Genomic DNA, 72,089 nt, shown 5'->3' on the forward strand with positions numbered 1-72,089 from the left:
TTTTGTAATCTCTCACTTAGAGGGTGAGGCTTTGGCGTGGGTTAATCCTCTCTGGGAGCGGGATGATCCCCTTGTTTCTCAACTCTCCACCTTCTTTGATACTTTTCGCAGTGTTTGATGAACCGGGTCGTTTGGCCTCTACCACCGAGCCTCTGTTCAACCTTCAACAAGGTACGCTTTCGGTGGGCCAATACGCTATCTGGTTTCGCACCCTTTCATCTGAATTAGGATGGAATAATGAGGCTTTGGTGGGAGCCTTCTGGCGGGGGCTTTCTCCTCGAATTAAGGACGAGTTGGCAGGTCGTCATACTCCGACTTCCTTGGAGGATCTCATCTCATTGGCAACCCGCATTGACTTACGTTTTCAAGAACGTTCTCGAGAATTCGCTAGAGAGAGATTTCCTCAACTTCCTCCTGTTTCTCCTAGCTTTTCCCGTCCTCGGTGTGAGTCTTCTGCTAATTCTGCCCCAGAACCCATGCAGGTGGATCGTCTTAAGCCTGTGGAGCAACGTTGGAAAGAGAGACTAACTCAAGGTCTCTGTTTCTATTGTGGTAGTGCATCTCATCTCTTGCGTTCCTGTCCTTTGAGGCCGGGAAACGCCTCCACCTAGGACTGGTAAGAGAGGTCTCCCTAGGTATCCCAGAACCCTCTCAACCCCTCACTCTTTCTGTTTTTTTACATCTGGGTAATAAACGTTTCTCTGATTCTGCTTATATGGATTACGGGGCAGCTGGGAACTTTATTCAACTCGAGGCAGCTAGGAGATTGCGGATTCCGGTCAGATCCGTGGAGACTCCTCGACAGATTGCGTCAGTCGATGGCCAACCTCTGCGGGAGTCCGTTACGTTGGTAACCGAAGAATTGAAACTCCAAATTGGAATCCTCCATCGTGAGAAGATCGTCTTCTATATGCTGCCTTCTTTACCCCACACGTTTCTATTTGGACTTACTTGGTTGAGGACTCATGAGCCTTGTATTGACTGGCGGTCTGGCGAAATCCTGCGTTGGGGACTCTTCTGCCAGAGTAACTGTCTGCTTCCTGGTTTGCCAAAAAAACCTTCTCGTCCAATTTCGGTGTCTTCAAATTTACCTACTTCGTGTTTGTCTTTCCTGGATGTCTTCAATAAGAAAGAGGCAGAGACTTTACTTCTGCATCGACCCTACGACTACCCAATTGATCTTGTTCGGGCTCTACTCCTCCCCGAGGTCGAATCTACCCCTTGTCTCCTACCAAGACTCAAGCCATGACTGAATACGTCCGGGAGAATTTTTCCAAAGGTTTTATTCGCAAATCCTCCTCCCCTGCAGGTGCGGGTTTCTTCTTCGTTAAGAAGGATGGGTCCCTTCGTCCTTGTATTGACTACCGTGGTCTCAACAATCTCACAATCAAGAGCAAGTACCCGCTACCTCTCATTCCTGAGTTGTTTGATCGCCTGAGGGGAGCCCGAATTTTCACAAAATTGGATCTTCGCGGAGCTTACAATCTAATCCATATTCGTTCAGGAGACGAATGGAAAACCGCTTTTAACACTTGATATGGCCACTATGAGTATTTAGTCATGCCTTTCGGCTTGTGCAACGCTCCAGCGGTGTTCCAGGAGTTTGTGAATGATGTTTTCCGTGATCTACTCTACTCCTGTGTGGTGATATATTTAGACAACATTTTGGTGTTCTCCTCAGATCTTGCTTCCCACAGAAGGGATGTCCGCCAAGTGCTGTCTCGTCTTAGAGAGAACCGTCTTTATGCCAAACTCAAGAAGTGCATTTTTGAGCAGTCTTCACTACCATTTCTTGGCTATATCATTTCTGACTCTGGCTTGTAAATGGACCCGGAAAAAGTGTCTGCTGTGCGTAACTGGCCACGTCCTCAGGGAGTAAAAGCTATCCAACGCTTCTTCGGTTCGCAAATTACTACAGGCAGTTTATCCCACATTTCTCCACTCTGGTCGCCTCAATTTCTGCTTTGACTCGCAAGGGGTCCAACCCCCACATCTGGTCTTCTGAAGCTGAAGATGCTTTTCGCTCACTGAAACAAGCCTTTGCTTCGGCTCCTGTACTCCGTCGACCTGAGGTCAACAAGCCCTTCATTCTTGAGGTAGATGCTTCTGCCATTGGTGCTGGTGCGGTACTTTCCCAAAGATCCTCTTCCGGACATCTGGCTACTTGTGGTTTCTTTTCCAAAATCTTCTCCGCCTCAGAGAGGAACTACGCCATCGGTGATAGGGAACTATTGGCCATAAAATTTGCGCTGGAGGAATGGCGTTATCTGTTGGGAGCTGTTCACCATTTCAAGATCTTCACAGATCATAAAAATTTGGAATATATCCGCTCGGCGCAAAGATTTAATCTTCGACAAGCCAGATGGTCGTTGTTCTTTGCCCATTTTGAGTTCGAATTACATTTTCGTCCAGGAAACAAGAACTTCAAAGCCGATGCTTTGTCCAGGTCATTTCTCGCATCCGATGTTGAGGAGGAGCCGGCACACATCGTGGATCCCAGCAAAATTATTCTTGTGGCTCTGGTCAGCATGTCTTCTTGACCACCAGGTGAAACCTTTGTCCAGGTGAACGAAAGGTCTCGAGTCCTACGTTGGGGCCATGCCTCCAAACTAGCAGGTCATGTAGGATACTAGAAGACACTCGCTCTCATCACGCGTCACTATTGGTGGCCGTCTCTTCTTCCGGATGTTCAAAGTTTTGTCGCCTCATGTCCTTCCTGTGCAAGAAACAAGATCCCCAGACATCTGCCCTCCGGTCTCCTACATCCGCTTCCAGTTCCTTCGTGTCAGGACTCTGAACATTTTTTATTACCTTTTTATGCATTACTGCACTTTTCCAAGATGGCGTCTTTGGTCTCATGTGCACTGTGTCTTCCTGCTATAAAACTCCACCCCAGCCTTCAGTCTGTGCTAGAGTATTCTGCCTTGCATCCAGCTCCTTACCTCTGGTGACTCCCTGGCTATATACCTGCTCCTGTGAACCTGTGGGGTTATCCTGCTACTCTGCTCTGAGTTCCTGCTGCATACACCAGTTCCAGTAATCCTCCTTCATCCTTCATCTGCTGCTCGTGTTTGTTTCCATCTGCATTTGCTGGACATGTAAGCTGTTGCTGCTCTGCAAGAACCTGAGACTATTACCCAGACCTCCCTGGTTGAGCTAAGATATTATTTGAACTGCCTTATAAGCATATCTATCTGTGTTTTGGACTAAGCAAGGACTTATTCGTGTCAAGTATCCTCAAGAATAATTGTGCTTCATAGACTTTCTGCGTGATTGCATTTTCCTCTGAAGTTTCCTATAGACTGCTGAGCTGCATTTGATATTTGCATCAAGTGTTGTGGACTTGAGTTTCTCTCTGCACCTGTTTAAATCACCGTGTGATAATATAGACTTTACCACTTATAAAACTGTGTCCTGTAGTTGTCTTGTTCCACGCAAAGAGTTTCCTGAGTTATCCCCTATAATTATTACAGGATACTCTAGCCTAAAAAAAAAAGGAGACTGCTGGAACAATGACTGCAGAAAGCAGACTAGAGCAGGTGTTTTCAATAATTAGATCACTGCGGAAAGATGTGGAAGGTCTGCAAAAGAAGTTTGGAAGCTTTGAACACAATCAACAAGTGTTTGGACAGACTTTGCAGGACTTAAGCACCCGCATGGCAGCCCAGGAAAACAAACTTGCGGGCATAGAGTCCCAGTATGGATGGGCTTTTCAGGACAAAAGCACGCAAATAGCTGCACAAGCGACTTTTCCCTCTGGGCAACTGCCACCAGCTAGCCCACCTAAGTTGCCCCCATTCAGATTTAATGGTGATCGCGACAAATTTCGTGGCTTTGTGAATCAATGTATGCTATATTTTGATGTGCATGCTGACCGTTTTCCTAATGATAGATCCAAAGTATTGTGTGTAATAATGCTGCTGACCGCACGAGCGCTCGCCTGGGCGAATCCGATGATTGAGTCTCGTGACCCACGGTTAAATAACTTGGATGATTTCTTGGCCACTATCGCATTAATGTGTGATGATCCTAATCACCGTGCAACCACTGAATCTGCTTTATTGTCTTTACACCAGGCAAAACGTTCTGTTATTGAGTATGCCACTGAATTCAGGAGATTAGCGGTAGATACAAATTGGGACAGTTATGCACAATTGCCTATTTTTAAAAGGGGTCTGTCTAGTATTGTAAAAGATTAACTAGCTCGCTCTGAGTCACCACAAGAGCTAGAGACATTTATACAGCATTGTGTGCGCATTGACAGTCGCCTTACTGAGCGTAGGCAGAAGTTTGCTGCATATAACCGTATTTCTAACTTTTCCCTTCCTTCCAAAGAGCCTGCAGGTAAAACATCTCGGGAGGTGGAGGAGGTGCCCATGCAAATTGATTCCGTTCAGAGGCGCGAGATCAATAAGCGCCGGGAGCATCGCCTTCGTGAAAGTCTATGTTTCTACTGCGGCCAGTCTGACCACTTCTTGATCAATTGTCCTAAGTGTCCTAGACGGCCTAACAAGGTGCTAGCAGCAGTAGGGGAGTATGACAACTGTGATGATGAATCTGACATCTCTGAATGTAGCCTGCCTTTAATTGCTGTATTCCATTCACTTTCTATGACTTCACCCCCCAAGGAGCTGAAGGAAAAGAACTCTCACTGTTCTCTCCCTATTAAGATCCTGTGTTCAGGACGTTGGATTTCCAGTGCAGCTATGATTGACTCTGGTGCAGGTGACAATTTCATGGATATCGCATTAGCCAAGGAACATGGTATTGAAATTCAGCAAAGAGCCTCTCCAATTACCATGGAAACAGTGGATGGGTCACCTTTAATCTCTGGGCCTGTGGATCAGGAGACCATACCCCTTGAAATTTTGTTGGAGCCTAATCATCAGGAGCAACTTTCTTTATTGCTAATTTCTTCTCATTTTCCTGTGATTCTAGGCATTCCTTGGTTGCATTCTCAGAACCCAATTATCAACTGGGAGACCAAGGAGATTATCTTTCCAACAAGGAGCAACTCAGCGTTAACAGAAGCTGTCCCTGAGTCCACGGCTACGGAACCACATGTACAGGTATTTTCTTTACCTCCAGCATATAAAGAGTTCTCTGACATCTGTGACAAGAAGAATGCAGATCAGCTTCCTCCACACAGGCATTATGACTGTCCCATTGAATTGCTTCCTGGGGCAGGTATTCCTTTTGGTAACGTATACCCTTTGGCGGCACCTGAGCTTCAAGCCTTAAAGGAGTATATTGATGAAAATCTGGCCAAAGGCTTCATACGTCCTTCTTCCTCACCAGCAGTGGCACCTATCTTTTTTGTAAAGAAGAAGGATGGGACCCTGAGACCCTGTGTTGACTATTGGGAACTCAATAAGGTAACCGTACGAAACCGTTACCCTTTGCCTCTGATTCCCGAATTACTGGAAAGAGTCCGCCATGCTAAGGTGTTCTCTAAACTGGATCTTCGTGGGGCTTACCGCACCTTGAATTAGTTTCCATCATGCTCTATACAGCCTCCTTTTGTTGCATTCCTCGGCGCCCGGTTGGCGCATGCGCCTGGTCAGATACTTCGTCATGACTTTCTGCCTCGCTCACCATGGTTACGCATAGCGTTCCACGCTTGTGTTCCAGATGCGATGAGCAGGAAGTCTTGTGTTACATGGGAGGAGGTCCAGGGACCGGCGCATGTGCAGTACAACACCGGTGATGCGGACATTGCATACAGCTGTAGGTGTGAGCATATATAGTTGGCAGCATCACTGACAACACACATGCCCCCTGTTGAGGAAGCTATTATGGCGAAACGGCGCTGTCGGGGTACCTGAGGCCGTACACACCAGGTTCAAAGATCTTATGTAAGTAGCATGCTAAATCACTATTGAACAGGCCTATGCTGGTATATGCACCTACTTTGCATAAAGCACTTTCACTTTAGAATTACGATCCCGACATAGAGCGGTTTCTATTTTTGATTCTAGGTTCATAACCATATGTGATGTGTATGTTGTAGCATTGCTTCATAGGCTTTTGCTGATATATTTATCTACTTTGCACAAAGCACTGCCACTTTATAGCTAGGATCCTGACAATGAGCAGTTTCCATGTTAAGCTATTGGCAGATATTAAGGCAGTCAGATGTAGTTATTACTAAGCACTATTGCATATGCCTGTTCATATTTAAACCCTGGTCTATGTACTACCCTCAGGTGTTTGCTTGTTTGTGATATTCCCCTTGTTATTTTAATTTTTGTATTGGAAATAAATAATTAAATTTTATATGATATGATTATTTTTGGTTGTTGCCTCATTTTCTTCCCATGATTTTATGGGGGATTTTGAATAGTTACATGTTGGTTGGAGGTATTACCCTATAGTCTGGATTTTTTGATATTTGTAACGCCCCTGCAACGTTTCAACACCTTGCTAATGACATTTTCAGAGATTTGTTGGACCAGTTTGTAGTGATCTATTTGGACGATATACTAATCTTTTCTGACTCTCTACAGGAACATGAAGAACATGTCAAAACTGTTTTAAGACGTCTGAAAGAGAACCATCTGTATGTTAAGCCAGAGAAATGCGAGTTCCATCGTTCTGAGATACAGTTCTTAGGTTATATCATCTCTCCCCAGGGGCTGAACATGGAATCTGGTAAGATTCAGGCTATCCTTGACTGGCCGATACCCAAGAACGTTAAGGAGGTCCAATGTTTTATTGGTTTTGCAAATTTCTACAGACGCTTCATTCGAAAATTTTCTGATATTGTCCGTCCCATTACTTTCTTGACAAAAAAGGAAAAGCCCTTTGAGTGGTCATCACAGGCTCAAGAAGCTTTTGATCATCTTAAGATCTGTTTCACATCAGCACCGCTGTTGATACACCCAGATCCAACACTTTCTTTCATTGTGGAGGTGGATGCTTCTGATAATGTTTTGGGGGCTATTCTCTCCCAAAGAACTGGAGAGAAGGGTCTGCTACATCCTTGTGCTTCCTTTTCCTGTAGACTAACTTCAGCAGAGAAGAATTACGATGTGGGAGACAAGGAATTGCTGGCTATTATTGCGGCTTTCAAAGAATGGAGGCATCATCTGCAAGGAGCTGCACAACAGATCATAGTGCTAACTGACCATCGCAATTTAGAGTTCCTTAGATCGGCTAGATGTCTTTCTCCTCGTCAGGCTCGTTGGAACTTATTTTTAAATCAATTTAACTTTGTTATCTCGTACCGTCCAGGTTCTCGTAATGGGAAGGCTGATGCTTTATCCCGAATCCATGCTGCAGATTCCGTACCTGGAGCCCCGTCCAAGACCATTCTATCTGATGCCCATTTCATCAGAGTTATCCACGATCAGGACTTGTGGAAGGAGTGCAGGGAGGCCTATGACGGTGATGTATTTCTGGCCAACCCACCTGTGGATATTAATCTTGTCTTTAAGGGTGGCATGTGGTTCAGAGATCGACGTATCTACGTCCCTGAGGTCGTCAGTCTGCAGATCCTCAAGTTGGTACATGACTCCAAGTTGGCTGGTCACAGGGGGGTGCAGAAGACACAAGAGTTCCTGAGCAGATTCTTCTGGTGGCCAACTTGCCTGAAGTATACCAGGGACTATGTTCTCTCTTGCGAGGTATGTGCCCGTTACAAGACTCCTCATGTGGCACCTACGGGTCTTCTACAACCATTACCTGTTCCGTCCCGCTCTTGGGGGTCTATATCAATGGACTTTATTGTGGAGCTGCCTACATCGGGGGCATGAATACAATCATGGTGGAAGTTGATTGCCTGACTAATGCTGCTCATTTTGTTTCGTGCACCGGCCTCCCCTCAGCTAAAGATACAGTGAACTTGGTTATACAGAATGTCTTTCGGTTGCATGGGATTCCGGATGAGATTATCTCTGACCGTGGAGTGCAGTTCACTTCAAGGTTCTGGAAGGGGTTTTGCTCTGCACTCAATATTAATGTCTGTCTCTCTTCCGCTTACCATCCACAGAAAAATGGTCAGACTGAGCGTACCAACCAGACGCTGGAACAATATCTAAGATGCTATGTCAGCCATCTCCAGGATGATTGGTTGGAGTTGCTGCCGTTAGCTGAATTTTCATATAGCAATTCTCAGAGCGCCTCCACTAAATTTACACCTTTCTTTGCCAATCTGGGTTATCATCCGTGTATCTTACCTAGGTCTCCAATTAATTCTCCAGTTCCGGCAGTGGAGGAAAGGCTGACTGCGATGAGGCAAAATCTGGAGGTTCTGAAGGAATCCCTGACCACAGCTCAAGAACATTATAAGAGATCGGCTGATAGATTCTGTAAACCTGCACCCATGTTCAAGGTAGGAGATTCTGTGTGGTTAGCAACTAAGAATCTGAAGTTAAACGTTCCTTCACAAAAACTTGGACAGAAATTCATTGGCCCTTTCAAGATCAATGGTATTGTGAGCTCTGTGGCCTGCCGGCTGAAGCTGCCTAGGACTATGAAGGTACACCCAGTTTTTCATGTATCTTTACTAAAGCCTGTATCTCCTAATACCTTCCAGGGATGTGTTGTGCCACCTCCGCAGCCTGTGGTGATTGATGGGCAAGAACAATTTGTGGTGGAGGAAATTGTTGATTCCAGGATTCGCAGGAATCGGCTCCAATATCTGATAAGATGGCAGGGATATCCCCCTGAGGAAGACTCTTGGGAACCTGTGGAAAACATCAATGCCCAACAGAAGATTTCTCGTTTTCATCAGAGATTCTCTGAGAAACCAGGTCCAGGATCGTCCTGAGGCCGCTTCTAAGGAGGGAGTAATGTCAGGACTCTGAACATTTTTTATTACCTTTTTGTGCATTACTGCCCTTTTCCAAGATGGCATCTTTGGTCTCATGTGCACTGTGTCTTCCTGCTATAAAACTCCACCCCAGCCTTCAGTCACCTCTGGTGACTCCCTGGCTATATACCTGCTCCTGTGAACCTGTGGGGTTATCCTGCTACTCTGCTCTGAGTTCCTGCTGCATACACCAGTTCCAATAATCCTCCTTCATCTGCTGCTCGTGTTTGCTTCCATCTGCATTTGTTGGACATGTAAGCTGTTGCTGCTTTGCAAGAACCTGAGACTATTACCCAGAACGCCCTGGTTGAGCTAAGATATTATTTGAACTGCCTTATAAGCATATCTATCTTTGTTTTGGACTAAGCAAGGACTTATTCGTGTCAAGTATCCTCAAGAATAATTGTGCTTCATAGACTTTCTGCGTGATTGCTTTTTCCTCTGAAGTTTCCTATAGACTGCTGAGCTGCATTTGATATTTGCACCAAGTGTTGTGGACTTGAGTTTCTCTCTGCACCTGTTTGAATCACCGTGTGATAATATAGACTTTACCACTTATAAAACTGTGTCCTGTAGTTGTCTTGTTCCACGCAAAGAGTCTCCTGAGTTATCCCCTATAATTATTACACTTCGGCTCCCTGGCAGCATATCGCTATGGATTTTATTACCGACCTTCCTCAGTCTTCTGGTCATACGGTCATTTTTGTAGTCGTGGATCGATTCTCCAAAATGGCTTATTTCGTCCCTTTGCCAGGATTACCTTCCGCTCCTTAATTGGCAAGAATCTTCATTGCTCATATCTTCCAGATTCACGGTTTTTCGTTGCACATAGTCTCTAATAGAGGAGTCCAGTTCACCTCTTGTTTTTGGTGAGCTCTATGCAAACTGATGAATGTTACCTTGGATTTCTCTACAGCTACGAGTTTTATGTGTGGTGCGTTTTGAGTATGTGCAAGTTTTGTGTGAGGCAACTTTTGCATGTGTTGCAACTTTTGCGCATGTGGCAATTTTTCCGCTTGTGCAAGTTTTGCGTGTGGCGAGTTTTTCATGAGGTGAGTTTTGCATGTGTGGCGAGTTTTGCGTGAGCCTAGTTTTGCATGTGGCGAGTTTTGCATGTGGCGATTTTTGCGCATGGCGAGTTTTGAGTGGCGACTTTTGTGTTTCGACTTTTACGTGGCGAGGTTGGTGTATGTGTGGTGAAATGTGTACTGAGGGTGGTATATGTGTTCAAGCACGTGGTAGTGTGTGGCACATTTTGTGTGTGTGTTCATATCTCCGTGTGTGGTGAGTATCCCATGTCGGGGCCCAACCTTAACAACTGTATGGTATATACTCTTTGGCGCCAGCACTCTCATTCTTTATGTCCCCCTTGTTCACATCTAGCAGCTGTCAATTTGCCTCCAACACTTTTCCATTCACTTTTTCACAAGTATGTAGATAGGGGCAAAATTGTTTGGTGAATTGGAACGCGCGGGGTTAAAATTTCACCTCACAACATAGCCTATGACGCTCTCGGTGTCCAGATGTGTGACTGTGCAAAATTTTGTGGCTGTGGCTATAGCTGCGACGGTGCAGATGCCAATCCCGGACATACACACATTCAGCTTTATATATTAGACTAGATGGTAGCCCGATTCTAACACATCGGGTATTCTAGAATATGTATGTAGTTTATTTATGAAGATTTTAGAATAATACATTGAATACACAGGATTCGACCAACCGCGACCAATTAGCGAAGCATGGTTCAAATCCCGTGCCAATTCGCGGCCGGACTGCACCTGTTGCTGATTGTTCACGGCCAGCCATGTAGTGTATAGCATAGCTACATAGTATATAACAGCCCACGTAGTAAATAGCACAGCCACGTAGTATATTGCACAGCCACGTAGTAGATAGCACAGCCACATAGTATATAGCACAGCCCACGGAGTATATAGCTCAGCCACGTAGTACATAACACAGCCCACGGAGTATATAGCACAGCCCACGGAGTGTATAGCACAGCCCATGGAGTGTATAACAGCCCACATAGCATATAGCACAGCCACGTAGTTTATAACAGCCCACGTAGCATATAACACAGCTCACGTAGTATATAACAGCCCACGCATGCAGTATATAACACAGCCCACGTAGTATATAACAGCCCACGTAGTGTATAACACAGCCCACGTAGTATATAGCACAGCCCACGTAGTATATAGCACAGCCCACTTAGTATATAACAGCCACATAGTATATAGCACGTCCCACGTAGTATATGGCACAGCCACGTAGTATATAGCACAGCCACGTAGTATATTGCACAGCCACGTAGTATATTGCACAGCCCACATAGTATATTGCACAGCCCACGTAGTATATTGCACAGCCCACGTAGTATATAGCACAGCCCACGTAGTATATTGCACAGCCCACGTAGTATATTGCACAGCCACGTAGTATATTGCACAGCCCACGTAGTATATTGCACAGCCCACATAGTATATTGCCCAGCTCACGTAGTATATTGCCCAGCCCACGTAGTATATTGCAAAGTGGGCATCATATCCCTGTTTAAAAAAAGAATTAAAATAAAAAATAGTTATATACTCACCTTCCGTTGGCCCCCAGATCCAGGCGAAGCGTTTACCGATGCTCCTCGCGCGCTCCGGTCCCAAGAGTGCATTGCGGTCTCGCGAGACCGCTACGTCATCATCTCGCGAGATCGCAATGCATGGAGCGGTCACCGAAATGTCGCGAGGAGCAGGAAAGGCCTGTTCTGGATCCGAGGGGCCGACGGACGGTGAGTATATAATTGTTTTTTATTTTTTTAATTATTTTTAACATTAGATCTTTTTACTATTGATGCTGCATAGGCAGCATCAATAGTAAAAAGTTGGTCACACAGGGTTAATAGCAGCGTTAACGGAGTACGTTACACCGCGGCATAACGCGGTCCGTTAACGCTGCCATTAACCCTGTGTGAGCGGTGACTGGAGGGGAGTATGGAGCGGGCGCCGGGCACAGACTGGATGGGAGTAGGTAGTGGGCAATGACTGCGGGGAGTAAGGAGCGGCCATTTTGCCGCAACCAATCAGCGACTTGGGATTTCCGTTACAGACAGAAAGACAGATAGACAGACAGACAGAAAGACGGAAGTGACCCTTAGACAAGTATATAGTAGATTGACGCCATCCGTCTGGCATCATAATGCTGTCAAATAGGTAGAAGTTGGAAAATGTTGATGTTTTTCAATCCTTTCAAACAAAAACCACACTTATGGAAAAAAACGTACATTATGACAAAAAAATGACAAAAATCATTGGCCAAAATGTATTCATATAAGGGGATAGATATGATTTCTCATTGCAGTTCTTGAAGAGAAACACATCTTATGAGCCCAGTTTCCTATATGAACCAGACACCTAAATAAACTCTAGAAGAAAAGTTATAATATCTGACGGCATCACAAAATGTGTCAACTGAAGGAAACTAAATTTTAAAACGCACTCCTCTTAATATATTGCAATCATCATATTATACGGCACTGTGTACTTACAATTGCTCATTTTTCCCTTCTGCCCTTCATTTTTCCCTTCTTCCCAGTTAATTATTTTCTTTTCTATTAGGTCTATGACATCACGTGAGTAAAAACAGACAAGCTGAATCATTCTAAGCTATATGTAGAAACAGGAAGCCTCTCTTCCCTGCATGAGTCATCATCATTCTACATCACGTGATATAGAGCTAATGGAAAAGAGAAGAATTAGCTGGGTAGATAAGCAAAATGAGCAATTGTAAGTACACAGTGATATGCAATATGATGATTGCAATACACTGTATTAAGGGTAAAAAAAACTTTCAATAAAGTTTCCTGAATAAATGAGATTCCATGCTGTCAACATAGCATTTTTCGGTGCCATCAGGACACTATGTAGGTCTGTTATGTTTTACAAATTGCATTTCTTGCATCAATGAAGTAACTCCAGATTGGTGCTTTATGTACCTGATTTAAATGCATGGGTAATTCAATTCCTCTGTGTTACACCCTTCCCAATTTGCTGTCCAGGAAGGAGGCGCTGATGCCTCTTGCCCACAACCTGCAGTTGAACAGACACAACAGTCAGCAACCACGTCCAGTCCAGCGATCAGTTGTCCCTTGTCAGCATATATGTCTGTTCACAAATTGTTAGTTAGATAGGGCATATATATTTGTTAGCACTTTACATTGTCCGGTGCTGGACAAAGACCATTGCTGGCTTTTAGAGGATCCTAATGAAGACTTGTGTCTCTTTATTAAACTGTCGCTTCCCTTAAATTCTCTAAATTTTAGTCGAAAAAAAATGGTGAAGGGGTATTGGCCAGTTTCTGTACATTTTAACCTCTTTCTGACCTCAGACGGGATAGTACGTCTGAGGTCAGATCGCCCTCTTTGATGCAGGGCTCCGGCGGTAAGCCCGCATCAAAGCCGGGACATGTCAGCTGTTTTGAACAGCTGACATGTGCCTGCAATAGCGGCGGGTGAAATCGCGATTCACCCGCCGCTATTATCTAGTTAAGTGCCGCTGTCAAACGCTGACAGCAGCATTTAACCGGCGCTTCCGGCCATGCATCAGAATGTTAACCATAGAGGTCCTTGAGACCTCTATGGTTACTGATCCCGGCTAGCTGTGAGCGCCACCCTGTGGTCGGCGCTCATAGCAAGCCTGCATTTCTGCTGCATAGCAGTGATCTGATTATCGCTGCTACTGTATGTAGCAGAGGCGATTGAGTGGTGCCAGCTTCTAGCCTCCCATGGAGGCTATTGAAGCATGGCAAAAGTAAAAAAAAAGTAAAAAAAAACGTGAAAAAAATAAACAAATTATAAAAGTTTAAATCACCCCCCTTTCGCCCCATTCAAAATAAATCAATAAAAAAAAAATCAAACCTACACATATTTGGTATCGCCGCGTTCAGAATTCCCCAATCCATCAATAAAAAAAAGGATTAAACTGATCGCTAAATGGCGTAGCGAAAAAAAAATTTGAAAGGCCAGAATTACGTTTTTTTGGTCGCCGCGACATTGCATTAAAATGCAATAACGGGCGATCAAAAGAACGTATCTGCACCAAAATGCTATCATTAAAAATGCCAGCACAGCACGCAAAAAATAAGCCCTGACCCCAGATCATGAAAAATGGAGACGCTACGGGTATCGGAAAATTGCGCAATTTTATTTTTTTTTTTAGCAAAGTTTGGATTTTTTTTTCACCACTTAGATAAAAAATAACCTAGACATGTTTGGTGTCTATGAACTCGTAATGACCTGGAGAGTCATAATGGCTGGTCAGTTTTAGCATTTAGTGAACCTAGTAAAAAAGCCAATCAAAAAACAAGTGTGGGATTGCACTTCTTTTGCAATTTCACCGCACTTGGAATTTTTTTTCCCATTTTCTAGTACATGACATGCTAAAACCAATGATGTCGTTCAAAAGTACAACTTGTTTTGCAAAAAATAAGCCCTCACATGGCCATACTGACAGAAAAATAAAAAAGCTATGGCTCTGGGAAGAAGGGGAGCGAAAAACAAACACGGAAGAACAGAAAATCCCAAGGTCATGAAGGGGTTAAGCAGCTCTAAGAGTCTGGGTTAGCCACTAGAGGGGGCATTATAGCACACTGAGATTAGAGAAAGGAACTCAGGAACAGTAACAGTTAACGTAGGAGGGGCCAACTGTGGGTAAGACAGGAGGATTTCCTGGTTTTGGGTCAGTCAGGCTAGAGAGCCCAGGCAGGTCAGCTGGGCCTGGGGGCCCCTAGCTAAACAGTGGGCCATGCAACCCTAATTGTGAAGCCCAGTCATCCAGGACAGCAGAAGTGAGATCAGCAGGACAGCAGAAGCGAGAGCAGCAGGACAGCAGAAGTGAGACAGAGGTGATAGCAGAAGTCACCGCAGAACAGAAATGCAGGTTGCTCCAAAATGTGGCAGGGAGGACGCTGCAGTACCGGTTGAGACGGGACAAACCGGGTACAACCTAAAGGACATAGGGAAGAGCACAGGGAAAGCGAAGGATGTGAACTGTGCAGAACTCTGTGTTGATGCTGTAACTGATGTGGACGTGCTGCGATTGGAAACAAGCAAACTTCTACGTTTTAAGTTGGAATTGGACTCTGTCTCTGTGAAGAAGTGTCCCTGTATATAAGGGAGGCCTCTGAGAACCAGGCAAGTGAGAGAGTGGGACTGTATATATGTGATGCTGGTGGTCAGGGCACGCACAGGCTAGTTTCACATTTGCGTCTATGTGCACAGCGTATCATTCGCAACCACAAATGCATGCAAAAACGCATGCAAACGCATCAGCTTACGCATGACGGCAAAAAAAGCAGCGTTTACATGCGTTTTTGCTTGCGTTTGCGCTTTTTATGCGCATGCATTCGATATTTCCAGGAGGGCGTGTCTCAATGGACGTGTCTCAAAACAGTTCCTGGACATGCGCAGTCTGAAGTACGCAAGCGCATCGAACGCCTGTGTACGCATGTCCTTGCGTACGCATGCGTTCCCATAGACGGTAATGCGTTTTTTAATGCACTCATCCGCATGTGCATGCCTGCACATATTTGACTGATTTTTGACGCTTCCAAAAATGCAATGTTGCTTTCGCCATGCCACGCCACACACCATGAAAAAATGCATGGGTACGCAAAAGCATGCGAATGCACACAAACGCATGTCCATGCATACACCATGTTAAAGATTCTTAGCTGGACAATCTCATAATTTAGACCACAAATTCTCTCCCATTGGCAGCAGACTTGTCTCTCATCTCCCGTCTCACAATCAGTGAAATTACCCTCTAAGGCCGGCGTCACACTCGGCGTAAGACAATACGGTCCGTATTTTACGGCCGTAATACGGCCGAAATACGGTGAAATGTTCCCAAAATAGTGATCCGTAGTCAGGGTGTGTCAGCGTATTTTGCGCATGGCATCCTCCGTATGTAATCCGTATGGCATCCGTACTGCGAGATTTTCGCGCAGGCTTGCAAAACCGACATCTAATGGATTTATGTGCTCAAATGTTCATTAAAACATATATACAGTATGTATATATATATGTCATTGAGACACATATATATATATATATTCTGTATTTATATTTCATTCAGCGCGATATCTGTGAACAGCCGGTAATTCAATTGCCGGCTTTTCATTTCTCCTTCACAAACCCGACATGATATGAGACATGGTTTACATACAGTAAACCATCTCATATCCCCTTTTTTTTTGCATATTCCACACTACTAATGTTAGTAGTGTGTATGTGCAAAATTTCAGCGCTGTAGCTGCTAAAATAAAGGGTTAAATCGCGGAAAAAATTGGCGTGGGCTCCCGCGCAATTTTCTCCGCCAGAATGGTAAAGCCAGTGACTGAGGGCAGATATTAATAGCCAGGAGAGGGTCCATGGTTATTGGCCCCCCCTGGCTAAAAACATCTGCCCCCAGCCACCCCAGAAAAGGCACATCTGGAAGATGCGCCAATTCTGGCACTTGGCCACTCTCTTCCCACTCCCTGTAGCGGTGGGATATGGGGTAATGAAGGGTTAATGCCACCTTGCTATTGGAAGGTGACATTAAGCCAGATTAATAATGGAGAGGCGTCAATTATGTCACCTATCCATTATTAATCCAATTGTAGGAAAGGGTTAAAAAACACACACACACACATGATTAAAAAGGATTTTAATGAAATAAACACAGCGGTTGTTGTAATAATTTATTGTTCTCGCAATCCATTTGCAGGCCCTCACTTGGCAAAATAATTAACGCACAATATACATACCTTCTGATGTCAGATCACGTCCCACGAAGTAATCCATCTGAAGGGGTTAACTAATATTACAGGCAGAGCTGCGATAAACCACTCGCTCGTGCCTGTAATCCCCGGGTGCTGAAAGGAAAGCAGGATCTGTACTTACATTGAGTCGCGGTGATGCGCCCCTGCTGGATGTTCTCATGAACTGCAGCCTGGGAACTTTTTCCCACGCTCCAGGTCATATGAGGACATCCACCAGGGGGCGCCTCACCGCGACTGAAGGAAATGTAGGTCAATGACCTACATTTCATTCATTCGCCGGGGATTACAGGCACGGAGCACCGCTGCATTTGCAGGGCTCCTGCCTGTAATATTAGTTAACCCCTTCAGATGGATTACCTCGTGGGACGAGACGGTTCACCAGAAGGTATGTATCTTGTGCGTTTATTATTTTTCCAAGCGAGGGTCTGCAAATGGATTGCGAGAACAATAAATTATTACAACAACCGCTGTGTTTATTTCATTAAAATCCTTTTTAATCATGTGTGTGTGTGTTTTTTAACCCTTTCCTACAATTGGATTAATAATGGATAGGTGACATAATTGACGCCTCTCCATTATTAATCTGGCTTAATGTCACCTTACAATAGCAAGGTGGCATTAACCCTTCATTACCCCATATCCCACCGCTACAGGGAGTGGGAAGAGAGTGGCCAAGTGCCAGAATAGGCGCATCTTCCAGATGTGCCTTTTCTGGGGTGGCTGGGGGCAGATGTTTTTAGCCACGGGGGGGCCAATAACCATGGACCCTCTCCTGGCTATTAATATCTGCCCTCAGTCACTGGCTTTACCATTCTGGCGGAGAAAATTGCGCGGGAGCCCACGCCAATTTTTTCCGCCATTTAACCCTTTATTTTAGCAGCTACAGCGCCCAAATTTTGCACATACACACTACTAACATTAGTAGTGTGGAATATGCAAAAAAAAGGGGGATATGAGATGGTTTACTGTATGTAAACCATGTCTCATATCATGTCGGGTTTGTGAAGGAGAAGGAAAAAGCCGGCAATTGAATTACCGACATTTCACTAACACCGCTGCGTATTTCTCGCAAGTCACACTGCAGGTCCGTGTGGAATCCCTATTTTTCTCGCCCCCATAGACTTTCATTGGCGTATTATTTGCGCAATACGCTGACAAACGCAGCATGCTGCGATTTTGTACGGCCGTAGAAAGCCGTATAATACTGAACCGTAATATACGGCTAATAGGAGCAGCCCCATTGAGAATAATTGTGCCGTATGTAATGCGAGTTTTACGGACGTAGTTTCTGCGCTCTTACGTCCGTAAAACTCGCCAGTGTGACGCCGGCCTAAGGCTATGTTTCTACGATGAGTATTTGGTTAGATTTTGACGCTGTAGATTTCCTGCAGAATTTCATTCTTCAACTTGCCAGATTAGGTTATTTGTGTTTCTTTGTTGCCTTTCGAGTGTTTTTTTACATGTTTCTATTGCATTTTTTTTCAGTTTCGCTCTTGCTTGTTTTTGAATATAATTTTTTTATTAAAATTACTTTGTTTTGTAAGCTTCCTGTTTGCTATGAGCTTTGATAATGATTTATTGATAATGTTATGTGTGCATGTGGATTACATCCATTTTTTTGCTGATGAAATGTAATAAAAACCCAAATGAATTTTTTATATGCGAAAATTCGGCAAGTGTATGGGGAAATGCTGCAAATAAAACACATATAATTTGCAAGATTTCAAAAATTCAACACACCTCAATTTTTGTAGTCTTAATAAAAGTAAACAAGTCCAAGAACGGTAAAAGATCCAGCTTCCAGAATATAATTTTTTAATTTAATCCCTTAAAAAAGTGAAAAAATATACAAACTTTGCAAAAGGTTGAAGTGAACACTTTATATAAGAACCAACGCGTTTCAAACGTTGCAACGTTCTTAGTCTTGGTTTGAAATGTGTCGGGTTTTATGAAGGGTATTCAGAAAGTGAAATCTCTTCCCCTGTACTTTTCACACTCTCCTCTGCTCCCAGGGCTGAATCTCTGGTGCCACTCATGGTATCTGTGATTGTCTGCAGCGCTGACTTCACATCGACAGCGCTGCAGGCAATTAGTGAGTTCAGCAGCTTAAGATGTCAACTCAAGCAGAGTCACTGAGCTAAGTTATTTCCCTTTAGGGATGGGGGCAGTGTTCTGGATCACTGCGTTGAGAAACACGTGATGGTGTCTCCGCGGTGTTGGATGTTTTGATCTCCCCGAGGTCATTCACCCTTATGTTTATTGAGCTAAGTTACTGACTGCAGCGCTGTCATCGATGTAATGATGAAGTCAGTAAGGATTTACAGCACTTTTCCATGGCGATATTTTGCATCAGTATTTGTTAACAGACTCCAGGAGTGGATCCAAAACACAGAAGAGGTGAAAGTCATTCAGTTATTATTTTTCTCAGTGTTTGCTCCTGTCTGTTTATTTTAGCTGAGAAATACTGATGTAAAATACTGGCCAAAATACTCACTGTGTGAATGAGGGGAGGAAGCTGCTTGTAATCCTGCTGTAATATAAGTCCTTATTCCAATGATGAGTGCACACTTGCTTGTCTTCTCTGCTCCATGATATTCAGCAGAGCAGGAGCAACACCTGGAGCAAAACTGTGGCCGGCAGATGTCCGACCCTATGACACAGTGACATGTGATGGACCCCGACTCCCAAACAAAATGAATCCCACAGAGGCACCCAAAATAAATACACGAAGCATTGTAATTAGGTGTCAAACGTTCTCAATTTTATTTACATTCACATGACACCAAAAATGGCACAACCCCTGACTCACGAAGAGTCACCCTCCTCAGGAGAGGAAAAACCCCATGGTGGAAACCTCTAGGAAACCAAGTCTGCAGGATCGCCCTTCCCTTGGGCTTAGAGAGTTAGTGCCGATATATAACAGATGTAACAAGTTTTAACATTTGTACATTTTACCAGATTTACAGAGAACGACATAACAAATATAGACTATAAATATGATAAACCGGATGTGGGAGAGATCTGTGTTGTGAATTTGGTTTCTGGGCTCCCCCGGTGGTTTCTGGTGGTACTGCACTTGTGTGCTTCATCTCCTCTGTTCACCTGTTTTCCATCAGTATGTGGGAGTTTTCTATTTAGCCTTGCTCCTCAGTCATTTCTATGCCGGCCATCAATGTTACCAGAAGCCTTTCTGTTGCATGTTCCTGCTCCTAGACTACTATCAGCTAAGTTGGACTTGTTGTCCTAAGTTTGTTTTGCATTTTTGTTCCAGTTCTCTGTGATTGAATATTTCTGAGGCTGGAAGCTCTTGTGAGCTGAAATTGCCACTCTGGTGTCATGAGTTGATGTTAGAGTCTTAAAGTAATTTCAGGATGGTATTTTGAAAGGGTTTTCAGCTGACCGTGAAGTTCCCTTTTCTGTCTTCCTACTATCTAGTAAGCGGACCTCAATTTGCTAAACCTATCTTCATACTTCGTATGTCATTTTCCTCTAAAATCACCGCCAATATATGTGGGGGCTACTGTCTGCCTTTTGGGGAAAATTTCTCTAGAGGTAAGCCAGGTCTGTATTTTCCTCTGCTAGGGTCAGTCAGTTCTCCGGCTGGCGCTGGGCGTCTAGGGATAAAACGTAGGCACGCTACCCGGCCACTGTTAGTTGTGCGGTAGGTTTAGCTCATGGTCAGCTCGAGTTCCCATCTTCCAAGAGCTAGTCCTTTTGTATGCTTAATTACGTTCTCTTGCCATTGAGAACCATGACAGTTTGGCCGGCCAAGGGTTAAAATAATTGGCAGAAGAAAGGAGAGAAAAGAAGTCTGCAGAGAATTTTTTTTTTTTCCTGAGTTTGCTCATTAGTTGATTCACTAGCATCTCTGCTTACTGCAGCCTTCGTCTCTCTCTCCTTCTAATCCTTGAATGGTTCTGATTTCACCTGATTAATATGGATCCACAGAGTTTAGCTACAGGTTTGAATAATCTCGCTATGAAGGTTCAAAGCTTACAGGATTTCGTTATTCATGCTCCTACATCTGAACCTAGAATTCCTTTACCTGAAATTTTCTCTGGGGATAGATCTCGCTTCCAGAATTTCAAACATAATTGTAAATTATTTTTGTCTCTGAGATCTCGCTCCGCTGGAGATCCTGCACAGCAGGTCAGGATTGTAATTTCCTTGCTCCGGGGCGACCCTCAGGATTGGGCATTTGCTTTGGCACCAGGGGATCCTGCGTTGCTCAATGTGGATGCGTTTTTCCTGGCTTTGGGGTTGCTTTATGAGGAACCTCATTTAGAGATTCAGGCTGAAAAAGCCTTAATGGCCCTGTCTCAAGGGCAAGATGAGGCTGAAATATACTGCCAAAAATTTCGTAAGTGGTCTGTGCTTACTCAGTGGAATGAGTGCGCCCTGGCGGCGAAATTCAGAGAGGGTCTCTCTGATGCCATTAAAGATGTTATGGTGGGGTTCCCTGTGCCTACAGGTCTGAATGAGTCCATGACAATGGCTATTCAGATTGATCGGCGTTTGCGGGAGCGCAAACCTGTGCACCATTTGGTGGTGTCTACTGAGAAGGCGCCAGAGATTATGCAATGTGATAGAATTCTGTCCAGAAGCGAACGACAGAATTTTAGGCGAAAAAATGGGTTATGCTTCTATTGTGGTGATTCAACTCATGTTATATCAGCATGCTCTAAACGTACTAAGAAAGTTGATAAGTCTGTTTCAATTGGCACTTTACAGTCTAAGTTTATTCTATCTGTGACCCTGATTTGCTCTTTATCGTCTATTACCGCGGACGCCTATGTCGACTCTGGCGCCGCTTTGAGTCTTATGGATTGGTCCTTTGCCAAACGCTGTGGGTTTGATTTAGAGCCTCTGGAAGTTCCTATACCTCTGAAGGGTATTGACTTCACGCCATTGGCTAGTAACAAATCACAATACTGGACACAAGTAACTATGCGTATTAATCCGGATCACCAGGAGATTATTCGCTTCCTTGTGTTGTATAATCTACATGATGTGTTGGTGCTTGGATTGCCATGGCTGCAATCTCATAACCCAGTCCTCGACTGGAAAGCAATGTCTGTGTTAAGCTGGGGATGTCAGGGGACTCATGGGGACGTACCTTTGGTTTCCATTTCGTCATCTATTCCCTCTGAGATTCCGGAATTTTTATCTGATTATCGTGACGTTTTTGAGGAGCCTAAACTTGGTTCACTACCTCCGCACAGAGATTGCGATTGTACTATAGATCTGATTCCGGGCAGTAAGTTTCCAAAGGGTCGTTTATTTAATCTATCTGTGCCGGAACATGCTGCTATGCGGGAATATATTAAGGAGTCCTTGGAAAAGGGACATATTCGTCCTTCGTCATCTCCCTTAGGAGCCGGTTTTTTCTTTGTATCTAAAAAAGATGGCTCTTTGAGGCCGTGTATTGATTATCGGCTTTTGAATAAAATCACGGTTAAATATCAGTATCCTTTGCCACTGCTTACTGATTTGTTTGCTCGAATAAAGGGGGCCAAGTGGTTCTCTAAGATTGATCTTCGTGGGGCGTATAATTTGGTGCGAATTAAGCAGGGGGATGAGTGGAAAACCGCATTTAATACGCCTGAGGGCCATTTTGAGTATTTGGTAATGCCTTTTGGTCTTTCAAATGCCCCTTCAGTCTTTCAGTCCTTTATGCATGACATTTTCCGTGATTATTTGGATAAATTTTTGATTGTGTATCTTGATGATATTTTGATTTTTTCGGATGACTGGGACTCTCATGTCCAACAGGTCAGGAGGGTTTTTCAGGTTTTGCGCTCTAATTCCTTGTGTGTAAAGGGTTCTAAGTGCGTTTTTGGGGTTCAAAAGATTTCGTTTTTGGGGTACATTTTTTCCCCCTCTTCCATTGAGATGGACCCTGTCAAGGTTCAGGCTATTTGTGATTGGACGCAACCCTCTTCTCTTAAGAGCCTTCAGAAGTTTTTGGGCTTTGCTAATTTTTATCGTCGATTTATAACTGGTTTTTCTGATGTTGCTAAACCGTTGACTGATTTGACTAAGAAGGGTGCTGATGTTGCTGATTGGTCCCCTGCTGCTGTGGAGGCCTTTCGGGAGCTTAAGCGCCGCTTTTCTTCCGCCCCTGTATTGCGTCAGCCTGATGTTACTCTTCCTTTTCAGGTTGAGGTTGACGCTTCAGAAATCGGAGCTGGGGCGGTTTTGTCGCAGAAAAGTTCCGACTGCTCCGTGATGAGACCTTGTGCGTTCTTTTCTCGTAAATTTTCGCCCGCTGAGCGAAATTATGATATTGGTAATCGGGAGCTCTTGGCTATGAAGTGGGCTTTTGAGGAGTGGCGTCATTGGCTTGAGGGGGCTAGACATCAGGTGGTGGTATTGACCGACCACAAGAATTTGATTTATCTTGAGTCTGCCAGGCGCCTGAATCCTAGACAGGCGCGCTGGTCGTTATTTTTCTCTCGGTTTAATTTTGTGGTTTCTTACCTACCAGGTTCTAAAAATGTGAAGGCGGATGCCCTTTCTAGGAGTTTTGAGCCTGATTCCCCTGGTAATTCTGAACCTACAGGTATCCTTAAGGATGGAGTGATATTATCTGCTGTTTCCCCAGACTTGCGACGGGTCTTGCAGGAGTTTCAGGCGAATAGACCTGATCGTTGCCCGCCTGGTAGAATGTTTGTTCCTGATGATTGGACCAGTAGAGTCATCTCGGAGGTCCATTCTTCTGCGTTAGCAGGTCATCCTGGAATCTTTGGTACCAGGGATTTGGTGGCTAGGTCCTTCTGGTGGCCTTCCCTGTCGCGAGATGTGCGAGGTTTTGTGCAGTCTTGTGATGTTTGTGCTCGGACCAAGCCTTGTTGTTCTCGGGCTAGTGGATTGTTGTTATCTTTGCCTATTCCGAAGAGGCCTTGGACTCACATCTCCATGGATTTTATTTCTGATCTCCCTGTTTCTCAGAAGATGTCTGTCATCTGGGTGGTGTGTGACCGTTTCTCTAAGATGGTCCATTTGGTTCCCTTGCCCAAATTGCCTTCCTCATCCGAGCTGGTTCCTCTGTTTTTTCAAAATGTGGTGCGCTTGCATGGTATTCCGGAGAATATCGTTTCTGACAGGGGAACCCAATTCGTGTCTAGATTTTGGCGAGCGTTCTGTGCTAGGATGGGCATTGATTTGTCTTTTTCGTCTGCTTTCCATCCTCAGACTAATGGCCAGACCGAGCGAACTAATCAGACCTTGGAGACTTATTTGAGGTGTTTTGTGTCTGCGGATCAGGATGATTGGGTTGCCTTTTTGCCCTTGGCGGAGTTTGCCCTCAATAATCGGGCTAGTTCTGCCACCTTGGTTTCTCCTTTCTTCTGTAATTCAGGGTTTCATCCTCGTTTCTCTTCCGGTCAGGTGGAGTCTTCGGATTGTCCTGGAGTGGATGCTGTGGTGGAGAGGTTGCATCAGATTTGGGGGCATGTGGTGGACAATTTGAAGTTGTCCCAGGAGAAGACTCGGCATTTTGCCAACCGCCGTCGTCGTGTTGGTCCTCGTCTTTGTGTTGGGGACTTGGTGTGGTTATCTTCTCGTTTTGTCCCTATGAAGGGTTCTTCTCCTAAGTTTAAGCCTCGGTTCATCGGCCCGTACAAGATATTGGAGATTCTTAACCCTGTGTCCTTTCGTTTGGACCTCCCTGCATCTTTTTCTATTCATAATGTCTTCCATCGGTCATTGTTGCGCAGGTATGAGGTACCGGTTGTGCCTTCCGTTGAGCCTCCTGCTCCGGTGTTGGTTGAGGGTGAGTTGGAGTACGTTGTCGAGAAGATCTTGGACTCCCGTGTTTCCAGACGGAGACTTCAGTATCTGGTCAAGTGGAAGGGCTACGGTCAGGAGGATAACTCTTGGGTGACAGCCTCTGATGTTCATGCCTCCAATTTGGTCCGTGCCTTTCATAGGGCTCATCCTGATCGCCCTGGTGGTTCTGGTGAGGGTTCAGTGCCCCCTCCTTGAGGGGGGGGTACTGTTGTGAATTTGGTTTCTGGGCTCCCCCGGTGGTTTCTGGTGGTACTGCACTTGTGTGCTTCATCTCCTCTGTTCACCTGTTTTCCATCAGTATGTGGGAGTTTTCTATTTAGCCTTGCTCCTCAGTCATTTCTATGCCGGCCATCAATGTTACCAGAAGCCTTTCTGTTGCATGTTCCTGCTCCTAGACTACTATCAGCTAAGTTGGACTTGTTGTCCTAAGTTTGTTTTGCATTTTTGTTCCAGTTCTCTGTGATTGAATATTTCTGAGGCTGGAAGCTCTTGTGAGCTGAAATTGCCACTCTGGTGTCATGAGTTGATGTTAGAGTCTTAAAGTAATTTCAGGATGGTATTTTGAAAGGGTTTTCAGCTGACCGTGAAGTTCCCTTTTCTGTCTTCCTACTATCTAGTAAGCGGACCTCAATTTGCTAAACCTATCTTCATACTTCGTATGTCATTTTCCTCTAAAATCACCGCCAATATATGTGGGGGCTACTGTCTGCCTTTTGGGGAAAATTTCTCTAGAGGTAAGCCAGGTCTGTATTTTCCTCTGCTAGGGTCAGTCAGTTCTCCGGCTGGCGCTGGGCGTCTAGGGATAAAACGTAGGCACGCTACCCGGCCACTGTTAGTTGTGCGGTAGGTTTAGCTCATGGTCAGCTCGAGTTCCCATCTTCCAAGAGCTAGTCCTTTTGTATGCTTAATTACGTTCTCTTGCCATTGAGAACCATGACAGATCTGGCTGCGATATCGGTCACCACATTGGTTGTTAGACCCAATTTAGTTGATCTGATTGCCCAGATGGATGAACCATTTCTTCCTTACAGATCCAGGTCCACCTCTCATAAATTTAGACTTTTGGCTACAGGGATTGTCAAATAATGGCTAACCCCTAGTAGGAGAAATACCCCCTCCCCCATCCCAATTTATCACCCATTAAAGTCATAGGTGCTTCCATGAACTCCCAAAGGAGAGCAGCTATTTGTAGAGGGTAACAGAAGGGGATCCTGTGCTGGGGACCCCTCTCGGTTACCTTCCCATGCCCTGGGGGTGTCTAAAGCAGACAAACCCTTTCCCTGCTAGAACCTCCAAATTTCACCAAGGTCGGCACATTACGTGGGGTGGTCAAGCTCAACGTCCTCAGGCGCATCAGTAATGGCGCTGATCTTGGCAGCGTGGCCTTCTATTATGGAATCTTCTTTATCACACTTGTTTATGACCTCATAACAGTTGTCATGGTTACTGCAGGGGCTATCACTGATGTAGGACCCAAGTATTAACCCTTTCATCATTGGTAATTCACTTCATTATAGAGGCAAATAACTGCACTTGTTACCAAGCAGGCACCTATCATAATGGCTTCCCTTAGGCACCATAAAAAATACAGATTAAACGTGCAAGTGTTTCAGGAGTGTTTTTCACTTTTTAAATCCAGAGATTGGATTTATACCTAGCACTTTGCACAGAAAAAAATAAGGGGAAATTATTTGTAAAATAATATTATTGGAAATTACATTTCAAGCATTTTCTTAATGTACAGTTCACATAATTACATAGGTTGAAAAAAGACCTAGGACCATCAAGTTCAACCTATCTTCAAAGTTATATATTTTATATTGCTAGATTATTTATAACTCACAATGTCGTGCTTTGTTAAAAAAGCATCCAGACCTTTTTTAAAATGTTGTTATAGTAACTGCCATTACTAGGTCTTGTGGTCGGCATTCCAGTCTGATTGCTCTTACTGTAAAGAACCCTTTCCTATTTAGCTGCCATAATTGTCTTTCCTCTACGTGTAACAAACAGGCTCGGACTGGCCCACATGGTAACAGGGGAATCCCCTGGTGGGCCCCTGTGCAGATCTGGGCCCCCAACCCTACTGTATGGGCAGAACTTGGCATAATTCACTTGATTCACTCTGTACAGAAAAAAGCAGCATCTCATCATTCATTAATCCAGAAAAAATATAACGTGTCTGTCACATAACACGGACCTTCATCCGATACAAAACAAGAAAATATGTACAAAATCATTATGAGGACTGCAAGGCGTGTAATACACAAATCCTTCTTTATCGTCTTGGGCTGCAATAACCCCAAAACACTGAAAAACCTTTGAAAACACTGAAAAACCTTCACAGCTGTGAAAAACATAACTCCATCTGTGCCCATTTCTTTTTTACTTTCCACAGTTCTCTTAGCTAAAACCAAAGGCCGACTGCTGTTATTATACAGCGGGCCTTGCTAAGTAACGCAGAATCAGGCATAGGCGAGAACCGCCACGCTGTGACACCATTATAATTATGAATGCTAACACCCCCCCTCCTGTATAATATATATTTTCATGCAGCAAACATTGGGGTAGGGCTGGCGGGTGCACGCTCTTCCAGGTAAGATGGCCGACAGGTCCGTTGGCGCCACTGATCTCCTTATAAACCGGCCCTACCACCACGCCCCAAATGTCATACAGCCCCCTAAACTTCACGCCTTTTTTATTAACCCCTTCCGATTCCCTTGCAGTCATAGGACCTGTCCTGATTTAGTTCCGGCCCTGCTAAGGAAGAAATATGGACAGAAGAGATGTGACTCAGGTAACTCTTCCTGGCAAGTGGGATTTGCTATACAATAGCAACATAGGGAAATTAATTTATATAGCACGCGTCACTTTATGGGAACGTCAGACAACATATCCAGGCAATACAGTGCCGTGATGAAGAGGAGGATCCTGGTAACTCTTCCTGGTTTTGTAATATGCTAAATATCAACGTTTGTAGATGAAGAATTGGGGTACCTTAATGCAAAAATCATTTAAAACCCAAAATGTTTAATTTTAAATAGCTAAAATGCCACCAACCTGTGGCTACACCAAAGAAAAACCAAAACACACAGTGAAAAAACTAGTGTTGGAGGACGGGACTGACCCTGAATGGTTTGCTGCGCTGATGGCTACCTGGCAGTGGGGGTTGGCGCCCTAGGGGAAACGTTGTGGCGCCCCCACTCCTCGTCGGCTTGCCCTAGGATCCTATTAGACCCTGCCAATAGCCTTGGGTACCCCTACCCGCACAATAATGTATCTACAGGTGCCCCTAGTCAGCTAGACAAAGATGAGCCTACATATAGGGAATCCTGAACCCCAACACAGTGAAATTTAAAAACATTAGAGTACATGTAGTGGACTTATGATGACTTAATTGTACAATAATTTCCCAGAAAGGCCAATGTTTGCCTGGGATAATGTAAACAGCACCTATTAATGCAATAACAGCCTGCAAAATGTATTCAGGACCATTATGATCAGTCCTATATAGGGCCAACTACCCGAGAGAAATATATAATGCCACAATGGGCGCAAAAATGCTGTAGCAAGAGAACGAACAGTTTAAAGAGCACACACTGACCCAATAAGACACATTGTACTAGCTATAGTTGGTAATTTAAAGTGCCATAGTGTATATTATTGCTGTAGCCCGATTTTTTTGTCTGGGATAATATAAACAGCACCCACTGATGCAATAACAGCCTGCACAATATATTCAGGACCATTCAAATCAGTCCTATATAGGGCCAACTGTCCAACAAAACATACAGTGCCACAATGAGCACAAAAATACTATAACAGGAGAGCGGACAGTTTAAACATCACACACTGCCCCAATGATACACATTGTTATAGCTATAATTGATCATTTAAAGTGCCATAGTGCATATTATAACTGTAGCCCGATAGGCAGATATGGAGCATATTGTATGCAAAAGTCTGTGCGGCTGATAATCATCGTTCTCTAGGTGCCGCGCCGTCTGCCACCTAACATAGTTCACCTCGACGCGTTTCGCCCTTCTGGCTCATCAGGAGGCCTGATCGTGATGTCATGTATCTCGATGATGAAAGATAGGAGTGAGTTTTGATGTACAATACCTCAAATTATCTATTGGGACGCCGGAAAACTTGCACATGCTAGTGCTTCCGGTTAGACTCAAAACTCAAAACTCACTCCTATCTTTCATCATCGAGATACATGACATCACGATCAGGCCTCCTGATGAGCCAGAGGGGCGAAACGCGTCGAGGCGAACTATGTTAGGTGGCAGACGGCGCGGCACCTAGAGAACGATGATTATCAGCCGCACAGACTTTTGCATACAATATGCTCCATATCTGCCTATCGGGCTACAGTTATAATATGCACTATGGCACTTTAAATGATCAATTATAGCTATAACAATGTGTATCATTGGGGCAGTGTGTGATGTTTAAACTGTCCGCTCTCCTGTTATAGTATTTTTGTGCTCATTGTGGCACTGTATGTTTTGTTGGACAGTTGGCCCTATATAGGACTGATTTGAATGGTCCTGAATATATTGTGCAAGCTGTTATTGCATCAGTGGGTGCTGTTTATATTATCCCAGACAAAAAAATCGGGCTACAGCAATAATATACACTATGGCACTTTAAATTACCAACTATAGCTAGTACAATGTGTCTTATTGGGTCAGTGTGTGCTCTTTAAACTGTTCGTTCTCTTGCTACAGCATTTTTGTGCCCATTGTGGCATTACCGTATATATTTCTCTCGGGTAGTTGGCCCTATATAGGACTGATCATAATGGTCCTGAATACATTTTGCAGGCTGTTATTGCATTAATAGGTGCTGTTTACATTATCCCAGGCAAACATTGGCCTTTCTGGGAAATTATTGTACAATTAAGTCATCATAAGTCCACTACATGTACTCTAATGTTTTTAAATTTCACTGTGTTGGGGTTCAGGATTCCCTATATGTAGGCTCATCTTTGTCTAGCTGACTAGGGGCACCTGTAGATACATTATTGTGCGGGTAGGGGTACCCAAGGCTATTGGCAGGGTCTAATAGGATCCTAGGGCAAGCCGACGAGGAGTGGGGGCGCCACAACGTTTCCCCTAGGGCGCCAACCCCCACTGCCAGGTAGCCATCAGCGCAGCAAACCATTCAGGGTCAGTCCCGTCCTCCAACACTAGTTTTTTCACTGTGTGTTTTGGTTTTTCTTTGGTGTAGCCACAGGTTGGTGGCATTTTAGCTATTTAAAATTAAACATTTTGGGTTTTAAATGATTTTTGCATCCTGGTTTTGTAATATGCCTAATTAAGGATGAATTAATGATTACTAGATGGTTGCCCGATTCTAACGTATCGGGTATTCTAGAATATGTATGTCCACGTAGTATATTGCCCAGCACGTAGTATACAGCACAGAGCCACGTAGTATATTGCCCAGCCACGTAGTATATTGCCCAGCCACGTAGTATATTGCCCAGTGACGTAGTATATTGCCCAGTGACGTGGTATATTGCCCAGCCACTTAGTATATTGCCTAGTTACATTGTATATTGCCCAGTGACGTAGTATACAGCTGAGCCACATAGTATATTGCCCAGTGACGTAGTATATTGCCCAGTGACGTAGTATATAGCCCAGTGACGTAGTATACAGCACAGAGCCACGTAGTATATTGCACAGCCCATGTAGTATATTGCCCAGCTATTTAGTATATTGCCCAGCCACGTATGACACAGGTAGTATATTGCCCAGCTATGTAGTATATTGCCCATCCACGTATGACACAGGTTAAAAAAATAAAAAATAAACATATACTCACCTTCCGCAGGCGCGTTGTAGCTCTGTCGCCTGTGTGGGGTGCAGGCGGCATCTTCCGGTCCCAGGGTGTGATGACGTCACTGCAGGTCCTTGTCGTGCAGGACCTGTCATGACGTCGCGGTCACATGACTGTGTAGCGGTCACATGACCGTGACGTCACGGCAGGTCCTTTCCGCGCAGGACTTGTGATGACGTAGCGGTCACATGACTGTGACGTCATGGCAGGTCCTTCTGCCAGACCATCTGTGCTACCGGAACGTGCCGGTTGCATCGCGAGGAGCGGGAAAGGCGGCGTAGGTGAGTATATAATCGTTTTTTATTTTTTTAATTATTTTTAACATTAGATGTTTTTACTATTGGCGCTGCATAGGCTGCGTCAATGGTAAAAAACTTGGTCACACAGGGTTAATAGCAGCGGTAACGGAGTGCGTTACCCGCGGCATAACGCGGTCCGTTACCGCCGGCATTAACCCTGTGTGAGCGGTGAGCGGAGGGGAGTATGCGGGCGCCGGGCAGTGAGTGCGGGGAGTAAGGAGCGGCCATTTTCTTCCGGACTGTGCGCGTCGCTGATTGGTCGCGGCAGCCATGACAGGCAGCTGGCGAGACCAATCAGCGAACGAATAACCGTTACAGACAGAAGGACAGACGGAAGTGACCATTAGACAATTATATAGTAGATATGCTGATGCTATACAGTATAAGTAAATATCATTGTTATTAATGACTAGATGGTGGCCTGATTCTGACGCATCGGGTATTCTAGAATATGTATGTATGTATGTATATAGCAGCCACATAGTGTATAGCGCAGCCCACGTAACACAGACAGCCACGTAGTATATAGCACAGCCACGTAGTATATAGGAGCCACGTAGTATATAGCAGCCACGTAGTATATAACACAGCCCACGTAGTATATAGCACAGCCACGTAGTATATAGCACAGCCACATAGTATATAGCACAGCCACGTAGTATATAGCAGCCACGTAGTATATAACACAGCCACGTAAAATATAACACAGCCCACGCAGTATATAGCACAGCCCACGCAGTATATAACACAGCCCACGTAACACAGACAGCCACGTAGTATATAGCACAGCCACGTAGTATATATCATAGCCACGTAGTATATAGTAGCCACTTAGTATATAGCAGCCACTTAGTATATAACACTGCCCATGTAGTATATAGCACAGCCTCGTAATGTATAACACAGCCCGCGTAATATATAGCACAGCCCACGTAATATATAACACAGCCCACATAGTATATAACACAGGCACGTAGTATATAACACAGCCCACGCAGTATATAACACTGCCCAGGTAGTATATAACACTGCCCGCGTAATCTATAGCACAGCCCACGTAGTATATAACGCAGCCCACGTAGCATATAACACTGCCCACGCAGTATATAACACTGCCCACATAGTATATAACACAGCCCACGTAATATATAGCACAGCCCACGTTGTATATAACACTGCCCCCGCAGCATGTAACGTGTTATGACCCCAATGGCAGAGGGTCTCAGAAGTAATTACCAAGTCTGCAAACACAAAAAACCAGCTCATAGGACAGTGGTAACTGGGCTGACCGTATAACTAATCCTAGCACCACAAATAGCAGCAGCCGGGGAACGTGCCTACGTTGGTTCTAGACGTCTCGCGCCAGCCGGAGAACTAACTAACCCTAGAAGGGAAAAGATAGACCTTTCTTGCCTCCAGAGAAAAGACCCCAAAAGTTGGATACAAGCCCCCAACAAATAATAACGGTGAGGTAAGAAGAAAAGACAAACTTAAGAATGAACTAGATATTTAGCAAAGAGAGGCCCACTGACTAATAGCAGAATATAGTAAGATGACTTATATGGTCAGGAAAAACCCTATCAAAATTTCCACGCTGGATATACAAGAACCCCCGAACTGTCTAACGGCCCGGGGGGAGGATACCAGCCCCCTAGAGCTTCCAGCAAAATCAGGAATCACATTTAGTACAAGCTGGACAAATAAATAAGAGCAATGCAAATAACCAAAAAACAAGGAAGCAGGACTTAGCTTAATTTTGCAAGAACCACGACCAGCAGACAGGAGCAAACAGAAAGGAACTGATTACAACGATGCCAGGCACCAGACTGAGAATTCAGGAAGTTTATATAGCAACACCCCTGGACTAACGACCCAGGTGGGTGCCAAACTAGGGAAAGACAATCCCAGAGTCATATCACTAGTGACCACAAGAGGGAGCCAAAAAAGTCTAATTCACAACAGTACCCCCCCTTTAAGGAGGGGTCACCGAACCCTCACCAAGACCACCAGGGCGATCAGGATGAGCAGCGTGAAAGGCACGAACTAAATCGGCCGCATGCACATCAGAGGCAACCACCCAGGAATTATCCTCCTGACCATAGCCCTTCCACTTGACCAGATACTGAAGCCTCCGCCTGGAGAGACGAGAATCCAAGATCTTCTCCACCACGTACTCCAACTCGCCCTCAACCAACACCGGAGCAGGAGGCTCAACAGAAGGAACCACAGGTACAACGTACCGCCGCAACAAAGACCTATGGAACATGTTGTGAATGGCAAACGACACAGGAGGATCCAAGCGAAAGGACACGGGATTAAGGATTTCCAATATCTTGTAAGGACCGATGAAGCGAGGCTTAAATTTAGGAGAGGAGACCTTCATAGGAACAAATCGAGAAGACAGCCATACCAAATCCCCAACACGAAGTCGGGGACCCACACTGCGGCGGCGGTTGGCAAAACGCTGAGCCTTCTCCTGTGACAACTTTAAGTTGTCCACCACATGATTCCAAATCTGCTGCAACCTATCCACCACAGAATCTACCCCAGGACAGTCAGAAGGCTCCACATGTCCCGAGGAAAAACGAGGATGGAAACCAGAGTTGCAGAAAAATGGCGAAACCAAAGTAGCGGAACTAGCCCGATTATTAAGGGCAAACTCAGCCAACGGCAAGAAGGTCACCCAATCATCCTGATCTGCAGAAACAAAACACCTCAAATAAGCCTCCAGAGTCTGATTAGTTCGCTCCGTTTGTCCATTAGTCTGAGGATGAAAGGCAGACGAAAACGACAAATCAATGCCCATCTTAGCACAGAAGGATCGCCAGAACCTGGAAACAAACTGGGATCCTCTGTCAGACACGATATTCTCAGGAATGCCGTGTAAACGAACCACATTCTGAAAGAACAAAGGAACCAGATCGGAAGAGGAAGGCAGCTAAAGGTACCGTCACATTAAGCGACGCTGCAGCGATAGCGACAACGATGCCGATCGCTGCAGCGTCGCTGTTTGGTCGCTGGAGAGCTGTCACACAGACCGCTCTCCAGCGACCAACGATGCCGAGGTCCCCGGGTAACCAGGGTAAGCATCGGGTTGCTAAGCGCAGGGCCGCGCTTAGTAACCCGATGTTTACCCTGGTTACCAGCGTAAAAGTTAAAAAAACAAACAGCACATACTCACCAGCGCGTCCCCCAGCCTCTGCTTCCTGACACTGACTGAGCTCCGGCCCTAACAGCACAGCGGTGACGTCACCGCTGTGCTTTCACTTTCAGTTTAGGGCCGGCGCTCAGTCAGTGTCAGGAAGCAGAGGCTGGGGGACGCGCTGGTGAGTATGTGCTGTTTGTTTTTTTAACTTTTACGCTGGTAACCAGGGTAAACATCGGGTTACTAAGCGCGGCCCTGCGCTTAGTAACCCGATGTTTACCCTGGTTACCAGTGTAAAATATCGCTGGTATCCTTGCTTTTGCTGTCAAACACGGCGATACACGGCAACCTAGCGACCAAATAAAGTGCAGACCTTCTAGCAGCGACCAGCAATTTCACAGCGGGATCCAGATCGCTGCTGCGTGTCAAATACAGCGATATCGCTATCCAGGTCGCTGCAACGTCACGGATCGCTGGCGATATCGCCTAGTGTGACGGTACCTTTAGGCAAAGATACCAAATGGACCATCTTGGAAAAGCGATCACATACCACCCAGATGACAGACATGCCCTGAGACACCGGAAGATCTGAAATGAAATCCATGGAAATGTGTGTCCAAGGCCTCTTCGGGACAGGCAAGGGCAAGAGCAACCCGCTGGCACGAGAACAGCAAGGCTTAGCTCGAGCACAAGTCCCACAGGACTGCACAAATGACCGCACATCCCGTGACAAAGAAGGCCACCAAAAGGACCTAGCCACCAAATCTCTGGTGCCAAAAATTCCCGGATGCCCTGCCAACACCGAGGAATGAACCTCGGAAATGACTCTGCTGGTCCACTTATCAGGAACAAACAGTCTGTCAGGTGGACAAGAGTCAGGTCTACCAGCCTGAAATCTCTGCAACACACGTCGCAAATCCGGAGAAATGGCTGACAAGATTACTCCCTCTTTAAGAATACCAACAGGTTCTGCGACTCCAGGAGAGTCAGGCACAAAGCTCCTTGAAAGAGCATCAGCCTTCACATTCTTTGAACCTGGTAAATACGAGACCACAAAGTCAAAACGGGAGAAAAACAATGACCAACGGGCCTGTCTAGGATTCAGGCGTTTAGCAGACTCGAGATACATCAGATTTTTGTGATCAGTCAAGACCACCACACGATGCTTAGCACCCTCGAGCCAATGATGCCACTCCTCAAATGCCCACTTCATGGCCAACAACTCCCGATTGCCCACATCATAATTCCGCTCAGCGGGCGAAAACTTCCTAGAGAAAAAAGCACATGGTCTCATCACAGAGCAACCAGGGCCTCTCTGCGACAAAACGGCCCCTGCCCCAATCTCAGAAGCATCCACTTCAACCTGAAAGGGAAGTGAGACATCAGGCTGGCACAAAACAGGCGCCGAAGTAAACCGGCGCTTCAACTCTTGGAAAGCTTCCACGGCTGCAGGAGCCCAGTTAGCAACATCAGAACCTTTCTTGGTCATATCCGTCAAAGGTTTAACAACGCTAGAAAAATTAGCGATAAAACGACGGTAGAAGTTAGCAAAACCCAAGAACTTCTGAAGACTCTTAACTGACGTGGGTTGAGTCCAATCATGAATAGCTCGGACCTTGACTGGGTCCATCTCCACCGCAGAAGGGGAAAAAATAAAACCCAAAAAGGGAACCTTCTGTACTCCAAAGAGACACTTTGAGCCCTTAACAAACAAAGCATTATCACGCAAAACCTGAAACACCATCCTGACCTGCTCTACATGCGAGTCCCAATCATCAGAAAAAAACAGAATATCATCCAGATAAACAATCATAAACTTATCCAGATACTTCCGGAAAATATCATGCATAAAGGACTGAAACACTGAAGGAGCATTAGAGAGCCCAAAAGGCATCACCAAGTACTCAAAATGACCTTCGGGCGTATTAAATGCAGTTTTCCATTCATCTCCTTGCTTAATGCGCACAAGGTTGTACGCACCACGAAGATCTATCTTGGTGAACCACTTGGCACCTTTAATCCGGGCAAACAAGTCCGACAACAGAGGCAAAGGATACTGAAATTTAACAGTGATTTTATTCAGAAGCCGTTAGTCAATACAAGGTCTCAAAGATCCGTCCTTCTTGGCCACAAAAAAGAATCCCGCACCAAGAGGGGAAGAGGATGGACGGATATGCCCCTTCTCCAGAGATTCCTTGATATACGAACGCATTGCGGTATGCTCAGGTACAGACAGATTAAATAATCTTCCCTTAGGAAATTTACTACCTGGAATCAAATCTATAGCGCAGTCACAGTCCCTATGAGGAGGGAGAGCACTGGACCTGGACTCGCTGAATACATCCTGATAATCAGACAAATACTCAGGAACTTCCGAAGGAGTAGAGGCAGCAATAGACATCGGGGGGGAATCACCATGAATTCCCTGACAGCCCCAACTTGACACAGACATTGCCTTCCAATCCAAGACTGGATTATGGGTCTGTAACCATGGCAGACCCAAAACGACCAAATCATGCATTTTATGCAGCACAAGAAAACGAATCACCTCCCGATGTTCAGGAGTCATGCACATGGTTACCTGTGTCCAAAACTGCGGTTTATTTTCCGCCAATGGCGTAGCATCAATACCTCTAAGAGGGATAGGATTTACCAACGGCTCAAGAACAAAACCACAGCGCTTGGCAAATGACAGATCCATAAGACTCAGGGCAGCACCTGAATCCACAAACGCCATAACAGGGTAGGAGGACAATGAGCAAATTAAAGTCACAGACAAAATAAATTTAGGTTGCAAATTACCAATGGCGACAGGACTAACAACCCTTGTTAGGCGTTTAGAACATGCTGATATAACATGTGTAGAATCACCACAGTAAAAACACAACCCATTCTGACGTCTATGATTTTTCCGTTCATTTCTAGTCTGAATTCTACCACATTGCATTAAATCAGGTGTTTGTTCAGACAACACCAAAAGAGGATTAGCGGCTTTGCGCTCCCGCAAACGCCGGTCAATTTGAATAGCCAGCACCATGGAATCATTCAGACTTGTAGGAATGGAGAAACCCACCATCACATTCTTAATGGCTTCTGAAAGGCCATTTCTGAAATTAGCGGCCAGAGCACACTCATTCCACTGAGTAAGCACGGACCATTTCCGAAATTTTTGGCAATACACTTCAGCTTTATCCTGGCCCTGAGAAATAGCCAGCAAGGCTTTTTCTGCCTGAATTTCAAGATTGGGTTCCTCGTAAAGCAATCCGAGCGCCAGAAAAAAACGCATCAATATTTGCCAATGCCGGATCTCCTGGCGCTAGCGAGAAAGCACAATCCTGAGGGTCGCCCCGCAAAAAGAGATAACAATTTTAACTTGCTGAGCTGAGTCTCCAGATGAACGGGGTCTCAGAGACAGAAACAATTTACAATTATTCCTGAAATTCCTAAACTTAAATCGGTCTCCAGAGAACAGTTCAGGAATAGGTATTTTAGGTTCAGACATAGGACTACTAGTAACAAAATCTTGTATGCCCTGCACACGAGCAGCAAGCTGATCTACACTTGTAATCAAGGTCTGGACATTCATGTCTGCAGCAAGCACAAGCCACTCAGAGGTAAAGGGGAGGAAAAAAGAAAAAAAAAAAAAACTCAGAATTTCCTTTCTTATTATCCCACTTCTGCAATGCATTAAACATTCAACTTTGGCCTGGCATACTGTTATGACCCCAATGGCAGAGGGTCTCAGAAGTAATTACCAAGTCTGCAAACACAAAAAACCAGCTCATAGGACAGTGGTAACTGGGCTGACCGTATAACTAATCCTAGCACCACAAATAGCAGCAGCCGGGGAACGTGCCTACGTTGGTTCTAGACGTCTCGCGCCAGCCGGAGAACTAACTAACCCTAGAAGGGAAAAGATAGACCTTTCTTGCCTCCAGAGAAAAGACCCCAAAAGTTGGGTACAAGCCCCCAACAAATAATAACGGTGAGGTAAGAAGAAAAGACAAACTTAAGAATGAACTAGATATTTAGCAAAGAGAGGCCCACTGACTAATAGCAGAATATAGTAAGATGACTTATATGGTCAGCAAAAACCCTATCAAAATTTCCACGCTGGATATACAAGAACCCCCGAACTGTCTAACGGCCCGGGGGGAGGATACCAGCCCCCTAGAGCTTCCAGCAAAATCAGGAATCACATTTAGTACAAGCTGGACAAATAAATAAGAGCAATGCAAATAACCAAAAAACAAGGAAGCAGGACTTAGCTTAATTTTGCAAGAACCACGACCAGCAGACAGGAGCAAACAGAAAGGAACTGATTACAACGATGCCAGGCACCAGACTGAGAATTCAGGAAGTTTATATAGCAACACCCCTGGACTAACGACCCAGGTGGGTGCCAAACTAGGGAAAGACAATCCCAGAGTCATATCACTAGTGACCACAAGAGGGAGCCAAAAAAGTCTAATTCACAACAGTAACGCTGCCCACGTAGTATATAACACTGCCCACGTAATATATAGCACAGCCCACATAGTATATAACACTGCCCATGTAATATATAGCACAGCCCACGTAGTATATAACACAGCCCACGTAGTATATAACACAGCCCACGTAATATATAGCACAGCCCACGTAATATATAACACTTCCCCCGCAGTATATAACACTGCCCACGTAATATATAGCACAGCCCACGTAGTATATAACACTGCCCATGTAATATATAACACAGCCCACGTAGTATATAACACAGCCCACGTAGTATATAACACGGCCCATGCAGTATATAGCACAGCCCACACAGTATATAACACAGCCCACGTAACACAGACAGTCACGTAGTATATAGCACAGCCACGTAGTATATAGCATAGCCACGTAGTACATAGTAGCCACTTAGTATATAGCAGCCACTTAGTATATAACACTGCCCACGTAGTATATAGCACAGCCGCGTAATATATAACACAGCCCGCGTAATATATAGCACAGCCCACGTAATATATAACACAGTCCACGTAGTATATAACACAGCCAACGTATTATATAACACAGGCACGTAGTATATAACACAGCCCACGCAGTATATAACACTGCCACGTAGTATATAACACTGCCCACGTAGTATATAACACAGCCCACGTAGTATATAACACTGCCCACGTAGTATATAACAGCCCATGTAGTATATAACACTGTGCACGTAGTATATAACACTGCCCACGTAGTATATAACACAGCCCACGCAGTATATAACACTGCCCACGTAGTATATAACACTGCCCACGTAGTATATAACACAGCCCACACAGTATATAACACTGCCCACATAGTAAATAACACAGCCCATGTAATATATAGCACAGCCCACGTTGTATATAACACTGCCCCTGCAGTATATAACGCTGCCCACGTAGTATATAACACTGCCGACGTAATATATAGCACAGCCCACGTAATATATAACACAGTTCACGTAGTATATAACACAGCCCACATAGTATATAACACAGGCACGTAGTATATAACACAGCCCACGTAGTATATAACACAGCCCACATAGTATATAACACAGGCACGTAGTATATAACACTGCCCACGTAGTATATAACACAGCCCACGCAGTATATAACACTGCCCACGTAGTATATAACACTGCCCACGTAATATATAGCACAGCCCACGTAGTATATAACACAGCCCACGTAGTATGTAACACTGCCCACATAGTATATAACACAACCCACGTAATATATAGCACAGTCCACGTTGTATATAACACTGCCCCCGCAGTATATAACGCTGCCCACGTAGTATATAACACTGCCCACGTAATATATAGCACAGCCCACGTAGTATATAACACTGCCCACGTAATATATAGCACAGCCCACGTAGTATATAACACAGCCCACGTAGTATATAACACAGCCCACGTAATATATAGCACTGCCCACGTAATATATAGCACAGCCCACGTAGTATATAACACTGTCCACGTTGTATATAACACTGCCCCCGCAGTATATAACACTGCCCACGTAGTATATAACACTGCTCACGTAATATATAGCACAGCCAGCCCACGTAGTATATAGCAGCCACGCAGTATATAACACAGCCCAAGTACTATATAGCAGTGTGGGCACCATATCCCCGTAAAAAAAAAATGAAAATAAAAAAGTTATATACTCACCTTCCGGCGGCTCCCGGATCCAGGCGAGGCGTTTAGCGATGCTCCTCGCGACGCTCCGGTCCCAAGAATGCATTGCGGTCTCACGAGATTATGACGTAGCGGTCTCACGAGAGCGCTACGTCATCATCTCGCGAGACCGCAATGCATGGCCCGGAGCATCGCGAGGAACAGGAAAGGCGCCGGAAGGTGAGAATAGCACGATTTTTTAATTGTTTTTATTATTTTTAACATTAGATCTTTTTACTATTGATGCTGCATAGGCAGCATCAATAGTAAAGAGTTTGTCACATAGGGTTAATAGCAGCGTTAACAGACTGCGTTACACCGCGTTATGCCGCGGTGTAACGCAGTCGGTTTAACGGACAGCTACAACGCTATGTGGCGACTTGGGATTTCCGTGACAGAAAGACGGAAGTGACCCTTAGACAATTATATAGTAGATACATCACATACACAAGTAAAAATTTATTTTTTAGAAAAACTCCTTGCTGCCCACAGCAACCAATCACGTCGCAGCATTCTAATTTCAACAGCGGAATACAAAATGTGCTGTTGCTATGAGCAACAAAGACTTTTTTTCAAAATGAGTTTCATGACGTATGTTACTAGGACAGAAGGAATACATGCGATCACGTGACAGACAGACACGCACAGCCACACGCTAACCCCTCCCTTTTAGCACACAAGCCTCGCCCTTTTAGACTTCATTTCACCAGGTCGCCATTTTAAGTTTTTCATTCCTCCGCCCACGTGATTGTGAGCACCAGATGACAGACTACGCATGCGCGGATCTAGACTAAACTACTTTCTCTAACACAGGGGTGCTATTTTACTAATAATTCACCATTATGGTTTGTTAGTGGAAATACATTTTTATTTGATTGGTCGCGGCAGCCATGACAGGCAGCTGGCTAGACCAATCAGCGAACGAATAACCGTTACAGACAGAAGGACAGACGGAAGTGACCCTTAGACAATTATATAGTAGATATGCTGATGCTATACAGTATAAGTAAATATCATTGTTATTAATGACTAGATGGTGGCCTGATTCTGACGCATCGGGTATTCTAGAATATGTATGTATGTATGTATATAGCAGCCACATAGTGTATAGCGCAGCCCACGTAACACAGACAGCCACGTAGTATATAGCACAGCCACGTAGTATATAGGAGCCACATAGTATATAGCAGCCACGTAGTATATAACACAGCCCACGTAGTATATAGCACAGCCACGTAGTATATAGCACAGCCACATAGTATATAGCACAGCCACGTAGTATATAGCAGCCACGTAGTATATAACACAGCCACGTAAAATATAACACAGCCCACGCAGTATATAGCACAGCCCACGCAGTATATAACACAGCCCACGTAACACAGCCACGTAGTATATAGCACAGCCACGTAGTATATAGCATAGCCACGTAGTATATAGTAGCCACTTAGTATATAGCAGCCACTTAGTATATAACACTGCCCATGTAGTATATAGCACAGCCGCGTAATATATAACACAGCCCGCGTAATATATAGCACAGCCCACGTAATATATAACACAGCCCACATAGTATATAACACAGGCACGTAGTATATAACACAGCCCACGCAGTATATAACACTGCCCAGGTAGTATATAACACTGCCCGCGTAATCTATAGCACAGCCCACGTAGTATATAACGCAGCCCACGTAGCATATAACACTGCCCACGCAGTATATAACACTGCCCACATAGTATATAACACAGCCCACGTAATATATAGCACAGCCCACGTTGTATATAACACTGCCCCCGCAGCATTTAACGCTGCCCACGTAGTATATAACACTGCCCACGTAATATATAGCACAGCCCACATAGTATATAACACTGCCCATGTAATATATAGCACAGCCCACGTAGTATATAACACAGCCCACGTAGTATATAACACAGCCCACGTAATATATAGCACAGCCCACGTAATATATAACACTTCCCCCGCAGTATATAACACTGCCCACGTAATATATAGCACAGCCCACGTAGTATATAACACTGCCCACGTAATATATAACACAGCCCACGTAGTATATAACACAGCCCACGTAGTATATAACACGGCCCATGCAGTATATAGCACAGCCCACACAGTATATAACACAGCCCATGTAACACAGACAGCCACGTAGTATATAGCACAGCCACGTAGTATATAGCATAGCCACGTAGTATATAGTAGCCACTTAGTATATAGCAGCCACTTAGTATATAACACTGCCCACGTAGTATATAGCACAGCTGCGTAATATATAACACAGCCCGCGTAATAAATAGCACAGCCCACGTAATATATAACACAGTCCACGTAGTATATAACACAGCCCACGTATTATATAACACAGGCACGTAGTATATAACACAGCCCACGCAGTATATAACACTGCCACGTAGTATATAACACTGCCCACGTAGTATATAACACAGCCCACGCAGTATATAACACTGCCCACGTAGTATATAACACAGCCCATGTAGTATATAACACTGTGCACGTAGTATATAACACTGCCCATGTAGTATATAACACAGCCCACGCAGTATATAACACTGCCCACATAGTAAATAACACAGCCCACGTAATATATAGCACAGCCCACGTTGTATATAACACTGCCCCCGCAGTATATAACGCTGCCCACGTAGTATATAACACTGCCCACGTAATATATAGCACAGCCCACGTAATATATAACACAGTTCACGTAGTATATAACACAGCCCACATAGTATATAACACAGGCACGTAGTATATAACACAGCCCACGTAGTATATAACACAGCCCACATAGTATATAACACAGGCACGTAGTATATAACACTGCCCACGTAGTATATAACACAGCCCACGCAGTATATAACACTGCCCACGTAGTATATAACACTGCCCACGTAATATATAGCACAGCCCACGTAGTATATAACACAGCCCACGTAGTATATAACACTGCCCACGCAGTATATAACACTGCCCACATAGTATATAACACAACCCACGTAATATATAGCACAGTCCACGTTGTATATAACACTGCCCCCGCAGTATATAACGCTGCCCACGTAGTATATAACACTGCCCAAGTAATATATAGCACAGCCCACGTAGTATATAACACTGCCCACGTAATATATAGCACAGCCCACGTAGTATATAACACAGCCCACGTACTATATAACACAGCCCACGTAATATATAGCACAGCCCATGTAATATATAACACTGCCCCCGCAGTATATAACACTGCCCACGTAGTATATAACACTGCCCACGTAGTATATAACACAGCCCACGCAGTATATAACACTGCCCACGTAGTATATAACACAGCCCACATAGTATATAACACTGCCCACGCAGTATATAACACTGCCCACATAGTATATAACACAACCCACGTAATATATAGCACAGTCCACGTTGTATATAACACTGCCCCCGCAGTATATAACGCTGCCCACGTAGTATATAACACTGCCCAAGTAATATATAGCACAGCCCACGTAGTATATAACACTGCCCACGTAATATATAGCACAGCCCACGTAGTATATAACACAGCCCACGTACTATATAACACAGCCCACGTAATATATAGCACAGCCCATGTAATATATAACACTGCCCCCGCAGTATATAGCACTGCCCACGTAGTATATAACACTGCCCACGTAGTATGTAACACAGCCCACGCAGTATATAACACTGCCCACGTAGTATATAACACAGCCCATGTAGTATATAACACTGTGCACGTAGTATATAACACTGCCCATGTAGTATATAACACAGCCCACGCAGTATATAACACTGCCCACATAGTAAATAACACAGCCCACGTAATATATAGCACAGCCCACGTTGTATATAACACTGCCCCCGCAGTATATAACGCTGCCCACGTAGTATATAACACTGCCCACGTAATATATAGCACAGCCCACGTAATATATAACACAGTTCACGTAGTATATAACACAGCCCACATAGTATATAACACAGGCACGTAGTATATAACACAGCCCACGTAGTATATAACACAGCCCACATAGTATATAACACAGGCACGTAGTATATAACACTGCCCACGTAGTATATAACACAGCCCACGCAGTATATAACACTGCCCACGTAGTATATAACACTGCCCACGTAATATATAGCACAGCCCACGTAGTATATAACACAGCCCACGTAGTATGTAACAATGCCCACGCAGTATAACACTGCCCACATAGTATATAACACAACCCACGTAATATATAGCACAGTCCACGTTGTATATAACACTGCCCCCGCAGTATATAACGCTGCCCACGTAGTATATAACACTGCCCAAGTAATATATAGCACAGCCCACGTAGTATATAACACTGCCCACGTAATATATAGCACAGCCCACGTAGTATATAACACAGCCCACGTACTATATAACACAGCCCACGTAATATATAGCACAGCCCATGTAATATATAACACTGCCCCCGCAGTATATAGCACTGCCCACGTAGTATATAACACTGCCCACGTAGTATGTAACACAGCCCACGCAGTATATAACACTGCCCACGTAGTATATAACACAGCCCATGTAGTATATAACACTGTGCACGTAGTATATAACACTGCCCATGTAGTATATAACACAGCCCACGCAGTATATAACACTGCCCACATAGTAAATAACACAGCCCACGTAATATATAGCACAGCCCACGTTGTATATAACACTGCCCCCGCAGTATATAACGCTGCCCACGTAGTATATAACACTGCCCACGTAATATATAGCACAGCCCACGTAATATATAACACAGTTCACGTAGTATATAACACAGCCCACATAGTATATAACACAGGCACGTAGTATATAACACAGCCCACGTAGTATATAACACAGCCCACATAGTATATAACACAGGCACGTAGTATATAACACTGCCCACGTAGTATATAACACAGCCCACGCAGTATATAACACTGCCCACGTAGTATATAACACTGCCCACGTAATATATAGCACAGCCCACGTAGTATATAACACAGCCCACGTAGTATGTAACAATGCCCACGCAGTATAACACTGCCCACATAGTATATAACACAACCCACGTAATATATAGCACAGTCCACGTTGTATATAACACTGCCCCCGCAGTATATAACGCTGCCCACGTAGTATATAACACTGCCCACGTAATATATAGCACAGCCCACGTAGTATATAACACTGCCCACGTAATATATAGCACAGCCCACGTAGTATATAACACAGCCCACGTACTATATAACACAGCCCACGTAATATATAGCACAGCCCATGTAATATATAACACTGCCCCCGCAGTATATAACACTGCCCACGTAGTATATAACACTGCTCACGTAATATATAGCACAGCCCACGTAGTATATAGCAGCCACGCAGTATATAACACAGCCCAAGTACTATATAGCAGTGTGGGCACCATATCCCCGTAAAAAAAAAAAAAAAAAAGTTATATACTCACCTTCCGGCGGCTCCCGGATCCAGGCGAGGCGTTTAGCGATGCTCCTCGCGACGCTTCGGTCCCAAGAATGCATTGCGGTCTCGCGAGATTATGACGTAGCGGTCTCACGAGAGCGCTACGTCATCATCTCGCGAGACTGCAATGCATGGCCCGGAGCATCGCGAGGAACAGGAAAGGCGCCGGAAGGTGAGAATAGCACGATTTTTTTTATTTTTTTTTATTATTTTTAACATTAGATCTTTTTACTATTGATGCTGCATAGGCAGCATCAATAGTAAAGAGTTTGTCACATAGGGTTAATAGCAGCGTTAACAGACTGCGTTACACCGCGTTATGCCGCGGTGTAACGCAGTCGGTTTAACGGACAGCTACAACGCTATGTGGCGACTTGGGATTTCCGTGACAGAAAGACGGAAGTGACCCTTAGACAATTATATAGTAGATACATCACATACACAAGTAAAAATTTATTTTTTAGAAAAACTCCTTGCTGCCCACAGCAACCAATCACGTCGCAGCATTCTAATTTCAACAGCGGAATACAAAATGTGCTGTTGCTATGAGCAACAAAGACTTTTTTTCAAAATGAGTTTCATGACGTATGTTACTAGGACAGAAGGACTACATGCGATCACGTGACAGACAGACACGCACAGCCACACGCTAACCCCTCCCTTTTAGCACACAAGCCCCGCCCTTTCAGACTTCATTTCACCAGGTCGCCATTTTAAGTTTTTCATTCCTCCGCCCACGTGATTGTGAGCACCAGATGACAGACTACGCATGCGCGGATCTAGACTAAACTACTTTCTCTAACACAGGGGTGCTATTTTACTAATAATTCACCATTATGGTTTGTTAGTGGAAATACATTTTTATCCCTACTAGTTATACTTTAATATTATAGTCTCTTTAGTTGTATTTCAGGGCTGAATAAACGCTGCGGCTTCATACTGAGTTTAGCCCGTCCCTTTATTCGCAGTGGGATTACCCCTTGTAATAATGGTACTGACCGAGCGACTTCCTTTCCTTTCCGAGCTGAAGCTGAGCAGCCGCCATGAGGTGAGGGGCCGGGGAGCCCTAGAAAACGGGCAGAGAACGTGGTCGTGGGACACGTAGTGGGCTAGTGAGGTCATGGGCACGGGTCACAGGCGGCCGGTGCTGCTGACCGTACTACCTGTGGCCTGGCCTCCCGAGGCGGGCCGCTGACTTGTGACAGGCTGTGGCCGCGGGACACATATATATTAGCGGCCATGGTGTGCAGCAGAGGCCGGTAACGTGCGGTACGTGCTGGGTCCGTAGAGGATGTACACCTATATGGACCCAGGAACACCGCAAAACCTACGTCCATGTCTGCCGTCAGTGAATAGGAATCTAATGCTCCCAGGGTGTACTCACTTATGCGGGGGCTCCCTGCGGCCTTCACATACAGCCTTTCCCACTCTCTGGGCCGCCCTCTTGGGGGCAGCGGACTTGCACAAGGATGAGCCCACTTCTGTTTGGGGTTTCAGTCTTGAGTAAATGACCTGTGTGCCCAGTACATGGGACTGCCAGTGTAGGAGCCCAAGCTGCCTGTCCAGGATGTGGATCATGGTGCCCTGTGAAGAGCGGCCCCTGCAGACTCCACGAATTTGACATGAATGGATACATTTTCAGCGTTGTATGACGCTGGCAGACACAATGGTGATTTTCCTGGTTATTTTACACTAGCTGTGCCAGGGTTGCTGCTCTATGGCATATTGCCATCAGATTAGTTTGATTTTTGCCAATTACCAGAATAAATGATCAGATGTAATCACAGGGGTCCTACCTGCTTGTGTGAATTCTATGGGATTTATCTAAAACTGGTCATAGATGTGAGAGCACTCAGTCATCGGGCATCCCCCGAATTCACCCACCCCATACACCAGATCGATTGCCTCAACTGAGCATTCATCTGTTACATTTTTTTTTCTTATACGTGAAGAAAGATGTTGCTAAACTGCTCCAGTCCTTCTATTTCCCGACATCTTTTGTATAAGGATAGTCATTAGACAGATTCGGATGACTTTTGTCTAATAGATTGGGGGTCTTGTCTTGGAGAGGTACTACGTCTTGTCGCAGAGATAGAGGTCACTGGCATAGACTAACATGCAGTCCTCTAGCTTGTAGTGTATAACGCCCAGCATGCTGGGAGCTGAAGTTCTGCATCAGCCTGGGCACACAGTTGGGGAGACCCACTGATTCATAAGCCAGGAATCTAGCTGTGTTCTTATGGATTTTTTTTGTAGTTATAAGACTTGTTACATCCTGATGACTTCATGATTTTATGGTGTGGTTGTAATGACTTCTAAATGTTTACTTTTTTTTTTTTTCTGCTGAAAGGGAAAACTGGCAGCTGGACAGATATTTGCCTTCAGATATTTTCTTATATAAAACTGAGACCAGTGGATACCAGTTACCTTTGGTGCCGATTGTCTTCACATTGACAAATGGTTAGGTTGAAACCTGGTGACTGGCTATGTGATAAATGCACGTGGATGAGTAGTTTCCCCTCAGATCATGTGAATCTGCTTTTAGTAACATTCTTTCCTTTTTGTAGTATGCTCAGACTGCAGAAGAGGCTCGCCTCCAGCGTGCTGCGCTGCGGCAAGAAAAAGGTATGGCTGGATCCAAATGAAACCAACGAGATTGCTAATGCCAATTCCCGTAAGTGTCCTCTCTGGTATCGTCCTTTTTGTGACAATATCTGATATGTGAGGTTTGCATGACCCTCCATTTTTCTTATCCTTCTAGGTCAGCAAATCAGGAAGCTGGTTAAGGATGGTCTGATTATCCGTAAACCAGTGACCGTCCACTCTCGTGCTCGTTGTCGTAAGAACACCCTTGCACGTAGAAAGGGCAGACATATGGGCATTGGTGAGTATTTCGGACAGATTTATTGACTTAGGCCGGTTTCAAATGTTATTTTATTGATAAAATGCTATGCATTACAATGGCTATGCCCTGTTTTAATGGTGTTTTGCGACCTGAAGAGGAACCTGTCCATGGGCAGCATGCATCAGACACCGGTTTTATGATTTCAGCCACATGTTTTCTGTGAAACAATTCAGTTTTAGAGGTAAGGCATACCGTATTTTCCGGCGTATAAGACTACTTTTTAACCCCTGAAAATCATCTCAAAAGTCGGGGGTCGTCTTATACGCCGGGTACGGTGTGTGCAAGGAGCGGTCCTGTATGGTTCCCAGGATCTGGAGGAGACGAGACTCTCCTTCAGGCCCTGGGATCCATATTCATGTAAAAAAAAAATAAAAAATATGGGATATACTTACGCTCCGCCGCTCTCAGCGGAGCAAGCGGCGGCCTCCGTTCCTAAGGATGCATTGAGCGAAGGACCTTCGATGACGTCGCGGTCACACGACATTATCGAAGGTCCTTCGCTCAATGCATCCTTAGGAACGGAGGGCACCGCTGAGAGCTGTGGGCCGTCGGAGGGTAAGTATATCCCATATTTTTTATTTTTATTTTTATTTTTTTTTTTTTAACATGAATATGGATCCCAGGGCCTGAAGGAGTCTCCTCTCCTCCAGACCCTGGGAACCATCCGCACCGCACACGCCGTATAAGATGACTAGGCGTATAAGATGACCCCCGTCTTATACAGCGAGTATATCCCAAACTCCATATTTTGTATGGAAAAGTTGGGGGTCGTCTTATACGCCCAGTCGTCCTATACACCAGAAAATACGGTAGTTTAAAAGCTGCAGGTAAGACTAGTGAGACAAGGGGGTTCTGGCAGTTTTTCCCCACCGCTGCCCTGGAGTAACAGGTCTCTCAATACATGTGCATGTAAGAGACCAGTCAGTTGTAGCAGGGTGCAACCACAGGGGACCAAGCTGTGCAAAAGACTAGTCTCTTGTGGAGCTCAGTCCTTGGCGGCATTTTTTAAATGGTTTTCCTAAAACACTAGCATTTCAAGAGTTTTTCATACATGCTGTCCAATCCACGAGCAGTGTATATCAGATGCAGGCTGTATGATTTCAGCTGTCAAGTTTCCTTGATACTGTTATCAGTCATTGCTGGTACACCTCTTTCTGGATTACAAAACTATTTGGGGTTTTTTTGTTTGTTTTTTTATACAGGTAAGCGAAAGGGTACTGCTAATGCTCGTATGCCCGAGAAGCTATGTTGGATGAGGAGGATGAGAATTCTTCGTCGTCTGCTTCGTCGTTATCGTGAGTCCAAGAAAATTGACAGGCATATGTAAGTCTTGCTTGATAAAGGTTTTCTGCCTCCATTTTTGTCCCAAATAACCTCACCTTTTAATCTAAATATTGATTTATTTTCCCACGTGATATCGGGTCACCATAGACTTCCACAAATTAAAAGCTTTGACTTTTGCTTTCTCACACTATGGCCTGATTCATGAAGAATGGTGTTTTGTACTCCAGCTCTTAACCCCTTCCCGACCCATGACGCCTATGCGGCGTCATGGAATGATCGCATCCCTGCAGATCGGGTGAAAGGGTTAATTCCTATTTTACCCGATCTGCAGGGAGAGGGGGAGTTGTACTTCAGCCTAGGGGGGGTGGCTTTGCCCCCACGTGGCTACGATCGCTCTGATTGGCTGTTGAAAGTGCAACAGCCAATCAGAGCAATTTGCAATATTTCACCTATGAAAATGGTGAAATATTGCAATCCAGCCATGGCCGATGCTGCAATAGCATCTGCCATGGCTGGAAATCATGTTCTGGCCCCCCCCACCGCCCCCGATCTCCTCCCCAGTCGTCCGTTATGTGGCCCGGTCCTCTCCGTCCTCCTGTCCGCTCCCCCGTCCTCCTGCCCGCTCCCCCGTGCTCCTGTCCGCTCCCCCCGTCCTCCGATCCCCCCCCCCTGTGCTCCGATCCACCCCCTCATACTTACCGATCCTCCCGAAGTCGGTCCGTCTTCTCCCTGGGCGCCGCCATCTTCCAAGATGGCGGGCGCATGCTCAGTGCGCCCGCCGAATCTGCAGGCTGGCAGATTCGTTACAGGTACATTTTGATCGCTGTGGTAGGTTCTACCACAGCGATCAAAATAAAAAAATAATAAATAAACCCCCCCCCCTTTATCACCCCCATAGGTAGGGACAATAATAAAATAAAGAAAATATTTTTTTTTCTTTTTCCACTAGGGTTAGGGTTAGAACTAGGGTTAGAACTAGGGGTAGGGTTAGGGTTACGGGTAGGGTTAGGGTTAGGGGTAGGGTTATGGCATGTGCACACAGAGCGGATCGGCCGCGGATCCGCAGCAGATCGGCCGCGGATCCGCAGCAGATCGGCCGCGGATCCGCAGCGGATCGGCCGCGGATCGGCCGCGGATCGGCCGCGGATCTGCCGCGGATCTGCCGCGGATCTGCCGCGGATCTGCCGCGGATCTGCCGCGGATCGGCCGCGGATCGGCCGCGGATCGGCCGCGGATCTGCCGCGGATCGGCAGCGGATCGGCCGCGGATCGGCAGCGGATCGGCCGCGGATCCGCAGCGGATCCGCAGCGGATCCGCAGCGGATCCGCAGCGGATCTGCAGCGGATCGGCCGCGGATCTGCAGCGGATCGGCCGCGGATCCGCAGCGGATCGGCCGCGGATCCGCAGCGGATTGGCCGCGGATCCGCAGCGGATTGGCCGCGGATCCGCAGCGGATTGGCCGCGGATCCGCAGCGGATTGGCCGCGGATCCGCAGCGGATTGGCCGCGGATCCGCAGCGGATTGGCCGCGGATCCGCAGCGGATTGGCCGCGGATCCGCAGCGGATTGGCCGCGGATCCGCAGCGGATTGGCCGCGGATCCGCAGCGGATTGGCCGCGGATCCGCAGCGGATTGGCCGCGGATCCGCAGCGGATTGGCCGCGGATCCGCAGCGGATTGGCCGCGGATCCGCAGCGGATTGGCCGCGGATCCGCAGCGGATTGGCCGCGGATCCGCAGCGGATTGGCCGCGGATCCGCAGCGGATTGGCCGCGGATCCGCAGCGGATTGGCCGCGGATCCGCAGCGGATTGGCCGCGGATCCGCAGCGGATTGGCCGCGGATCCGCAGCGGATTGGCCGCGGATCCGCAGCGGATTGGCCGCGGATCCGCAGCGGATTGGCCGCGGATCCGCAGCGGATTGGCCGCGGATCCGCAGCGGATTGGCCGCGGATCCGCAGCGGATTGGCCGCGGATCCGCAGCGGATTGGCCGCGGATCCGCAGCGGATTGGCCGCGGATCCGCAGCGGATTGGCCGCGGATCCGCAGCGGATTGGCCGCGGATCCGCAGCGGATCTGCAGCGGATTGGCTGCGGATCCGCAGCGGATCCGCAGCGGATTGGCCGCGGATCCGCAGCGGATTGGCTGCGGATCCGCAGCGGATCTGCAGCGGATTGGCCGTGGATCTGCAGCGGATTGGCAGCGGATTGGCCGTGGATCCGCAGCGGATTGGCCGCGGATCCGCAGCGGATTGGCCGCTGCAAATTCGAAGCAGTTTTCCATCAGGTTTACAGCATGCTCAGTGCGCCCGCCGAATCTGCAGGCTGGCAGATTCGTTACAGGTACATTTTGATCGCTGTGGTAGGTTCTACCACAGCGATCAAAATAAAAAAATAATAAATAAACCCCCCCCCCTTTATCACCCCCATAGGTAGGGACAATAATAAAATAAAGAAAATATTTTTTTTTCTTTTTCCACTAGGGTTAGGGTTAGAACTAGGGTTAGAACTAGGGGTAGGGTTAGGGTTACGGGTAGGATTAGGGTTAGGGGTAGGGTTATGGCATGTGCACACAGAGCGGATCGGCCGCGGATCCGCAGCAGATCGGCCGCGGATCCGCAGCAGATCGGCCGCGGATCCGCAGCGGATCGGCCGCGGATCTGCCGCGGATCCGCAGCGGATTGGCCGCGGATCCGCAGCGGATTGGCCGCGGATCCGCAGCGGATTGGCTGCGGATCCGCAGCGGATCTGCAGCGGATTGGCTGCGGATCCGCAGCGGATCCGCAGCGGATTGGCCGCGGATCCGCAGCGGATTGGCTGCGGATCCGCAGCGGATCTGCAGCGGATTGGCCGTGGATCTGCAGCGGATTGGCAGCGGATTGGCCGTGGATCCGCAGCGGATTGGCCGCGGATCCGCAGCGGATTGGCCGCTGCAAATTCGAAGCAGTTTTCCATCAGGTTTACAGTACCATGTACACCTAAGGAAAACCAAATCCGCTGTGCCCATGGTGCGGAAAATTCCGTGCAGAAACGCTGCATTGTATTTTCCGCAGCATGTCAATTCTTTGTGCGGATTCCGCAGCGTTTTACACCTGTTCCTCAATAGGAATCCGCAGGTGAAATCCGCACAGAAAAACACTGGAAATCTGCTGTAAATCCGCAGGCAAAACGCAGTGCCTTTTACCTGCAGATTTTTCAAAAATCGTGCGGAAAAATCTCACACGAATCCGCAACGTGGGCACATAGCCTTAGGGTTAGGGTTGGAATTAGAGTTAGGGTTGGAATTAGGGCTAGGGTTTGAAATAGGGTTAAGATTAGGCTTGTGGTTAGGGTTATGGATAGGGTTAGGGGTGTGTTGGGGTTACAGTTGTGGTTAGGGTTGGGATTAGGGTTACGGTTGGGATTAGGGTTAGGATTAGGGTTGGAATTAGGGTTACGGTTGTGTTGCGGTTAGGGTTGTGGTTAGGGGTGTGTTGGGGTTAGGGTTGTGATTAGGGTTATGGCTACAGTTGGGATTAGGATTAGGGGTGTGTTGGGGTTAGTGTTGAAGTTAGAATTGAGGGGTTTCCACTGTTTAGGCACATCAGGGGTCTCCAAACGCAACATGGCGCCACCATTGATTCCAGCCAATCTTGCGTTCAAAAAGTCAAATGGTGCTCCCTCCTTTCCAAGCCCCGACGTGCGCCCAAACAGTGGTTTACCCCCACATTTGGGGTACCAGCGTACTCAGGACAAACTGGGCAACAACTGTTGGGGTCCAATTTCTCCTGTTACCCTTGCAAAAATAAAAAATTACTTGCTAAAACATAATTTTTGAGGAAAGAACAATTATTTTTTATTTTCACGGCTCTGCGTTATAAACTTCTGTGAAGCACTTGGGGGTTGAAAGTGCTCACCACACATCTAGATAAGTTCCTTCGGGGGTCTAGTTTCCAAAATGGGGTCACTTGTGGGGTGTTTCTACTGTTTAGGCACATCAGGGGCTCTGCAAATGCAATGTGACGCCCGCAGACCATTCCATCAAAGTCTGCATTTCAAATGTCACTACTTCCCTTCCGAGCCCTGACGTGTGCCCAAACAGTGGTTTACCCCCACATATGGGGTATCAGCGTACTCACAACAAACTGGGCAACAAATATTGGGGTCCAAATTCTCCTGTTACCCTTGTGAAAATAAAAAATTGCTTGCTAAAACATCTTTTTTGAGGAAAGAAAAATGATTTTTTATTTTCACGGCTCTGCGTTGTAAACTTCTGTGAAGCACTTGGGGGATGAACGTGCTCACCACACATCTAGATAAGTTCCTTGGGGGTCTAGTTTCCAAAATGGGGTCAGTTGTGGGGGGTTTCTACTGTTTAGGCATATCAGGGGCTCTGCAAACGTAACATGATGCCCGCAGACCATTCCATCAAAGTCTGCATTCCAAAACGTCACTACTTCCCTTCCGAGCCCCGGCATGTACCCAAACAGTGGTTTACCCCCACATATGGGGTATCAGCGTACTCAGGAGAAACTGGACAACAACTTTTGGGGTCCAATTTCTCCTGTTACTATTGCAAAAATAAAAAATTCTGGGCTAAAAAAATATTTTTGAGGAAAGGAAACACATTTATTATTTTCACGGCTCTGCGTTATAAACTTCTGTGAAGCACTTGGGGGTTCAAAGTGCTCACCACACATCTAGATAAGTTCCCTTGGGGGTCTAGTTTCCAAAATGGAGTCACTTGTGGGGAGTTCCTACTGTTTAGGCACATCAGGGGCTCTGCAAACGCAACCTGATGCCCGCAGAGCATTCCATCAAAGTCTGCATTTCAAAACATCACTACTTCCCTTCCGAACCCCGACGTGTGCCAAAACAGTGGTTTACCCCCACATATGGGGTATCATCGTACTCAGGAGAAACTGGAAAACAACTTTTGGGGTCCAATTTCTCCTATTACCCTTGGGAAAATAAAAAATTGTGGGCTAAAAAATCATTTTTGAGAAATGAAAAATTATTTTTTATTTTCATGGCTCTGCGTTATAAACTTCTGTGAAGCACTTGGGGGTTCAAAGTGCTCACCACACATCTAGATTAGTTCCTTGGGAGGTCTAGTTTCCAAAATGGGGTCACTTGTGCGGGAGCTCCAATGTTTAGGCACACAGGGGCTCTCCAAACGCGACATGGTGTCCGCTAATGATTGGAGCTAATTTTCCATTCAAAAAGCCAAATGGCGTGCCTTCCCTTCCGAGCCCTGCCGTGCGCCCAAACAGTGGTTTACCCCCACATATGGGGTATCATCGTACTCAGGACAAACTGGACAACAACATTTGGGGTCCAATTTCTCCTATTACCCTTGGGAAAATAAAAAATTCTGGGCTAAAAATCATTTTTGAGGAAAGAAAAATTATTTTTTTATTTTCACGGCTCTGCGTTATAAACTTCTGTGAAGCACCTGGGGGTTATAAGTGCTCACTATGCATCTAGATAAGTTCCTTGGGGGGGCTAGTTTCCAAAATGGGGTCACTTGTAGGGGAGCTCCAATGTTTAGGCACACAGGGGCTCTCCAAACGCGACATGGTGTCCGCTAACGATTGGAGCTAATTTTCCATTCAAAAGGTCAAATGGCACGCCTCCCCTTCCGAGCCTTGCCGTGCACCCAAACAGTGGTTTACCCCCACATATGAGGTATCGGCATACTCAGGAGAAATTGCCCAACAAATTTTAGGATCCATTTTATCCTGTTGCCCATGTGAAAATGAAAGAATTGAGGCTAAAAGAAATTTTGTGTGAAAAAAAAGTACTTTTTCATTTTTGCGGATCAATTTGTGAAGCACCTGGGGGTTTAAAGTGCTCACTATGCCTCTAGATGAGTTCCTTGGGGGGTCTAGTTTCCAAAATGGGGTCACTTGTGGAGGAGCTCCAATGTTTAGGCACACAGGGGCTTTCCAAACGTGACATGGTGTCCGCTAACGATGGAGATAATTTTTCATTCAAAAAGTCAAATGGCGCTCCTTCCCTTCCGAGCCTTACCATGTGCCCAAACAGTGGTTTACCCCCACATGTGAGGTATTGGTGTACTCAGGAGAAATTGCCCAACAAAATTTAGGATCCATTTTATCCTGTTGCCCATGTGAAAATGAAAAAATTGAGGCTAAAATAATTTTTTTGTGAAAAAAAGTACTTTTTCATTTTTACGGATCAATTTGTGAAGCACCTGGGGGTTTAAAGTGCTCACTATTCTTCTAGATAAGTTCCTTGGGGGGTCTAGTTTCCAAAATGGGGTCACTTGTGGGGGAGCTCCAATGTTTAGGCACACGGGGGCTCCAAACGCGACATGGTGTCCGCTAAAGATTGGAGCCAATTTTTCATTGAAAAAGTCAAATGGCGCTCCTTCCCTTCCGAGCCCTGCCGTGCGCCCAAACAGTGGTTTACCCCCACATATGAGGTATCAGCGTACTCAGGACAAATTGGACAACAACGTCCGTGGTCCAGTTTCTCCTTTTACCCTTGGGAAAATAAAAAAACTGTTGCTAAAATATCATTTTTGTGACTAAAAAGTTAAATGTTCATTTTTTACTTCCATGTTGCTTCTGCTGCTGTGAAACACCTGAAGGGTTAATAAACTTCTTGAATGTGGTTTTGAGCACCTTGAGGGGTGCAGTTTTTAGAATGGTGTCACTTTTGGGTATTTTCAGCCATATAGAACCCTCAAACTGACTTCAAATGTGAGGTGGTCCCTAAAAAAAAATGGTTTTGTAAATTTTGTTGTAAAAATGAGAAATCACTGGTCAAATTTTAACCCTTATAACTTCCTAGCAAAAAAAAAAATTGTTTCCAAAATTGTGCTGATGTAAAGTAGACATGTGGGAAATGTTATTTATTAACTATTTTGTGTCACATAACTCTCTGGTTTAACAGAATAAAAATTCAAAATGTGAAAATTGCGAAATTTTCAAAATTTTTGCCAAATTTCCGTTTTTTTCACAAATAAACTCAGAAATTATCGACCTAAATTTACCACTAACATGAAGCCCAATATGTCACGAAAAAACAATCTCAGAATCGCTAGGATCCGTTGAAGCGTTCCTGAGTTATTACCTCATAAAGGGACACTGGTCAGAATTGCAAAAAACGGCAAGGTCATGAAGGGGTTAATGAAAGTTGTGCTGGAGTAAGGTCCATCAAATTCATAAGTCCTTAGCAGGCAGCGGTATACACTTCTGGCCTAAATTAATTTTGTGCCACAAATTGTGATGAGTTTGGCAGCCAGCTTCATTGCATCTCACTTCGATCACTTTGACACTGGTATAAAAAAATGCAGAGGCTTAAAGTGTTTTTTCCAATTTTGAGTTGTGCAGAAATTTGTAAAACATTTCAAAGGAGTTTTTATGCCATAAAATTGGCAAACTTTTCAATGAGTTAAAACGGGTGTTCCCATCTCCAAGATCCTATCCCTATATGTAGTAGTAATACTAGCAAATACTTCTAATTAGAAATGTAGTATAGTTTTTCTGATTCGCTATTTCCTAATGTGCAGGACCGTAGGCGTCCATGGTTTTGACCACTGATATAGTGACAGCTAGTGGTCGTAACCATCCATCCCTAAGGTCCTACAATGCCTGCACATGAGGAAAGTGACTTCGAGAATCAAACTATACTACATTTCTTGTTGGAGGAATTTGCTAATATTATCGCACCTACTACATATTGTGATAGGATCTTGGAGATGGAAATGCCCCTTTTAACCCTTATATTCTTTATAAAGCCATTCAAATCAATAGAAGTAATTAAAAAAAAAAAAAGAAATGGCTTTACAAGACAACTTACTACTAAAGATACATGGCAGATCAGGATCAGACTTCATCAATAAGCTCTCGCATGCGTATGGGATTCGTGTTACTGACAGGGCTGTGCAATATTAGTCCGTGTCCATTTTGGTGGAGTTATAAAATATATAATACATTGGATGCAGGATGTGTTGTAAATGTTTTCATAAGAATTTTGGAGAGTTCTGAAATAAGTAAATGTCTGTTCTGTTCCTGATCTATGGATCTCTGCTTTTAGTTGAGATGAATTTGTGCTGCACTTCATGTATGTGCTCATTAGTGAGACAGGGCTGTGAAGTTAGTCGGGAGTTGGGGAAATTAAGGGGATGGTGGTTTGGCTTACCGACTCCACAGCCCTGGTTATTGGGTTCCTCCTTTGTGGGTGTTAACAAACGTTTCCTGTATAAAACTGAAACTATAGGTTACTGACGCTTTAATTTTGGCTGAATGTGCCATAAATTTCCTGCAATGAATCACCTGCTTGGACCCATACGAATATCATGCACAATAAATCAAGACTAGCGTTGTTGCAGTCCATGTTGCTTATACTGCCTCAGTTTACAGGCTGTCACTAGTGATTTTGCTGAGTAATAAGTTTTCACCTTGTCTAATCAGATCCTTTGTGCGTGAATGCTTTGCTAGGTACCTGATGAAATGGCTGTTATCCATTTGACTTTCACTAATCCACAACTTATTGCAGTTAGATTGTAATGTTTCACGTTGGGAATAAGGATATGTTCACCTTGTCCAATCACTTCTAAAGGGGGAGAAATGCACAGATTTTGCTTTTACTTATCTGCTATTCCAAAATTGCTTCTAGTACATGTGTATCACCTCCAAGGTGATGGCAACATTCATTTAATGGAGTTTTTTTTTCTTTATATAGGTACCACAGCCTGTACTTGAAGGTCAAGGGTAACGTGTTTAAGAACAAGCGTATTCTCATGGAGCACATCCACAAACTGAAGGCAGACAAGGCTCGTAAGAAGATGTTGGCGTAAGTATCTGCTTCAGAGACTAGAAATGGTTACTGGACTGTAAGAGGAGAGATGATCATGAACAAAATTTTTTTTTTTTTTTTTTTCCCCTCACAAAAAAAAAATTATTTAGGATTCTTTGCCTTTGTGATCCTAACTTGTGTTTTAAGCATCTTCTGCTTGTAGCACTCCTGTCTGGAGCTGGTTTTTACACCACCCCCTCACTAACAGTAGTGAAAAATTGCAAGTTCTTAAACTTTGCACATCTGCCCAACCATGCCCACTTTCCCGTTAGCATTACACTATTGCCATAAAATTGTTAAAACTTGCATGTTTCTGCCTAAGTGTGGAAATAAAACATGGCTGTTTCAAAATCGAGGCAAGTCATTTAGATGCTGTTCTTGGTGATTTGTGCTGCAAATTACTGTTTAGCTTCAGTGTTACGTGGCATGGGTCATCCATGAATAACTGTGCAGCCGTGTCTCTCTTGACCTGAACTTGACAGCCTCAGACATGCGGCTGTCAAGTTTGAGCCAGGAAACCTGTGGAAAGTTGATGTATCACGGTCTGTACTCGAACCGTGAAAAATGTGTGAAGGCCCCCACAGATGTTCAGCTGAATCCATTGATGTTGGCTGACTGATCAGTATAGGGGCCTTCTGACGCACCCCAGAAAGATTGTTGGGATTTAAGGGTGCTGCAGTTTCAAATTTTAACACCTGACTTTTTTTTTTTTTTTTTTTTTCAAGGCAGTCTATCTGCACAGGCTGTTGAAACCAAGTACAGGTGCTTATTGCATCCTTGTTGTGGCGAAACATTAAGTGCACCTTTCCAGCAGCTTGTTTGCATCTATCTATGCCCTTCTCTGGCTACATGAAGCCAGAGCTAAAGGGGAAAACAAGGAGATTAAAAAGTGCACTTAAATGTTTGACCATGTCATGGGTGCACCGTGCGCCTGTTGCTGGGTTTGAACAGCCATTCTGAGCTGACGATCCCTATTTAAGCCACTGACAAAACTGTTAGACAGTAACTTTTTCCGCACTCATTTGGTCATACTAGTGTACGGGTCAGTCAGAAGAGATGGCCATCGGCTGAATGATCATTCAGCCAATAATCATCTATCTATATGGGGTGCCATAAGATTTAATGACCACATAGATCATGTCTATGCTTATTTTGTAGTGTTAATCATTACCTCAGTTTAATCGTTACTTTTTCTTTTAAAGTGACCAGGCAGAAGCTCGCAGATCTAAGACAAAGGAGGCAAGGAAACGCCGTGAGGAAAGACTACAGGCCAAGAAAGAGGAGATAGTGAAGACGCTCTCAAAGGAAGAGGAGTCCGGCAAGAAATAAATTGTCTACTCCGTGACATGTATATAGAGTACTGCTCTGTGCAAGCTTAATAAACCATCCTCAACCCTCCAGGGTGTTGTCTGCATGTGTTTCATACCACTCCATTTGTCATCACGTTAGCGTCACACTCCCATCATGTATCAGAAATGGTTTTCAGGCAATTAAATGTCACCCTACCCAAAATACCAACTTCCGATTTGTGATTTCTTTGGCTGGTAGCACACCCTATGCTTTTATTTTTAATGGGTGTAGCAAAAGTTTGTTTTTTATGAAGGGTTAACATACTGACACTTTTTAATCGGCACCCTCCCTATAGCAATATATACACTGCTCAAAAAAAATAAAGGGAATATTAAAATCCCACATCTTAGATATCACTGAAATATTCCAGCTGTAAATCTTTATTCATTTCATAGTGGAATGTGTTGAGAAAAGTAAAACCCCAAAAATATCAACATAAATCACAACTAATATCCCACGGAGGTCTGGAGTTGGAATGATGCTCAAAATTAAAGTGGAAAATGAAGTTACAGGCTGATCCAACTTCAGTGGAAATGCCTCAAGACAAGGAAATGATGCTCAGTAGTGTGTGGCATCCACGTGCCTGTATGACCTTCCTACAACACCTGGGCATGCTCCTGATGAGGCGGCAGATGGTCTCCTGAGGGATCTCCTCCCAGACCTGGACTAAAGCATCCGCCAACTCCTGGACAGGCTGTGGTGCAACGTGACATTGGTGGATGGTGCGAGACATGATGTCCCAGATGTGTTCAATTGTATTCCGGTCTGGGGAATGGGCGGCCCAGTCCATAGCTTCAATGCCTTCATCTTGCAGGAACTGCTGACACTCCAGCCACATGAGGTCTGGCATTGTCCTGCATTAGGAGGAACCCAGGGCCAACCTCACCAGCATATGGTCTCACAAGGGGTCTGAGGATCTCATCTCTGTACCTAGTGGCAGTCAGGCTAACTCTGTCGAGCACATGGAGGGCTGTGCGGCCCTCCAAAGAAATGCCACACCATTACTGACACACTGCCAACCCGATCATGCTGAAGGATGTTGCAGGCAGCAGCTCGCTCTCCACGGCGTCTCCAGACTGTCACGTCTGTCACGTGCTCAGTGTGAACCTGCTTTTATCTGTGAAGAGCACAGGGTGCCAGTGGCGAATTTGCCAATCCTGGTGTTCTGTGGCAAATGCCAAGCGTCCTGCATGGTGTTGGGATGTGAGCACAATCCCCTCTGTGGACATCGGGCACTCAGACCATCCTCATGGAGTTGGTTTCTAACAGTTTGTGCAGACACATGCACATTTGAGGCCTGCTGGAGTTCATTTTGCAGGGCTCTGGCAGTTCTCCTGTTCCTCCATGCACAAAGGCTGAGGTAGCGGTCCTGCTGCTGGGTTGTTGGCCTCCTACGGCCCCCTCCACGTCTCCTGGTAGCGCCTCTGGACACTACGCTGACAGAAAAGGCAAACCTTGCCACAGCTCGCATTGATGTGCCATCCTGGATGAGTTGCACTACCTGAGCCACTTGTGTGGGTTTTTGAGTCCGTCTCATATTACGAGTGGGTCATTCCAAAGTGATCTTAATATGAATATTTTTTTACCTCACGTCTTTAGATTTTTTTTTTTTTGTTTTTATGAAGTACAACTTTAGTTAATTACAAATTAAAAGTTTTGAATTTTTCGTAATTTTTTTACAGATTTTAAGTTTTGGTCTAGTATGTCTTTACATTTTTTTTTTTTAATCATATCTCGGGCTAGAATTAAGATAAAGGGGTGGGAGAGGCATCATTTTTCTCAGAATGGTACCGGCTTTCATTTGATATTTGAAAAGACTGTTTCTTTATATTTTGTTTTGGAGAAATCAAATTCAAAATTTGGATGCGCAATTGTGAAAAAAAACATTTTTTTTAATCTTGTGAAAAAAATGCATGTGTTACTTGTGTTCGATTGAACTTGGGACCTATCAAATTATTTTTATAAGCCTTGAATTATCTGATTGTTTGTTTGTTTCTTCCCTTTTTTCTTTTCAAATTACAACTTATTGAATTCAACATTTATCTGCAACAATAAAGAAACACAAAAAACAAATACCGAAGTGCCAGAATAAATACATCTTAATCATCATAACACAACTTAACTTGCTCAGCATTTTCAACCTGAATGCATTGAATAAACCAAAAGAAAAAAGGTGATCATATCCTCAAGTGTGATTTTCTAGTCTCATCCTAATTATATGTTAAAACAAGATTAAAAGAACCAGTATTTCTACCACCTATTTATACATGTAACAATGTTTTTTTTCTATTATATCACTAAACATGTAATTTATGAAGTGTTTAAGAAGAATAGTCCAGTAGTTAAATCCTCGTTCTATAAAATATGAACTAATCAAACAATTAATAGATTTTTAAACTGGCCTTTTATCATCAATTTGTCCTTCTAGTGGGTGAAATGTAATCTTGTCCATAAGCGCTAACTAGCAATGGCCGTTACCTTTGGTGTCCGAGTATGTACGGCCTGTCATGGTGTTCGGCTCCACCTGAGTTAACCCCTTCACCCCCAAGGGTGGTTTGCACGTTAATGACCGGGCCAATTTTTACAATTCTGACCACTGTCCCTTTATGAGGTTATAACTCTGGAACGCTTCAACGGATCTTGGCGATTCTGACATTGTTTTCTCGTGACATATTGTACTTCATGATAGTGGTAAAATTTCTTTGATATTACCTGCGTTTATTTGCAAAAAAAATGGAAATTTGGCGAAAATGTTGAAAATTTTGCAATTTTCCAACTTTGAATTTTTATGCCCTTAAATCACAGAGATATGTCACACAAAATACTTAATAAGTAACATTTCCCACATGTCTACTTTACATCAGCACAATTTTGGAACCAAAATTTTTTTTTGTTAGGGAGTTATAAGGGTTAAAAGTTGACCAGCAATTTCTCATTTTTACAGCACCATTTTTTTTTAGGGACCACATCTCATTTGAAGTCATTTTGAGGGGTCTATATGATAGAAAATATCCATGTGTGACACCATTCTAAAAACTGCACCCCTCAAGGTGCTCAAAACCATATTCAAGAAGTTTATTAACCCTTCTGGTGCTTCACAGGAATTTTTGGAATGTTTAAATAAAAATGAACATTTAACTTTTTTTCACAAAAAATTTACTTCAGCTCCAATTTGTTTTATTTTACCAAGGGTAACAGGAGAAAATGGACCCCAAAAGTTGTTGTACAATTTGTCCTGAGTACGCCGATACCCCATATGTGGGGGTAAACCACTGTTTGGGCGCATGACAGAGCTCGGAAGCGAAGGAGCGCCATTTGACTTTTCAATGCAAAATTGACTGGAATTGAGATGGGACGCCATGTTGCGTTTGGGGAGCCCCTGATGTGCCTAAACATTGAAACCCCACACAAGTGACACCATTTTGGAAAGCAGACCCCCTAAGGAACTTATCTAGAGGTGTGGTGAGCACTTTGACCCACCAAGTACTTCACAGAAGTTTATAATGCAGAACCGTAAAAATAAAAAATATTTTTTCACAAAAATTATTTTTCGCCCCCCAATTTTTTATTTTCCCAAGGGTAAGAGAAGAAATTGGACCCCAAAAGTTGTTGTACAATTTGTCCTGAGTACGCTGATACCCCATATGTGGCGATAAACCACTGTTTGGGCGCATGGGAGAGCTCGGAAGGGAAGTAGCACCGTTTGACTTTTCAATGCAAAATTGACTGGAATTGAGATGGGACGCCATGTTGCGTTTGGGGAGCCCCTGATGTGCCTAAACATTGAAACCCCCCACAAGTGACACCATTTTGGAAAGTAGACCCCCTAAGGAACTTATCTAGAGGTGTGGTGAGCACTTTGACCCACCAAGTACTTCACAGAAGTTTATAATGCAGAACCGTAAAAATAAAAAAATCATATTTTTTCACAAAAATTATTTTTCGCCCCCAATTTTTTATTTTCCCAAGGGTAAGAGAAGAAATTGGACACCAAAAGTTGTTGTACAATTTGTCCTGAGTACGCTGATACCCCATATGTGGCGATAAACCACTGTTTGGGCGCATGGGAGAGCTCGGAAGGGAAGTAGCACCGTTTGACTTTTCAATGCAAAATTGACAGGAATTGAGATGGGACGCCATGTTGCGTTTGGAGAGCCACTGATGTGCCTAAACATTGAAACCCCCCACAAGTGACACCATTTTGGAAAGTAGACCCCCTAAGGAACTGTGTTTTGAGCGCTTTGACCCACCAAGGGCTTCACAGAAGTTAATAATGCAGAGCCGTAAAAATAAAACAAAAATTTTTTCCCACAAAAATTATTTTTTTAGCCCCCAGTTTTGTATTTTCCCGAGGGTAGCAGGAGAAATTGGACCCCAAAATCTGTTGTCCAAGTTGTCCTGAGTGCGATGATATACCATATGTGGGGAGAACCACTGTTTGGGCGCATGGGAGGGCTCGGAAAGGAAGGAGCGCCATTTGGAATGCAGACTTAGATGGAATGGTCTGCAGGCGTCACATTGCGTTTGCAGAGCCCCTAATGTACCTAAACAGTAGAAACCCTCACAAGTGACATCATGTTGGAAAGTGGACCCCCTAAGGAACTTATCTAGATGTGTGGTGAGCGCTTTGACCCACCAAGGGCTTCACAGAAGTTTATAATGCAGAGACATAAAAATAAAACAAAAATTTTTTCCCACAAAAATTATTTTTTAGCCCCCAGTTTTGTATTTTCCCGAGGGTAACAGGAGAAATTGGACCCCAAAAGTTGTTGTCCAATTTGTCCTGAGTGCGCTGATACCCCATATGTGGGGGGAAACCACCGTTTGGACACATGGAAGGGCTCGGAAGTGAAGGAGCGCCATTTGGAATGCAGACTTAGATGGAATGGTCTGCAGGCGTCACATTGCGTTTGCAGAGCCCCTAATGTACCTAAACAGTAGAAACTCACCACAAGTGACACCATGTTGGAAAGTAGACCCCCTAAGGAACTTATCTAGATGTGTGGTGAGCGCTTTGACCCACCAAGGGCTTCACAGAAGTTTATAATGCAGAGCCGTAAAAATAAAACAAAAATTTTTTCCCACAAAAATTATTTTTCAGCCCCCAGTTTTGTATTTTCCCGAGGGTAACAGGAGAAATTGGACACCAAAAGTTGTTGTCCAATTTGTCCTGAGTGCGCTGATACCCCATATGTGGGGGGAAACCACCGTTTGGACGCATGGAAGGGCTCGGAAGTGAAGGAGCGCCATTTGGAATGCAGACTTAGATGGAATGGTCTGCAGGCGTCACATTGTGTTTGCAGAGCCCCTAATGTACCTAAACAGTAGAAACCCCCCACAAGTGACACCATGTTGGAAAGTAGACCCCCTAAGGAACTTATCTAGATGTGTGGTGAGCGCTTTGACCCACCAAGGGCTTCACAGAAGTTTATAATGCAGAGCCGTAAAAATAAAACAAAAATTTTTTCCCACAAAAATTATTTTTCAGCCCCCAGTTTTGTATTTTCCCGATGGTAACAGGAGAAATTGGACCCCAAAAGTTGTTGTCCAATTTGTCCTGAGTGCGCTGATACCCCATATGTGGGGGGAAACCACCGTTTGGACGCATGGAAGGGCTCGGAAGTGAAGGAGCGCCATTTGGAATGCAGACTTAGATGGAATGGTCTGCAGGCGTCACATTGCGTTTGCAGAGCCCCTAATGTACCTAAACAGTAGAAACTCACCACAAGTGACACCATGTTGGAAAGTAGACCCCCTAAGGAACTTATCTAGATGTGTGGTGAGCGCTTTGACCCACCAAGGGCTTCACAGAAGTTTATAATGCAGAGCCGTAAAAATAAAACAAAAATTTTTTCCCACAAAAATTATTTTTCAGCCCCCAGTTTTGTATTTTCCCGAGGGTAACAGGAGAAATTGGACCCCAAAAGTTGTTGTCCAATTTGTCCTGAGTGCGCTGATACCCCATATGTGGGGGGAAACCACCGTTTGGACGCATGGAAGGGCTCGGAAGTGAAGGAGCGCCATTTGGAATGCAGACTTAGATGGAATGGTCTGCAGGCGTCACATTGTGTTTGCAGAGCCCCTAATGTACCTAAACAGTAGAAACCCCCCACAAGTGACACCATGTTGGAAAGTAGACCCCCTAAGGAACTTATCTAGATGTGTGGTGAGCGCTTTGACCCACCAAGGGCTTCACAGAAGTTTATAATGCAGAGCCGTAAAAATAAAACAAAAATTTTTTCCCACAAAAATTATTTTTCAGCCCCCAGTTTTGTATTTTCCCGATGGTAACAGGAGAAATTGGACCCCAAAAGTTGTTGTCCAATTTGTCCTGAGTGCGCTGATACCCCATATGTGGGGGGAAACCACCGTTTGGACGCATGGAAGGGCTCGGAAGTGAAGGAGCGCCATTTGGAATGCAGACTTAGATGGAATGGTCTGCAGGCGTCACATTGTGTTTGCAGAGCCCCTAATGTACCTAAACAGTAGAAGCCCCGCACAAGTGACCCCATTTTGGAAACTAGACCCCCCAAGGAACTTATCTAGATGTGTTGTAAGAACTTTGAACCCCCAAGTGTTTCACTACAGTTTATAACGCAGAGCCGTGAAAATAAAAAATCTTTTTTTTTCCCACAAAAATTATTTTTTAGCCCCCAGTTTTGTATTTTCCCAGGGGTAACAGGAGAAATTGGACCCCAAAGGTTGTTGTCCTATTTGTCTTGAGTACGCTGATACCCCATATGTTGGGGTAAACCCCTGTTTGGGCACACGGGAGAGCTCGGAAGGGAAGGAGCACTGTTTTACTTTTTCAACGCAGAATTGGCTGGAATTGAGATCGGACGCCATGTCGCGTTTGGAGAGCCCCTGATGTGCCGAAACAGTGGAAACCCCCAATTATAACTGAAACCCTAATCCAAACACACCCCTAACCCTAATCCCAACAGTAACCCTAACCACACCTCTAACCCTGACACACCCCTAACCCTAATCCCAACCCTATTCCCAACCGTAAATGTAATCTAAACCCTAACCGTAACTTTAGCCCCAACCCTAACCCTAACTTTAGCCCCAACCCTAACTGTAGCCTTAACCCTAGCCCCAACCCTAGCCCTAACCCTAGCCCTAATGGGAAAATGGAAATAAATACATTTTTTTTATTTTTCCCTAACTAAGGGGGTGATGAAGGGGGGTTTGATTTACTTTTATAGCGGGTTTTTTAGCGGATTTTTATGATTGGCAGCTGTCACACACTGAAAGACGCTTTTTATTGCAAAAAATATTTTTTGCGTTACCACATTTTGAGAGCTATAAATTTTCCATATTTTGGTCCACAGAGTCATGTGAGGTCTTGTTTTTTGCGGGACGAGTTGACGTTTTTATTGGTAACATTTTTGGGCACGTCACATTTTTTGATCGCTTTTTATTCCGATTTTTGTGAGGCAGAATGACCAAAAACCAGCTATTCATGAATTTCTTTTGGGAGAGGCGTTTATACTGTTCCGCGTTTGGTAAAATTGATAAAGCAGTTTTATTCTTCGGGTCAGTACGATTACAGCGATATCTCATTTATATTATTTTTTTATGTTTTGGCGCTTTTATACGATAAAAACAATTTTATGGAAAAAATAATTATTTTTGCATCGCTTTATTCTCAGGACTATAACTTTTTTATTTTTTTGCTGATGATGCTGTATGGTGGCTCGTTATTTGCGGGACAAGATGACGCTTTCAGCGATACCATGGTTATTTATATCTGTCTTTTTGATCGCGTGTTATTCCACTTTTTGTTCGGCGGTATGATAATAAAGCGTTGTTTTTTGCCTCGTTTTTTTTTTTTTTTCTTACGGTGTTTACTGAAGGGGTTAACTAGTGGGCCAGTTTTATAGGTCGGGTCGTTACGGACGCGGCGATACTAAATATGTGTACTTTTATTGTTTGGTTTTTTTTATTTAGGTAAAGAAATGTGTTTATGGGAATAATATATATATATTTTTTTCATTATTTTGGAATATTTTTTTTTTTTTTTTTTTTACACATTTGGAAATTTTTTTTTTAACTTTTTTACTTTGCCCCAGGGGGGGACAATACAGATCGGTGATCTGCCAGTTTGCATAGCACTCTGACAGATCACCGATCTGCGAGAAGTGCAGCCTGCTTCACAGTGCCTGCTCTGAGCAGGCTTCTGTGAAGCCACCTCCCTCCCTGCAGGACCCGGATCCGCGGCCATCTTGGATCCGGGTCTGGAGCAGGCAGGGAGGGAGGTAAGACCCTCGCAGCAACGCGATCACATCGCGTTGCTGCGGGGGGCTCAGGGAAGCCCGCAGGGAGCCCCCTCCCTGCGCGATGCTTCCCTGCACCGCCGGCACATCGCGATCATGTTTGATCGCGGTGTGCCGGGGGTTAATGTGCCGGGGGCGGTCCGTGACCGCTCCTGGCACATAGTGCCGGATGTCAGCTGCGATAGTCAGCTGACACCCGGCCGCGATCGGCCGCGCTCCCCCCGTGAGCGCGGCCGATCGGCTATGACGTACTATCCCGTCGAGGGTCAGATAGGCCCAGGTCACCTCGACGGGATAGTACGTCTAAGGTCACAGAGGGGTTAATATCTGATTTTTGTAACTTTTACAATGTCTGGTTTTCTTGGATACATAAAGGATGGCGCTGGATCAGAAGGTGCAAAAAAGTCACTTCTACGTCTTAATTTTCACAATCTTTGGAGAGTACAGTATCCGCCACTAGAGCCAATCATTCACAGGTCATATCACCAGTTATGTCATCCATTGCCGATCTTGTGCCGCCTTCTACCACTTCATGGACTTCACTGTCTTTGTTTCTATGTCACTACATGAGATGACAGTGTGGTATTGCTGAGTCCCTGTGATGGATTCTGCTTCCTGTAACCGATGTTTATCGGTCGTCCATGACAGCACTACGGAGAGAGGGGATCCGCCCTTCAGGAACAGGAAACCTACAGATACATAAGGGCGGCACCTCTCCCACGCATCAGTTGGTTTCCTGTTCCTGGAGGACAGGATTCCCTGCAGATACGACTTCGTTTCTCCTATCAATACCCAGGCCGGCTGTCCGACCCAGGTAGCGAGGGGGTCTCCTACCTCGGGCAGTGCGGGTCCCTGGAAGCGCCACGGTGGGTCCGGGTAGGGCTCCACGACAGTGAGCGGTGCAGTGTGGAGCGACGTCCGGAGGAGGTCCATCCCCAGTGGTCAGCAGGTGAGTATATCCCCCCCCCGGGGTCCGCTCACCCCCCTGGGCCTCGGTCTTCCCCACTCTGATCCCCATCGGTGCGGTGCGGCGCGGCGTCCTGTGTGCTCCTTTCGATTCGGGACCGGAGCTGGGGGTCAGACGCCGGCCTCTGCCGCGGTCACCGCTGGGCTGCGGCCGCGGAAGCGGCAGTGGCGTAGCGGGGGGTGGCTGAGTGGTCCGGCGGCAACGTTCCCCGGCTTCCGGGCACGTTCCTGAGCGTTCTGCCCGAAACCGGAAGTGACGCGCAGGGGGCGGGGCCAAAACCGGAAGTCAAACGCCGGCCGTTTTTTTTCTAAAAACGCCGCTGTCCTGCATGCGGCGGGGGCGGGGGGGGGGGGAGCGTTTGGGTGCAGGGGGGGTGGAGCAGTCACCTGCAAATCTGGGGGGTGGATTTGGCCACACACCTGCACTGATTCCGGATCCGGGGGAAGGGCTATTTATAGCCAAACAGAATGCTGCAGCACTGCTTGTGAGCCCATCTGCAGCTATGGATGAGCCGGAAGCTGCCGTCGGTCTGCTGGAGCAGGAGCAGGACAGATCCTCGGAGAAGTCCCATGCGAACCCCCAGCTGAAGACCCACGGACGCAGTAACCAGACCAGTCGCAGATCTAAACAGAAGGATCTGGACCGACCCCCCAGTAATCCGGTACCTACCGCTACTGCCTGGGTAAGAGTGGGGGGCTCACATGGGGGATACGTTGGTCCAGGGGCTTTGGGATCGGGATCAGATAGAAATGTCTTCCAACCTAAAGGAGTTAACGGCTGTGGAACAGGCAGTTAAATCACTCCTTGTCTATCTACAGGGCCACCACGTGCGGGTATTCTCGGACAATCGGGTCGCCGTGGCGTACATAAATCACCAAGGCGGAACTCGTTCCAAATCCCTAATGTGCGTAGCAGATCGTCTATTCCATCTAGCAGAGCAACATCTTCTCTCATTGACGGCTCTTCACATAAGAGGGGCAGAAAACACTACGGCGGATATCTTAAGCCGCAACACATTGAGGCAGGGAGAGTGGTCCCTGAACGACTCCATCTTCAACCTCATCGTGGAAAGATGGGGTCAACCAGAGGTAGACCTGTTTGCCACAAAAGAAAACAGGAAAGTGGCACAATTCTGCTCTCTCAACCCCAGAGAAAATCCTCTGTCAGTAGACGCCCTCCTCATAGACTGGAACTTCAGGCTAGCCTACGCCTTTCCTCCCCTGTCTCTACTTCCTCTGGTGGTGAGGAAAATCAGGAAGGACAAAGCCACAGTAATAATAATTGCCCCCTTCTGGCCCAGAAGGACGTGGTTTCCATGCCTGAGGGCTATGTCGATATCCGACCCATGGGTCTTGCCAGACATCCCGGATCTCCTATCCCAGGGCCCAGTCTACCATCCTCGGGCGGTTGGCCTTCATCTGACGGCGTGGATTTTGAGCGGGCGCTGTTAAAGGATAGGGGGTTATCTCCGGGCCTCATTAAAGGGAACCTGTCACCTGAATTTGGCGGGACCAGTTTTGGGTCATATGGGCGGGGTTTTCGGGTGTTTGATTCACCCTTTCCTTACCCGCTGGCTGCATGCTGGCCGCAATATTGAATTGAAGTTCATTCTCTGTCCTCCGGAGTACACGCCTGTGTAAGGCAAGATTGCAGAGGACAGAGAATGAACTTCAATCCAATATTGCGGCCAGCATGCAGCCAGTGGGTAAGGAAAGGGTGAATCAAACACTCAAAAACCCCGCCCATATGACCCAAAACTGGTCCCGCCAAATTCAGGTGACAGGTTCCCTTTAACACTCTGCTGAAGAGCAGAAAAATAATCACCACAAAGATTTATGTTAGGATCTGGAAGAAGTTCCTTCAAAACTCCTGGGTAATAGCTGGTCAGTCAATACCAATAGACCAGATTTTAGAATTCTTACAGAAGGGGTTGGATATGGGGTTATCCCCAAATACACTTAAAGTGCAGGTATCAGCCTTAGGGGCCCTCTTTGGCTGCAACATTGCTGAGAATCACTGGGTCAGCAGATTCATCAGAGCGACAAAACGGTCTAGGCCAATGGTGAAGAATAGGGTCATGCCATGGGACCTGAACCTAGTCCTCTCGGCCATGACAGAGACCCCATTTGAGCCAATTGCATCAGCCTCTATTAAAAATGTATCCCTTAAAGTAGCCTTCCTGGTGGCCCTAACATCGGCGCGTAGGATAGGCGACATCTAAGCATTATCCAGGGTTCCCCCTTACATGCAGCTTAGGGATGATAGAGTGATACTATCCCCTGATCCAGCATATCTTCCTAAAGTAGTGTCCAGGTTCCACAGAACACAGGAAATAGTTCTTCCATCTTTCCTCCCCAATCCTACTAACGATAAGGAAAGGAAGCTACACACTTTAGATGTAAAAAGATGTATCCTGGAATATCTGGCAGTAACTGATCCCTGGAAGATAGATAACGCCCTATTCGTGTCCTATCAGGGTAGTAGGAAGGGTCACAGGGCATCAAAATCTACTTTAGCTAGATGGATCAGGGAGGCTATCTCGCTGGAATACATCTCAAAGGGCAAGCCGGCGCCTGAAGGTCTGAAAGCGCATTCCACTAGAGCTATGGCGGCTTCGTGGGCGGAAAGATTGGAGGTGTCGATCGACCAAATTTGTAAGGCTGCTACTTGGTCTTCCCCACACACATTCTATAACCATTATAGATTGAACTTGGGTGCCTCTTCTGACCTCTCTTTTGGTGTAAGGGTGCTGCAAGCTGTAGTCCCTCCCTAGTTAGTTACTCTCTGTAATTCTCTCCGTAGTGCTGTCATGGACGACCGATAAAGTCTTAGTTACTCACCGGTTAACGGTGTTTTTCGGAGTCCATGACAGCACCTGTAAATACCCTCCCGTCTTCTTAAGTTCTGGGTGTACACCTCTTCCTTTATTTATATAATTCACGGGTAGTGAATAGTTAGATATTGTATCATTGTTTATTATGTATGCTATTAACCTTGGTGGTCCTCTT

The 72,089-nt window shown here is 45.3% G+C and overlaps 1 protein-coding gene across 1 annotated transcript; it reads left to right on the forward strand.

Moving 5' to 3' along the window:
• Nucleotides 1-46,486: 46,486 nt before the first annotated feature.
• Nucleotides 46,487-59,883, forward strand: RPL19 (ribosomal protein L19). Its single transcript, XM_077252330.1, has 6 exons — nucleotides 46,487-46,541; nucleotides 48,061-48,167; nucleotides 48,255-48,377; nucleotides 49,601-49,721; nucleotides 58,372-58,482; nucleotides 59,688-59,883. The coding sequence occupies exons 1-6, from the start codon at nucleotides 46,537-46,539 to the stop codon at nucleotides 59,812-59,814; spliced, it is 594 nt and encodes a 197-aa protein (XP_077108445.1). The 5' UTR covers nucleotides 46,487-46,536; the 3' UTR covers nucleotides 59,815-59,883.
• The last annotated feature ends 12,206 nt before the right edge of the window (nucleotides 59,884-72,089 follow it).

The sequence above is a fragment of the Ranitomeya variabilis genome, chromosome 4 (genome assembly GCF_051348905.1).
Source record: "Ranitomeya variabilis isolate aRanVar5 chromosome 4, aRanVar5.hap1, whole genome shotgun sequence".
Lineage (NCBI taxonomy): Eukaryota > Metazoa > Chordata > Amphibia > Anura > Dendrobatidae > Ranitomeya > Ranitomeya variabilis.

Bases quoted from the DNA above. Each gene is read 5' to 3' on its own strand.
- RPL19 (XM_077252330.1), top strand. The intron at 48,378-49,600 runs GTGAGTATTTCG...TTTTTTATACAG, and splicing joins GGGCAGACATATGGGCATTG to GTAAGCGAAAGGGTACTGCT. The intron at 49,722-58,371 runs GTAAGTCTTGCT...TTCTTTATATAG, and splicing joins AAGAAAATTGACAGGCATAT to GTACCACAGCCTGTACTTGA.